Source organism: Arachis ipaensis, chromosome B10 (genome assembly GCF_059453495.1).
Source record: "Arachis ipaensis isolate K30076 ecotype BB chromosome B10, ASM5945349v1, whole genome shotgun sequence".
Taxonomy (NCBI): Eukaryota; Viridiplantae; Streptophyta; class Magnoliopsida; order Fabales; family Fabaceae; genus Arachis; species Arachis ipaensis.
In genome coordinates, this window is record NC_142435.1 from 77,818,571 (window position 1) to 77,890,659 (window position 72,089).

General features: G+C 37.0%; 1 non-coding gene and 1 pseudogene across 1 annotated transcript; one reads left to right on the forward strand and one right to left on the reverse strand.

Annotated features, from left to right (window-relative positions):
* The first annotated feature begins 19,789 nt into the window (after positions 1-19,789).
* On the forward strand, positions 19,790-20,823 carry LOC148580516 (uncharacterized; annotated as a pseudogene).
* A 7,644-nt stretch (positions 20,824-28,467) lies between these two features.
* LOC148580517 (small nucleolar RNA R71) lies at positions 28,468-28,574 on the reverse strand. The gene has a single exon (XR_015895650.1). It is a non-coding gene; the product is annotated as a small nucleolar RNA R71 (small nucleolar RNA).
* Positions 28,575-72,089: the final 43,515 nt, after the last annotated feature.

The window sequence follows — 72,089 nt, forward strand, 5'->3', positions numbered from 1 at the left end:
CTCTTCTCTATCTCTTGCGGAATAAGGAATTTTATTTGGAACATTTATCTCTTTTGTAGGATCTTTTAATTTAATACTTACTAATTCGTTATTTGTATTTTTAACATCTAAAGGATTTTCAGCACAAATTTCATCCAAAAGTTCTTCTATCTTTATTTCAAGACTATTTTTTGGGATATTTATCTGAAAGTATAAATTTAAATAACATGTCTCTAATATAGAAAATATTTTAAATTTAAGATCTTATCTATAGTGGTAGTTGGTATTTTTATACGTTTTGATTTTTGATTTAATGAAGAATCGTGTGGTGCTTTTAAAACTATATATGTTAATTCTTGAATGAATGGATGATATAGCTTTAAGAAATTATTTCCCATGATAAAATCCATTCCAGAGTCTAACATATATATAGATGGAACAATGAACCTATAATTTTGAATAAAAATTTCAACCATCTCTGCTTTTTGGTTAATTTTATGTATTGATTTGTCAGCTATTCTAACTCTTAATGGTTTCTTTAATTTTTTCCAATCAAGTTTTATGTTTGAACTAGCAAAGCATTGCGTTGCTCCAGAATCTATGAAAGCATTTATAAACTTTTCTGTTATTTTTATAGTAATAAATGTGGCACTATTACTCAGTCTCTGAGTCTGTTTCCGAGACATATTCAAAAATATAGTCTAAGTTATCATCAGATTCTTCTAATGGTTCCATGAAACAGGACTTAGCAATTTCTATTTGTTTAGTAAGATCCTTTTTATCCTTCTTTTTTGGACATTCATTTGCATAGTGTCCTTCTTCTTGGCAATACCAACACTTACAATTTTCTTTTTTATTCGGGCAATAATCACTTTTTTGTCTTTTGTTTTTATTGTTATTTCTTTTTCTAAAATACCTCTTTTTTCTCCAATTTGGATAGTATTTTCTTTTTCTAAATTGATATTTTCTTTTTCTTTGAAAATTTTTATTAAGACCATATTTTTGAGGTATCTCTTCATTATCCTGACAGCAAATTCTAATTATATTTGCAAATCTTTTTTGAGTTGCTTCTTCCATACAACGTTCTTTTATTTCCTCTCTTATTGCAGAGGTTGCTCCACCAAAATTATTTTCAATTGTTCCTCTATTTATTTCTCTTATAAATCTTCCCATAATAAATTCATTAGCAGGATATGGAAGTTTTGTTATATACATACTAAGATAATGATTTTTATCTTCTTCTTTTAATTTGTAATAATGTATTCTATATTCACATATATAAGACTCCACATTACGTAGATCATATATCTGAATGTTAGCTAAATGATTTTTTGCTTCTTGATATTCTTTATTATAGACTTCTTGTTTATGATCTATAATATTTTTTCCAAAAAATTCTTTATATAGAATCATCATTATATATAATATCTTGTCATAAGCTGTTGTTTTTGTTGCTAATTCTTCTATTATTTGGTTTTCTATTGATGTCATATAATCTCTTATAGCTCCTTTAGTATGAAACCCTATGTAATTCCAAATATCTCTTCCAGATAATTCATTAAGTTTTGGATTAGTAAAGGCTTCTAATAAGAAGGAATTCAACCAGTTTTCGAAAATTTCTTTTTCATTCTTTTTACAGTCTAAATCGAGCATTCTTTCTCCTTCCATTTCCTGGATTTTAGGAACGTATTTTGATGGTGTTTTTGTATATTTTGAATCTTTATTTATAAATCCTTTTTTAAAAGCATAATTATCAAAACCTATTTCCCATTTAAATTGAGATTGATTATCCCTAGATGTTCCAGCTTCATTTTTTACTTGTATTGGAATTGCTGGTTCTTCGTCACTTGAATAATCTAGGATGTGTTCTTCATTTTCTATATTTTCAGAATTTACTAATTCTTCTTCTATCTGAAATCCCTGTTCCATAATATTATTTTCTTGAGCCATTTTTAATTGTTTAAAAAGCATTGTAACTTCTTCTAATTTTTTTTCAATATTCATAACTTTAGTGGTGGTTTTACTTTTAAATCTGTTATGTTGATTATATTTTGAAATTTTTCTTCTTTGGGATTTTCTTTTTCTTTATTTCTTTGAAATTTTATAGATACTAATATTTCTTCAAGCATATCTACTATAGAATTTAATTGTGGGTTAAAAGTATGATAAAGATGTGGGGAATCATTTCCATGGTAACATTTCTTAGAAATTCCGTGTGAAAAATAAGTTTTTTCAGGTTTTTGAAGTCCTTCAATAAAACTTATAGTAAAATAAAGATTTTGAGAAAAATTATTTTGTATTGACTTTAAGAATTCGGTGTCATTACAGTTAACATTAGTTAAAATCATTAATTTTTGATCTATTAATTTTGATAACTTAATTATTTCTTCTCTTAAATCTTCTAATTTACTTTTTTCCATTAGGTGACATTTTTCTTTGTGAAGAGCTACGGTTTTAAGTGAAAGTGTGGCTTTAGAAAGTGTGGTTTAAGTAAACAAATCTTTAAATCTGTACAGATTTAGATCTGTACCATATAATTTTCTTTATAAGTATTGTGCATTCCATTAACGAAAAGGAAATAAAATAGAACAATGCTACACAACTAATAAAATTTAGAGATAAGTATTATTTTGGTCCTTAAGGTTTAACGTCAAAATCAAATTCGTTCCCAACGTTATTTTTTATTTAAAATCGTCTCAAACATTTTATTAGTATTAAAATTATTCTTTTTAATAAAATTTTTAATTTTATTACTAAATTAACCATACCCTAATAAAAAATTATAAAATTAAAAAAAAAGAATATGGGAAAGAAAAGAATTAAAAAGGGGAAAGGACACGAGGGGAAAGCAACGAAAAGGGAAAAGGAAGAGGGGGAAGGAGGGAAGGGAGGGGAAAGAAGAAGAGGAGAAAGGGGGGACGGCGCCGGCAAAGTTTGGAGCCGTCGTCGCCGTCGAGAATCAGAACCAGAAGGAGAGAGCGCTCGTGAGGGAGAGAGGAGACACAAGCCATGGAGTCGCGCTCCGCCACTGCCGCCGCTACTATTGACCTCGCCATTACTTCGTGTCCTTGCCGCTGCACCTCGCTGCTTCGGCTTCTGCTTCTGCTTTCGATTCTGCTTCTACATTTGCTTCTTCTTTTGCTTCTGTGTCTGCTGTTGCTTCTTCTTCTGATTCTGATTTTGATTTATTATTTTTCTGATTTTATTGTTGTTGTGTGTTGATTTTGTTGTTGAATTTGATGTTGTTAGTTTTTAAATTTGAATAATATGTTATTTTGGTGTTATTGAATCTGATTATTGGTATTTGGTGGGAGTAAGGGAGGTGGTGGTGGTGGTGAAGGGTACTTTTGTCCGTAAAAAGTTAAAAGGAAGATTTTGATACCAAATAAAACGTTGGGGACAATTTTAAATCCAAAATAATATTGGGAACAAATTTGATTTTGACCCTAAACTTTAGGGACCAAAATAATACTTGTCCCTAAAATTTATTATTTTGTTTAACACTCTATATTTTAAGTATTAAATTTTAAATCCTAAATACTAAATTTTAAATCATAATAATATAAAAATAAGGTGTTTCTAAAAATGTTAGTTAATATTAATAGAAATAGTTGACCCTCTAACATTTTTTAATTTGGAATCAAATTTATTATGAGTAAAATGATTTTTTTTTCAACACCATTTTTTTATAGACTAGCATAGGTTAGTTTGTTTTCTACTTTGTCAATTTCATAAATTCTTCCCGAAATACATTATTTAAATTCATTTTTAAGAATTTGATTGCGTTTGTAACGACCTAACTCCCAGTACGTCATGATCATGATCATACTAGAAGTGAAGTATTACTAACTTGTTTACCTTATAACTTTGATATAACATTTAAGTCTGTGTCGTTATTAGAATTTGTGGGCACTTTCCAAGTAATATTATATATATTTTAAAAGAGAAATTTTATTGAAAAGACGAGGTAGTCCATACGAAGCAATTAACATCATACTACCATGGAAAACGACTACAGATATTAAATAAATACAATCCACACACACATACAACACAATACACATATTATAGAGTACAGCTATCCACAAAATCGTTAACCAGATTCAGATACACTACACACACACACACATACACATACACACACACATATTATAGAGTACAGCTATCCACAAACTCATTAACCAAATTCAGATACACGACACCCCTTCATAATAGATACATAATACATAAAGCCTTTAAGTTATCACCCAGGCTAACCTAGTCGACTAGGCATTTCTAGCCCCTCCTATACTCTAATAAAATTAGGGCTAACTCTTTTAAGCTCCTCAAGTCGTGCCTAACCGGATGCCATCAAAAGTGTGGTGTCGTCATGGTTTGACTCCAAGATCACACATCACCATTGAGCAGGTCTGCAGGTGGCCCGTCTGCTGGCTGTACATCTCCCTTAGCCCATCCAGGGACCTCCTTTAGATCCTCTTCCAATTCCTCCTCCTTTGGGACTTACTCACAAGCAGAGTTGTTGGTTCGCACGAATCCCACACCTTCGTACAACAGTACCAGCAAGTGCACTGGGTCGTCCAAGTAATACCTGAGCGAGTCAGGGTCGATCCCACGAGGATTGTGGTTTGAAGCAACCTATGGTTATCTTGCAAGTCTTAGTCAAGCAGATCAGAAGGTTTATATATTTTGATGATAAGGGGAAACTATTCATAAAAGAAATAGAGAAAAAGGTCTAATATATAAACAGAGATAGGAATAGAGTTGATGATTAGAGTTGCTTTGTCTTTCTGAATTAACTCTGGTATTACTGCTCTCTTTGCTTGTGAGTGATTTCTTCAATGGCAAGCTATATGTGATTGACACTGGTTTGAGTAGCTACCAATACTCCTCCAGATATGAACCCCAGGTTTAGTGCAGATCCATTCTGATTGAGGGTGAAGCTCGTACAGTTCATTCTCCTTAATGATCCTACTCAAGACGCCATAGACAAGGTCAGATCTTCCAGATCAGAGAATGTTGCACCTTGGGTTCTAGCCTCTACCACAGAGACCCTAATCTCCCCGGAAATCGGCTGAACTGATGTCTTGAAAAGTCCCCAACGAATTCATGGATTAGCCGTCTGAGAGATATATAAACATAGCTGTTGGTTCGTCCTTGTCCGGTGAAAGACGCATTCTGAACCCAAGTAGACGCGGGTATTTGTCAGGCACGTTCGTCTTAATATGATGTAGAGAGCTAATTTGTCAGATTATCCTATTTACCATGATGAAGATCGGATATACATCTTAGAATTAATCAAACATGGATCGAAGAGAAACAGTAATACTTTTATTAATTCATAGGACTCAGCAGGGCTCCTCCCCTCAATCTAGGAGGTTTAGAAACTCATACTGATGTGAAAAATAAAGTAATACACGAAAATATGCTGAATGAGATCTGAAAAATTGTTCGAATAACATGAATCTAATCCCTTAAATACTAAACAAATGACTAGTAAGGGTAAAACAGTCTTTTTAGTGCTAAAATCCACTTTTGGGGCCCACTTGGTGAGTGTTTGGGCTGAGCTTTGATGAGATCCACGTGCTATATGGTCTTTGGAGCATGGAACGCCAGCTAGGGGTTCCTCTCTGGGCGTTTGTACATTGGTCTCTGCTCTTTGGGCGTTGGACGCTTGGAAGGGTGTAGGAAGCTGGCGTTGGACGCCAGTTTTGGGCCTTCTAATCCGAAGAAAAGTATGGACTATTATATATTGCTGGAAAGCTATGGAAGTAAGCTTTCCATATCCATTGAGAGCGCTCCATTTGTACATCTGTAGCTCCGAAAAAGCTCTTCCGAATACAGGCAGGTCAGATCTGGACAGCATCTGCAGTGCTTTCTCTGTCTCTGAATCAGACTTCTGCTCCAACTCCTCAATTTCAGCCAGAAAATACCTTATACCTGAAATTGTACAAAAACACAAAAACTCATAGTAGAATCCAAAAATATGAATTTAACACTAAAACTTATAAAAACTTAATAAAAACTAAATAAAAACTACTAAAAACTATATGAAAGTGATGCCAAAAAGCGTATAAAATATTCGCTCATCACAACACCAAACTTAAACCGTTGCTTGTCCCCAAGCAAATGAAACACAGTAGGATAAAGAAAATTAAGATACAATAAATTTCTAAGTTTCAAATGAAGCTTAGTTATAATCAAATGAGCGGGACTTAGTAGCTTTTTGCTTCTGAATAGTTTTGGCATCTCACTATCCATTGAAACTCAGAATGGTTGGCATCATTAGGAACTTAGAATCTAGATGATATTATTGACTCTCCTATTTAAAATTATTTTGATTCTTGAACACAGCTTTCAGAGTCTTGGCCGTGACCCTAAGCACCTTGTTTTCTAGTATTACCACTGGATACAATAATGCCACAGACACTTTAAATGGGTGAACCTTTTCAGATTGTGACTTAGCTTTGCTAGAGTCCCCAGATAGAGGTGTCCAGAGTTCTTAAGCACACTCTTTTTTGGTTTGGACCACGACTTTAACCACTCAGTCTCAAGCTTTTCACTTAACACCTTCACGCCACAAGCACATGGTTAGGGACAGCTTGGTTTAGCCGCTTAGGCCAGGATTTTATTCCTTTAGGCCCTCCTATCCATTAATGCTCAAAGCCTTGGGTATTTTTACCCTTGCCTTTTGGTTTAAAGGGTTATTGGCTTTTTTAATTTGCCTTCCTTTTCCTGCATTTTTGGGCAGTAATGGATTTTTCTCTTTTATTTATTTTTTCGCATGCATAATAATTTTTTTTTCTTTCGCAACATGCTTTTTCTTTTTCTTTTTTCTACTTTTTCTTGCTTCAAGAATCAATTTTTAGATTTTTCAGATTACTAATAATACTTTTCCTTTTTCCTTATTCTTTCAAGAGCCAACATTCTAAAATTACAACTTCAAATATGCACTGTTTATTTTATACATTCAGAAAATAAAAGCAATGCCATCACATCAACATAATTAAACTACTCTTATTTTAAACTTGAAATTTATTTATCTCTCAATTCTTTAAATAAAGATTTTCTTTTAATCATAGTGAGGGATATATGGAACATTTTACAATTTTTAAGGCATCAATGCAAATGATCATGCAACTAGAATAAGAGAACAGACAAAACATAACAGAAAATAGAAAAATAATAAAAGGAAAAGAGATAAAAGAGAACGAATCCACCTGAATAATGGTGGCTAGTGCTCCTCCTTGAGGATCCAATGTAGTGCTTGATCTCTTCAATGTTACTCCTTTGTCTTTGTTGAGGCGGCTGCACAGGCTCATGTGCATGCTTTCTAGTTTGCTCCATCCTCTTCTTCCGTACTTAGGAGTGGTAGAAGTCAAAAAGCAAAGCTTTTGCAACACCAAACTTAAGAGTTTTGCTCATCCTCGAGCAAATATGAACAATGGGGAAGAATATGGTAGAAGAAGGTGGAGTAGGTTGAGCTTCTGTGGGACCTACTGGTCCTGAGAGGCTAGGGAATTCAAATTCTCTTCTTCTCTGCATTGGCATTTGAACGCCCATGGGCTGCTCCCTGGTTGGCGTTCAACGCCAGCAATGCTGTCCATGAGGGGCTTTGAACGCCCAGCAGGGATACCCTGGTTGGTGTTCAACTTTAACACTCCATCTAGAGTGTTCTGTTTTTACTACTGTAAAATTCTGTCTCTGTTCTGACTGCTGCATATGATCATGACTAAAAATAACTGAAAGAAAATCAAAATAAAAGAAAATAAAAATAATTAATTAAGGTTGAGTTTTCTCCCAACAAGTGCTTCTTTAATGTCATTAGCTTGACGGACAACTCCTTTCAGGGAGGAAGATAGTCATAGAGGAATAAATTCTTACTTCTTACTGGGAGCTTCCTTCCTGTGCTCTCACAGAATAGCGTAATACGCTCAAGAGACAGGATCTTGTTCACTGCCTGAGGAAGGGTTGGGCTTGCAGCAATATGCTGGTGTCCCCTTTTGTCACTTCCCTCTTCCATGGTGAATACCATGATGAGATTAGTGAACATTACCATTTTCCATGGTGAAAAGCCCTCAGTAAGGATATTTTTGTTTTTCCAGCCCCTAGGTATCTTCCTTTTGGAGCCTTCCTCCTTTGTGGATAGTGTACATCCCACACCAAACTTACGTTTGGTCTTAGGAGGGATTGAATTGGTTCCATCCAAAGGTGGAGGCTCGGATGTTGAATCTTTTATGCAAGTGCCTCCCTTGTCAGGGGGCAACGGAGGGTCAAGAACCTTGAACACCATCCAGCCCTTATGTAAGGCAATCCTTGTTTCTTGTGCCTCTTGAATTCCCAGTTTCTCCATTACAAAGAGTGGCATGAGGCTTATACTTGACCCTAGGTCACACAGAGCCTTTTCAAAGGTTATAGTGCCTATGGTGCAAGGAATCAGAAAGCATCCACGATCTGGAAGCTTCTAAGGTAGCCTCTGCTGAACTAAAGCATTGAGTTCTTTGGTAAGCAGTGGAAGTTCTTCCTCCAGAGGCTTTGTACCAAATAACTTGACATTCAGCTTTATAAGAGCTCCTAGGTACCGAGCAACTTTCTCTTCTCTGGTGTCTTCATCCTCATCCGAGGATGAGTAGTCATCAGAACTCATGCACTGCAGAAATACATGCAAAGGAACCTCAATGGTATTTATGGTTTCCTTTGGGTCTGAGATAGAGTGTTCTTGAGTGGGGTTTAAGCACTCAAAGGGTGTGCTTTTACTGGCGTTCAACGCCAGCTCTGATAGCTCTTTGGGCATTGAATGCCCATGCTGTCCACCCTTACTCGCGTTAAACGCCAGTTCTTCTAGCATTCTGGGCGTTGAACGCCCAACAAGGATGTACTTGCTGGCGTTCAGCGCCAGAATGGCTGTATGGTTGGGCGTTGAACGCCCAGTGAGGGGTTCCTCACTGGCGTTCAGTGCTAGAAAGCATAAGTGTTTAGGCGTTGAACACCCAGCCGGTGCTCCCTGGCTGGTGTTCAACTCTAGCTCTGCTGCCAGGATGGGCATTAAACGCCCAGTGAAGGGTTTTTCACTGGCATTTAGCGCCAGGCTTGCTGCCAGGTTGGGCGTTGAACGCCCAGTGAGATCTTTCTCACTGGCATTCAATGCATTCCCAGTCTCTCCAGATTGGGCCTCTGCCTTAGTGGAAGGTATCAGATTTAAACTTAAACCAAGATCATACAAGGCTTTGTCAAAAATAATCTCTCCAGTAGTCCATAGGATCTGAAAGGTCCCTGGATATGGTATCTTCTTTGGCAGCTCATGCTGAATTAGGATATTGTACTTCTCAGTAAGTATCTCTATTTCATCTCCTTTTAAGTCCTTTTTTTCAAAAAGAATACCTTTTAGATAGGCCGTGTAGGGAGTCTTCTTTTCCAATACCTCTGTAGAAGAAATATTGACTTACAGCTCCTTAAGGGCTGCTGGGAAATGAGCCAGCTGCTCATCTGCCAGTTCTTTCTGCACGCCAAGAAAATATAGCTCTTGAGACTCTTTCACCTCTGCAAGGGCGTGCTCTGTGGGAGTCACAGGCTCCTCTTGCACACCCAGAGAAGATTCAACTCGAGGTCCCTTCTCCTCTGTAGGGGCGTGCTCAATGGCATTCTCAAGATCCTTCTGGTCCGTGATTGCCTTAAGTCCCTCAGTAGCATGCTCCTGAGGTTTGGCCTCCTTGGTACTAATGAGGGCCAGACACTCTTCTCTTGGATTCACTTCTGTGGCTCTAAGAAGAGTGTTAGGGTGTCTCTGCAGTTTCTAAGGAAGGTTCCTCTGAATGACTGCATTGCACTCCCTAGTAAGAGCTACTGTCTCTACTTCTCTCTAATCCTTCTTATAACTCAAAATGTCCTTCATGAACTTAGCATAAGAAGGCATCTGTTCAAGAGCCTCTGCAAAAGGGATCTTGATCTAATGTTCTGAGATAATCCACAAAATGGGCAAATTATTTATCCCTTTCCTCTTGATAGAGTTTCTGAGGAAATGGCATCTTAGCCTTATATTCATCAATCTTAGTTGATGAAGGCCGAGTGCCATGTGTGTTGGAAAGGGGGTTACTACCATGTTTAGCAGGGTTGTTATCAGTGAGTGACTGACCTCCCTTGCTTGGGCATTCAACACCCATGCTGCTATCCCCTTCTTAGCGTTCAACGCCTGGGACACTGCCCCCTTGTGGGTGTTCAACGGCAAGGGTGCTGCCTTCTTGGGCGTTTGAACGCCCAGTCTCTGCCCTTTTCTGGCGTTCAACGCTAAGGGTGTTGCCTCCTCGGGCATTTGAACGCCAATCTCTGCCCTTTCCTGGCGTTCAACGCCAAGGGTGCTGCCTCCCTGGGCATTTGAATGCCTAGAGTCATCTTGTACAAAGACTTGGTTGTACTGAGGTTAGGTGTTTAAGGATTTCCCGCTCCTCAATTGAATAGCCTGGCATTCTTCTGTTATCTGCTTAGATAACTGCTGCCTTGTTTGACTCAACTGGGCTTCTACATTCTTGTTAGAAGCCTGAGTTTCTCGCAAAGCCTCTTGTAAGTCCCGTAGTTGCTGGGAAGGGCATGCAGTTGCTGAGTCAATGGGCCATCCTGTTCTAGAGGGTTAGGTTCAGTAGTTACTGCCTTAACCTCTCCTTTTATAGAAGTCTCAATAGCTAAGTACAGATGCTGATTAATGACAACTGTTTCAATAAGCTCTTGAGCTTCTTCAATGGCCTTTTTCATATGTATTGAACCACCAACAGAGTGGTCCAAAGACATTCTAGCCATGTCAGAAAGTCTATAGTAGAAGATGTCTAATTGTACCCATTCTGAAAATATTTTAGTGGGACATTTTCTTAACATCCTCCTATACCTTTCTCAAGCATCATAAAGGGATTCACCATCTCCTTGTTTGAAGCCTTGAATGTCCAGCCTCAGCTGGGTCATCTTCCTTGGGGGAAATTATTGATTTAAAAACTTGTCCACTAACTGTTTTCAAGTTTTCAAGCCAGATCTAGGCTGGTTATCCAACCACCTTTTTGCTTGGTCCTTTATAGCAAAAGGAAAAAGCAATAATCTGTAGACATCTTGGTCTACTTCCTCACTGTGTACTATGTCAGCAATCTTTAAGAAATTAGCCAAGAATTTTGTAGGTTTTTCCTGAGGAAGCCCAGAATACTGGCAGTTCTGCTGCACTAGAGTAATGAGTTGAGGGTTCACTTCAAAGCTACTAGCTTTGATGTGAGGTATGCTGATACTTCTTCCATAGAAGTCAACAATGACTTGTATAAGATCCCAGAGTTCTTCTGAACTTTTCATTCCCACTTGGGTTCATGATTAAGAAAGGTAGAGGATAAAGAAGGAAAAATGAAGATAGAAGAGGTAGAAGGAGAAGTAGAGGTAGAGAAGATAAATAATAATTAAACTATTTATTTTATTTTATTTATTTATTTAAACCAAAATTAAAATTATTTAATTTAAAGGAATTAAAAATTAATTATTGAAATTCGAAAAGAAGAGAGAGAAGTTATGTAATTAATTAAAAGAGATTTGAATTTAAGATTTGAAATTTGAAAATTAAAATTAAAATTTTAAAATTTTAATTTGAAAATTGAATTTTGAATTTTGAAAATTGAAAATTGAAATTTAAATTTTGGATTTTAAAAATTGAATTTTGAAATTTTAAATTTGAAATAAGATAAGATAAGAATTTTGAAAAAGATATGATTTTTGAAAAAAAGATAAGATTTTTAATTTTGAAAAGATTTGACTTTTAAAAATCAAATTCTAAGATAAGATAAGATAAAAATTTAAAAATTAAAATCTAAATTTTTAACTTAAAAATTTTGAAAATATGGTTAGGATAAAAATAGAAAAGATATTTTTTTTATTTTTTGAATTTAATGAGGAAAGAGAAAAACAAGTAAATGACACAAGACTTAAAATTGTTTGATCTAGCACCCATTATTTTCGAAAATTTTTGGAGGGAAACACTAAGGGACACCAAACTTAAAAATTTTAAGATCAAACAAAAGGAAGACTCAAGAATACTTTGAATACTAACAAGAACACAAAGAACAAAATTTTCAAAGACTCAAAGAACACAAGAACATAAAAAAAACACAAAACATAAAATTTTTAGAAAACTAAATAAATATTTTCGAAAATCAAAAGAAAATAAATAAGAAAATACCAAACTTAAAGAATTGAGACAAGATTTAAACAAAGAAACTATTTTTAAAATTTTTTTGAAAGCAAGCTTTGAAGAAAACGAAAAATTCAAGCAAGAGCAAACACAAAAGATTCAAACTAAGAACAAAAATTAAACAAAGAAAATAAAAATAATTTTGATAAGGTTTTTGAATTTTTCAAAAATTGAAGAAGAAAATAAAAGACTTAATCAAGAACACAAACAAAGAGACTCAAACAAAAAGCTAAGGATGCTCAAAGATAAAATATATGAAAAAGGTTTTTGAAAGAGTTTAAAAATTTTTGGAATTGAAAAACAAGAACATGCAAGACTCAATACCAAGAACAAAAATTGAACAAAGAAAAGAAAAATATTTTTAAAAAATATTTTTAAAATTTTTGAAAATTAGAGAAGAAGAAAACAAAAATAAAAGACTCAAATAAAATAAAAATTACCTGATCTAGGGAGAAAGACAATCCGTCAGTTTGTCCAAACTCAACAATCCCCGGCAATGACGCCAAAAACTTAGTGTGCACGAATCCCCACACCTTTGTACAGCAGTACCAGCAAGTGCACTGGGTCGTCCAAGTAATACCTGAGCGAGTCAGGGTCGATCCCACGAGGATTGTGGTTTGAAGCAAGCTATCGTTATCTTACAGGTCTTAGTCAGGCAGATCAGAAGGTTTATATGTTTTCATGATAAGGGGAAACTATTCATAAAAGAAATAGAGAAAAAGGTCTAATATTTAAACAGAGATAGGAATAGAGTTGAGGATTAAAGTTGCTTTGTCTTTCTGAATTAACTCTGGTATTACTGCTCTCTTTGCTTGTGAGTGATTTCTTCAATGGCAGGCTGTATGTGATTGACACTGGTTTGAGTAGCTACCAACACTCCTACAGATCTGAATCCCAGGTTTAGTGCGGATCCATTCTGATTGAGGGTGAAGCTCGTACAGTTCATTCTCCTTAATGATCCTACTCAAAACACCACAGACAAGGTCAGATCTTCCGGATCATAGAATGTTGCACCTTGGGTTCTAGCCTCTACCACAGAGACCCTAATCTCCCCAGAAATCGGCTAAACTGATGTCTCGAGAAGTCTCCAACGAAGTCGTGGATTAGCCGTATAAGAGATGTATAAACATAGCTGTTGGTTCGTCCTTGTCCAGTGAAAGACGCATTCTGAACCCAAGTAGACGCGGGTATTTGTTAGGCACGTTCGTCTTAATGTGATGAACAGAGCTAATTTGTCAAATCATCCTATTCACCATGATGAAGATCAGATATACTTCTTAGAATTAATCAAACACGGATCGAAGAGAAACAGTAATACTTTTATTAATTCATAGGACTCAGTAGGGCTCCTCCCCTCAACCTAGGAGGTTTAGAAACTCATACTGATGTGAAAAACAAAGTAATACACGAAAATATGCTGAATGAGATCTGAAAAATTGTTCAAATAACATGAATCTAATCCCTTAAATACTAAACAAATGATTAGTAAGGGTAAAACAGTCTTTTTAGTGCTAAAATCTACTTATGGGGCCCACTTGGTGAGTGTTTGGGCTGAGTTTTGATGAGATCCACGTGCTATGAGTTCTCTGGGGTATGGAACGCCAGCTAGGGGGTCCTTTTTGGGCATTTGTACATTGGTCTCTACTCTTTGGGAGCTGGACGCCAGGAAGGAGGCAGGAAGCTGGCGTTGGACGCTAGTTTTGTGCCTTCTAATCCGAAGCAAAGTATGGACTATTATATATTGCTGGAAATCTATGGAAGTCAGCTTTCCATATCCATTAAGAGCGCTCCATTTGGACTTCTGTAGCTCCAGAAAAGCTCTTTCGAATGCAGGCAGGTCAGATTTGGACAGCATCTGTAGTGCTTTCTCTGTCTCTGAATCAGACTTCTGCTCCAGCTCCTTAATTTCAGCCAAAAAAGATCTGAAATTGTAAAATAACACAAAAAATTATAGTAGAATCCAAAAATCTGAATTTAACACTAAAACCTATAAAAACTTAATAAAAACTAAATAAAAACTACTAAAAACTATATGAAAGTGATGCCAAAAAGTGTATAAAATATCCGCTCATCAGTTGCCAACGTCCCCATTCTCATGGATAGGTCCATTAGGATAGGCTAGCATGAAGGCCTCGCCCACTGGTCCATACTGGGTGGCTAACTAATCCACGGCAGAAAGTGGAGGCTCGGGATATGCACATTGTCTGGGTCAGGCTCAGGTGAAACCTCATGCGTTGGATGAGCAAAAAATGTGTGTGTAGGTCCGTTCGGATGTAAGCATGATAAAGAAAAGTCGTATGGCATATATGGTTTGAAATTGAGACTATCTTGGGGGTGCAGGAACGGTTTATTACATAGTATGTAAAATCTAACACGAGATATCGTACAGATAAAATAACTCACAAAAATAGGATCCTCATACACAAACGGCTCATACATCTCATAGAACACAATGCCCATCTCCATCTGTAGCGGAAAAGAGGAGGGGTGAGAACTTAGGATTCTTAGCAATAGTTTCACACAATAGTATTTCCTTTACCTTCCTTGAGATTAACATTTTATTTCTTCTTAGTTCTAACCAAACACATTCAATTCACCATATTAGACACATTAAAAAATATCATGAAGTCTCAAATAAAATAATCAAACACATTCATATATTCAACAATAGCATCAAATGATTTATGCGACAAACAAGTATGATGCATGTTTATTTTTATATAGGCCGTGAGCTCACCTGTCGCTTTGTTGCCCGATACCCGACAGTAGTCTTGAGATAGACGTTACATATCACCGTCCCTACCTTAGCCAACGTCCCCTCCATGAGCATTACGTATCGTCGTCCTCACAGGAAACCTTTCTTCCGGTCTCAAGTGGGCGTTACGTATCACCGTCCCCACTGAGCCTCATGCACAATATCTCAAAGGAGCGTTACGTATCGCCGTTCTCACAAGATTGTACTCGATATCATATTTTTTAATTCAAATTATTCAATCTTTCTCAATCTTCTCCTTAATATTTATTCCTTAAACCTTTAAACCTTATTCTTTAATTCCTTAAACCTTAATTTCTTAAACTTTAAACTCTACCCCTTAAACCGTGAAGCTTAGACCTTGCTTCATTAAACCTTAATTTCTTAAACTTTAAACTTTTACTCCTTATTAATACTTTCTTTAAATGTTTTCCTTACCTTTTAAATAATCATTCTTCCAGATTTAACCTTCAGTTCCACCTCATGAACAACATTAAAATGAACAAATCAACCTCTTTGAAAGGAATCTATGACTTAGCTAAAACATTCTTGAGAAATATCAAATATTCAGGCTTATATATAATAAATAACCAATCTCAAACAAGCAATTAAACATAAATTTTCAGTCATCAAATTCATAAATTACATACTCAAAATACAATTCACACAAGTTAATTTAATTAAACCCTTCCCTTCTCTCAGGTTCAAAACTAATTTTCTTATTGGAACTTCTAACACCAATTTCTTACCTAGTTTTCAATCAAAACAATCAAGAAAAATAAGACTTCCTCCGTACATTATTTCAAAACTGAAACTATAAAGGAAAAAAGAAAAAAAAAATCCTACCTCAAATTCCTTCAAGAAAGTTGGTATGAGATTGAAGAGGAGGATGAGAAGAACACTTTAATCGGTTCAGAATTTTGGCGGAATTTTTTTTAATTTGTTTTGAAATTAGTCGAACATAAGATTTAAAATTATAGAAATTTTTCTTTTGACGTGAGTTTTCTCGCTCTTTCTCTCTTTTTTCTTTAGGTCCTCGTAGAAGAAAATGAAGATTAAAGAGGTGGCTAATATATAAAGAAGCCAATAAAGATTAAGAAGGAGGTGGCTTATATATAAAGAAGCCGTGGCACAATAAGGGGTTATAAGGATGGATAATATTATTAAAATATTACTTAGTAGATATGTAAAATCCGATTAAACGGTAACTAAATAAGTAACTAATTAATATAGGTCAAAGGGGTTGAAAAATTTAAAATTCATAATTTGAAAATTTAAAGATGATATTTGGATTCGGAGAATTTTTTCTAGTGGAAAAATGTTATTTTCTGCAGAAAAAATGCGTACTAGTATTTTAGTCAGCAATACCAGCTTAAGTCTTTTCGGTACTACAAGTGAAAAAATTATTTATGAGTGAAGAGGGTTAAGAAAGTAAAATTCATAATATGGAAAAGTAAAAATAATTAGAATACAAATTAAAACACTAATCTTAAAGGTTTTGGCCCAAAAATGGGCCAACGGGCTAAAACGAGTAAATGCGAGCCCAAGCCCATATACATAAACCACCAACTTAACAATTTTCGCATCATTCTCCCCCTTTTCAAAGAGAGAACACGCTGAGATGCGAAGAGAGTGAGGTGAGAAACCAAAATCCTAATTCCACAAATTTAAATCCTCCATAACTTTCTCTTCGGAGCTCCGATTGCCGCACCGTTTAGGGCCACGCGAAGCCCATCTTCTCCTCTTCATTTCTATCAAAATATTTTGGTAAGTATCTCCCTCACCAAACTGCAGTTTTACTTTTTCCATGAGAATCACGTTTTTGGTTTGTGTGTTTATGAAACTTGGTGATTCTTGTGTTTAGGGGGAGCTCTAGCTTGATTTCTAGCTAGGTTTCATCACCAATTTCAATGGATAAAGGTAAGAGCTACTTTTTTTTATGTGTTCATGAAGTTTTATAAAGCCTTAGTGATTGAATATTGTGTATGTTATGTGAAAATAATGTAGATTGGTATTATAGGCATTATGATGATCATTGGTGGTGCTTGAGCTTGGTGGAGGTGAACTTAGAGCCTAAACTTGGTGAAATTCAAGAATTGAGGGCTTGATCTTGGCTTCCTATAGGTATGGTTTAAGTTTCATTTAAATATCATGTCATGTGATATGAAATCCTAGGCTAGATGCCGTTAGGAATAAGCTTAAATTGTGTAATTGGATGGAATTGATATGTTAAAATTGATACATTTTTGAATTTAATTTTGGTTGGGATTATGTGTTTATGAATTATGATTTGAGTTGATGAATTTGGGCCGGAGGCTGTGAAAGATAAGCTTGGTAAGTTGATGAAATGCATTGAATGTTTATGCATGAAATTGAGGTATGAGAATGATGATTTAGAGTTGTAATGTGTAAATTAAGTAGGCTTGAACTTAGTTGATAGTAAAGGAGTGAATTGGGATAGTTGGGAGGTATTATATTGATGCAGAAAACTGATGTGGCTTGTGAACCTCTTGGAAATTGGTAAATTCTATTTTTGGATAAAAACTAGTTTTTTGCCAACTTCAGCAGGCCATAACTCGGTCGTCGAAGTTATAATTTTAACAAAATCAAATTTTTATGAAAATTTATTCAATAATCTTTCCAATGGTTCAATAATGGTTGAAAAATGAGTTTTGTATAAAAAGTTATGAAAGTTCAAAGTTTGGGTTAAAAAATTGAATTTCTGTAACATATCAGCTTTTTTGAAAATCTGGCAGTCATGCGTACGCGGCAGTGTCAGGACGGGAGTAAATGGTTCTGTCCAGTACTCTTGTGTAAGTGAGTGTGATCTACATACGCGACAATGCTAACTTTGAAACTCATGTGTACGTTGCAGTGTCACGCGACGCGGGCAAGCTTTTTTGTCCAGTACTCTCGTGTAAATGAAAGGTGGTCCACGTACGCGACACTGTCAAATTTTGAAGTCATACGTACGCGGAAGGCATGCGTGCACATGACCATCCTATTTTCCTGAACATGAATTTTTAAGTTCTCAACCATTCTTCTAGTATTCTAAACCTCTATAAACCATATTATGTGTCTACAGCCGGCGTAATAGAGCGTAGAGGAGTTAGGAATGAGACCTTGTGAGTTGAGATAGTAAATTGAAGAAAAATGGATTAAATGTAATGAAATATGTGATGAGGATGATTATGATAGTGAGAACTGATGATGATTAATTTTGATTGAGGATGATTATGATAATGAGAGGTGATGATGATTGATCTTGATTATGATTTTGAATGAAGTGAAATGAGATTGAGGATGAATTTTGATAACGAAATGGAGTTTGATTGAGATATACCTATCTGGGTAGATGCAGTGGCATTATTCCACTTGCTCCAGGTTATGGTTTGATCTTCTGGAGTAGATGCAAAGATGGTAGCTTTGTCCCGCTTACTCCTAGTTTATATTTGATCTTTTGGGGTAGATACAAGGATGGTGGTTTTATCCCACTTGTTCCTAGATATTATCCCTCTGTCACAAGATGTGGCCAGACACTTAGACCTTTCTGGATATTATTCCTCCAAGATATGTGAATCCCTCTTGAGAGATGCGCACATGCAGGAATTGTCCAGGGTTAGCTACCGGACATGTCGGGCTTAGCTGTATAACCGACAGATGATATCATCGGCCATAGGATAGGCATACATCATTTACATTTGAATGAATTGTTTGGGATTGTTTCTTGTCTTGGCTTGTTTAATTTGTGTATATGACTATGTGATAATTGTTTTACCTGAATCTACTTGTGTATTACTTGTTTCTCTTGCTTGTGTTTGAACATCTGAGAGGCTCCTCATGCTGGTGTCGGTTGACACTGAAGGCTGTTCTGTTTGGAGTTTGGAGAGTTGTTGAAACTTTAAAAAAGGTGAAGTAGACTAGAATCCCCTATCATAGTTACCTAATTGCGAATTAGTGAGAACCTAGGATGAAACAACTGATTTATGGGAATTTAAGATTACTTACAGAGTTCCTGTTACCTTATATTATATCTATTTGGCATTTTTACCATACTGGGAACCATGGGTCGGGATTCTCATTTTGTATATATTCCTTGTTTTTCAAATTTAGGCCAAGTGCTCCGCAGTGAGCTGGAGTTCATTTGGAAGACGGCAAAGTTTAGTTTGAATTTTGTTTTGTATTTTGCTTAGATTCCTCCCTTCTTATTTTGGAAAGCTTTAATGATGTATATGTATATAATTCTTTTGAAACTTTGCCCATAGAGGTTTTGATGTATTTTGGAGAGTGATATGACTGTTATCAACTGTTTTATTACTGTAATCCTAGCCGACCTAAACTTCGCAAGTTGTGACTAGTGGATATCTTTACTATATATATATATATATATATATATATATATATATATATATATATATATATATATATATATATATATATATATATATATATATATTCTATCTTTACTCTATTCTTCCTTTAAGTTTTTATTTTACCCTATGTTTCTGAATGTGCTATATTTCGTTATATGTGTGTTTGTGCTCACGATTTTCTTTAATTCCTTTTCAGCCTTCTCGTATCACCTTATTATCATTGACTTATGCCTCGAGCATAAGGATTTGAATGGTAGGGTGTTACATTATGGTATCAGAGCAGTTCGTCCTCGTAAGCCTGAGGGATGGACTATTTATACTTCAATGCATACTTTAAGTTAGTGCTTGTGCTATTTAGGGTATCAAATTGATATGTTTAGCATGAAGTTCATTAGTATACCTTTCAGAATTTGAAGCACTTAACTTGAGATATTGAGACTGATCACCTTGATATCACTTGTTGGTATAGACAGGACCTGAATGGCAACTTGTGGACGAGATCGAGGACGAGGACAGAGAGGAAATGAGCAAACCGCTCATCCTGGCAATTAGGCCACGTTCTTAGCGGCTATGACTAACCTTGTCAACACGATACAAGAAAATGCTGTAGCTATGAACCAGGATATGGAAAGGATAAACAGAAATGGTAATGGACTGGGAAACCATCAAGCTGATCGAGGTCTGAAGACCTTAACAACTTTTTTGAAGGTCAATCCCCTAATCTTCAAGGGTTCAACTAATCTGAATGAAGCCTATAATTAGTTTCAAGCAATAGTAAAGGCACTGCAAGAATAACATGTACCTGAGGGTCAGTTGGTTGAACTTGCTGCTTATTAGCTAGCTGAAGAAGCGTAACACTGGTGGCAAGGAGCTCACCATCTACTGCATCAAGGAAATGGGGATGAGATAATCACCTGGAAGGTGTTCAGAGAGGAGTTTATAAGAAATACTCCCCGAACTCTACAAGACAAGCTAAGGAGTTGGAGCTACTACAACTGAGATAAAGATCCATAACAGTGGCTGCTTATACGAGCAAGTTTGAAGAGTTATGCTGCTTTTCGAGTATTTGTCAGGGTGCTCCTAAAGCGTTTAAGGAATGGAAGTGCATGAAGTATGAAGATGGCGTGAGGGATGATATTATGGAAGCTGTAGTTCCTCTTGAGGTCAAGAGCATTGCAGAGTTAGTAAACAAAAAGTATGTGGTAGAGGATTGTTCTAAAAAGAATGCAGCTACAAGTACCAACCGTGGTGGTTACCACAACCAGAAAAGTGCAAGATTTTCGGTTCCTAGAGGTCGGAACTTTAAGAGGAGAGATTATACTTAAAAACCTTAACAATGCCAGAACAACTTCTGAAGGAACAATAACAACAACAATCATCAAGGAAGGAGATATGGGAGGCAACCTTATAATTACTTGACCTATAAAAGATGTAGAAGCTACTACCCGGGAATACCATGTAGAGCCAGATTAGGACTGTGTTACCATTGTGGAGGAGCTAGTCATTTATCTTAGAATTGTCCCGAGAAGGCCAATCGAAATGCCGGGAGAGCCCAACAACAAGGTCACGTGTACGCTGTGATGGCGGATGAAGCTCCTAGATCAGAGACTTTGAACAGAGGTAAATGTGAAATTGGTGGTAAAGTGTTAACTGCATTGTATGATATTGGAGCGTCTCATTCATTCATAGACTTTGATAAAGCTGCTGGTTTAAGATTAAAGGTGTCAAAATTAGCATTTGATTTACATGTGCATACTCCGACTTCAAAAGTTATAGTGACTATACTAGGATGTCAAGAAGTTTCTTTTAAGGTGGAAGACAGAGAGTTTGTACATGATTTTATCTATTTGCCAATGATTGAGCTTGATTTGATATTGGGTTTGATTGGTTGTCGGTAAATCGAGTGTTACAGGATTGTTTTGAGCGTTCTATCCGATTTATGTCTGAGAAATTAGAAGGACTGGTAGTTGCATGGAGTTATTACTTGAATGCGGCAAAGGTGAATTATAGTGGAGCAGAATGCCAATGATTTATCCTTTTGGTTGCAAATCCATTAGGGGATGAGCAAGACTTAAATCAAATACTGATTGTGCGAGAATTTACCGAAGTCTTCCCTGAAGATATACCAAATTTCCACCTCAGAGAGAGATTGAATTTGCAATAAATTTAGTGCCAAAAGCTAGACCAGTTTCAATTGCACCATATAGGGTGGCACCGTTAGAATTGGAAGAACTTAGGGTTTAGTTGAAGGATGTAATGGAAAAGAAGTCCATTCGACCAAGTGCTTCCCTGTAGGGAGTACCGGTTATGGCAGTGAAGAAGAGAGACGACAGGAGGCTTTATGCGCGAAAGAGTGCCAATAAATCTTTGTGATTCGATCTATCCTTCTTTTGTAACTTGTATTGGAGTTTTGATCTCGGATTCCTTCTTTGAAAATGATTTGATCATCTTCCCAATCCTATTATTTACTCACATGTATGCATTCATAAAACTTGTACCTTTCAAAGTGAGCCTGGGCTTGTTTTGGTACAATCCAGTGATCCTTAAATATTTGGAAACTTGCAGTTGAATTGCCTTCCTTCGCGAACTTGTGTTTTTTTAGAATCAAATGAGACCTAATTGATTTGATATTCCTTGTTCTCTCTATCAAAGGTTCTTGATTTGGATTCTTTTCTTGAGATGTGCTTTAATTCTCTTTCTGGTGCATTCCATTGTTTTTCTATGACTTTGCTTGAATTGCAATATAAGCTATCCTTCCAATTTCTCGCGACTACCGTTCGTGTTGTTCGTTCTTCTTTTGAGCTTGGTACATTTCAAAAATCTACTCGAGCTTACTTCAGCGTCACTTGCAATTCCTAGATCTAACCATTGGGACGTTAGTTCCTTAGAACACGACCTGTGAACACAGAAGACAAAACTTGTGCATATGCGACATCATGAGGAGTTGTGAAGCTTTATTTTCGCAAATTGACAAGGATGCACTGTTAGTGTGGATATTCGGCTGTGAGGAGAGTTTTTAAACTTTGAAGGAGAAATTAACTATAGCGCCAGTACTCGTGTTACCTGAACCTAATAAACCATTCGAAGTTTACTGCGATGCATTATTAAAGGGTTTAGGTTGCGTGTTGATGCAACATCAGAATGTGGTGGCTTATGCCTCATAGCAACTGAGATCTCATGAAGTGAATTACCCGACGCATGACTTGGAGCTAGTGGCCGTTGTGTTTGCTTTGAAGGTTTGGAGGCATTACCTGTATGGAGTAAAGGTTTATTGAAAGACTGCAACATTGACTTGAACTATCAACCCAAAAAGGCTAATATGGTTGTGAATGCTTTGAGTAAGAAGTCTTTGAGTGTGGCTTGGATGATGCTCAAGGAAGGGGAGCTATTAAGTAAGTTTACGGATCTAAGGCTAGGAGTGGAGGATGTGGCCGAAGTGAGTGAGTTTGAATCAATTGTAAGTCATGAGTGATTTTAAAACTGATATTCATAAAGCACAATAAGAGAATGAAGCACTACAAAAAATACTACAAGTGATTGAATAGAAAGAGCAAAGAGAGGTCGTCTGAGATAGAGAGGAAATTCGGAGGTGTAAGGAGAGAAATTTTGTACCAAGTGTGGGAAACTTGCGAAATCAGATACTATCTGAAGCTCATAAGAGCGGTTTCTAAATTCATCCTAAGAACGACAGAGATGTATCATGACTTGAAAGCGATATTGAGACAACTAAATTTTGAGGAAAAAATTTCTAATTAGGTGGGTAGGATGAAAAATTCGGTTAAATGGTAATTAAATAAGTAATTAACTAATTATGGGCCAAAGGGTTGGAAAATTTAGAATTCATAATTTGAAAATTTAACGATGATATTTGGATTCAGAGAATTTTTTCGAGTAGAAAAATGTGATTTTCTGTAGAAGAAATGCGTAAAAGCACGTACTGGTATTTTAGCCAGTAGTACCGGCTTAAGTCTACTTGGTACTGCGAGTGAGAAAAATTAATTATGAGTGAAGAGGGTTGAGAAATTAGAATTCATAATTTGGGAAAGTGAAAATAATTAGAATACAAATTAAAATACTAATCTTAAAGGTTTTAGCTTAAAATTGGGCCAACAAGCTAAAACGAGTGAACTGGACCCAAGTTGGGCCCAAGCCCACAAACATAAACCACCAACTTAACAATTTCAGCATCATTCTCCCCCCTTTTAGAGAGAGAACACGCTGAGATGAGATGAGATGAGAGTGAGGTGAGGAACCAAAACTCTAACTCCTCAATCCTCCATAATTTTCTCTCTAGAGCTCCGATTGCCGCACCGTTTATGACCACGCGTCTATCTCCTCCTCTTTATTCCTATCAAAATATTTTGGTCAGCATCTCCCTCAACAAATTACAATTTCATTTTTCCATGAGAATCACACTTTTGGCTTGTGTGTTTATGAAACTTGGTGATTCTTGTGTTTAGGGAGAGCTCTAGCTTGAGTTCTAGCTAGGTTTCATCACCAATTTCAGTGGGTAAAAGTAAGAGCCATTTTTTCTTGTGTTCATGAAGTTTTATGAAGACCTTGAGATTGAATATTGTGTATGTTATGTGAAAATAGTGTAGATTAGTTTTAGAGGCATTAAGTTAATCATTGGGGGTGCTTGAGCTTAGTGGAGGTGAACTTAGAGCCTAAACGTGGTGAAATTCAAGAATTAAGGGTTTGATCTTGGCTTCCTAGAGGTACGGTTTAAGTTTCATTTAAATACCATGTAATATGATATGAAATCCTATGCTAGATGTCCATAGGAATAAGCTTGAATTGGTGTAATTGGATAGAATTGATATGTTGAAATTGATACATTGTTGAATTTGATTTTGGTTGGTGATTGTATGATTATGAATTATGAGTTAAGTTGATGAATTTTCAGTCGGAGGCCATGAAAGGTAAGCTTGGTAAGTTGATAAAATGCATTGAATGTTTATGGATAAAATTGAGGTGTGAAAAAATGATAATTTAGAGTTGAATATATAAATTAAGTAGGCTTGAACTTGGTTGATAGTAAAAAAGTGAATTGGGATAGTTAGGAGGTATTATATTGATGCAAAAAACTTACGTGGCTTGTGAACCTCTTGGAAATTGGTAAATTCTATTTTTGGATAAAAACTAATTTTTGGCCAATTTTGCCAGTGCTGTAACTCGGTCATCGGAGTTGGAAATTCAACGAAATTAGATTTTTATGAACATTTATTCAATGATCTTTCCAATGGTTCAAGAATGGTTGAAAATGAGTTCTATATAAAAAAAAGTTATGAAAGTTCAAAGTTTGGCTTAAAAAACTGAATTTTTGCAACATATCAGCTTTTTTGAAAATCTGGCAGTCATGTGTACACGGCATTGTCATGCGACGTGAGTAAATGGTTGATGAGCGGATAATTTATACGATTTTTGGCATTATTTTTAGGTAGTTCTTAGTAGGATCTAGCTACTTTCTAGTATATTTTTATTAGTTTTCAAGCAAAATTCACATTTCTGGACTTTACTATGAGTTTGTGTGTTTTTCTGTAATTTCAGGTATTTTTTGGCTGAAATTGAGGAACCTGAGCAAAAATATAATTCAGAGGCTGAAAAAGGACTGCAGATGCTGTTGGATTCTGACCTCACTGCACTCAAAATGAATTTTCTAGAGCTACAGAAACCCAATTGGCGCGCTCTCAATTGCATTGGAAAGTAGACATCCTAGGTTTTCCAGCAATATATAATAGTCCATACTTTACCCGAGTTTTGATAACGCAAACTGGTGTTTGAACGCCCACTATCTACCCTTAACGCCAGAACTGGCATAAAAGCTGGAGTTAAACGCCCAAACTAGCACCAAAGCTGGCGTTTAAGTCTAAGAAGAGTATATACACATGAAAGCTTCAATGCTCAGCCCAAGCACACACCAAGTGGGCCCTGGAAGTGGACTTCTGCACTATCTGCACTTAGTTACTCATTTTCTGTAAACCCTAGTTACTAGTTTAGTATAAAAACTACTTTTAGAGATTTATTTTACATCTTATGTTATTATTTTGATCATTGTACACGTTTGGAGGCTGGCTTCACGGCCATGCCTAGACCTTTCACTTATGTATTTTCAACGGTGGAGTTTCTACACCCATAGATTAAGGTGTGGAGCTCTGCTGTTCCTCATGAATTAATGCAAAGTACTATTATTTTTCTATTCAACTCAAGCTTATTCTTATTCTAAGATATTCATTCGCACACAAGAACATGATGAATGTGATGATCAAGTGACACTCATCACCATTCTCACTTATGAACGCATGCCTGACAAACACTTTCGTTCTACATGAAAACAAGCTTGAATGCATATCTCTTGGATTCCTGGTCCATGCGTTTGATTGTCTCTCCTGACAACAGAGCTTTCAATTCCTTGAGATCAGAATCTTCGTGGTATAAGCTAGAATCAATTGGCAGCATTCTTGAGATCCGGAAAATCTAAACCTTGTCTGTGGTATTCCAAGTAGGATCTGGGATGGGATGACTGTGACGAGCTTCAAACTCGCGAGTGTTGGGCGTAGTGACACACACAAAAGGATCAATGGATCCTATTCAAACATGAGTGAGAACTGACAGATGATTAGCCGTGCGGTGATAACGCATTTTGACTATTTTCACTGAGAGGACGGACGGTAGCCATTGACAACGGTGTCCACCAACATATAGCTTACCATGGAAAGGAGTATGAATGATTGAATGAAGACAGTAAAAAAGCAGAGATTCAGAAGCAACAAGCATCTCCATACGCTTATCTGAAATCCCACCAATGAATTACATAAGTATTTCTATCTTATTTTATACTTTATTTATATTTTAATTATCTAAATCTCATAACCATTTGAATCTGCCTGACTGAGATTTACAAGATGACCAAAGCTTGCTTCAAGCCGACAATCTCCGTGGGATCGACCCTTACTCACGTAAGGTATTACTTGGACGACCCAATACACTTGCTGGTCAGTTACACGAAATTGTGAAGAAGTCTTGAGATCACGTTCTCCCACACCAAGTTTTTGGCGCTATAGCCAGGGAATAAATAATCACGATTCCGGCGTACTAAGTTTTTGGCGCCGTTGCCGGGGATTGTTCGAGTTTGGACAACTGACGGTTCATCTTGTTACTCAGATTAGGTAATTTTATTTTATGTTTAAGCATTTTAATTTTAATTTTCGAAAAATGATTCAAAAAATAAATAAATTATTCTATGACTTCAGAATTTTTAAGAATGAATTCTAGAGTTTCATGATGATCTGTTGAAGTCTGGCTGGCTGTGAAGCCATGTCTAATCTTTTGGACCGAGGTTTCAACTTATCATCACAAGAGCTTGTTGATTTCTATCAATCTTGCTGTTGAATGTAATGATCTGCTAAAGCTTGGCTGGCCATTGGCCATGTCTAGTGATTTGGACCGAAGCTTTCACTGAAAGCTTGGCTGGCTAGTAAGCCATGTCTAATTCCTGGACCGGAGTTTTAGACTAACATTGCATGATTCCTGGAACTCTCATTAAGAATTTTGAATTCCTTATTTTCTTTTTCCAATTAATTTTCGAAAAATACAAAAAAAATTTATAAAACCATAAAATCAAAAATAATTTGCGTTTCTGGTTTGAGTCTAGTGTCACATTTTAAGTTTGGTGTCTTGCATATTTTTAATTTTCTTGCATTTTTTGAATATATGCATTATGTTCTTCATTGATCTTCAAGTTGCTCTTGATGATTTTCTAGGGTCTGATCTTTAAATTCTCTTGTTTTAGTTTCATTCTGTTGTTTTTCTCTCTCATCATAAAAAATTCAAAAAATTTCAAAATTATGTCTTTTCAAATCAATAATATAGAGAATTGAAGATTCAAAATATACAGCAGAGGAATTATAGAGAAAAAGCTGGGCGTTCAAAATGCCCAGTGAAGAAGAAAATCTGGCGTTTAAACGCCAGCCAGGGTACCTGGCTGCGCGTTAAACGCCCAAAAGGGTAGCATTTTGGGCGTTAAACGCTAGAATGGATACCATTCTGGGCGTTTAACGCCAGGACAGCATCAAGGAGGTAATTTTGTTTTCAATTCAAATCTTTTTCAATTTTGAAAGTTTTAAAACTAAATTTTCAAAATCTTATCTTTTTCATGTCTTCTCAATCATATCATTAATTTAAAATTTTTTTAAATTTTTTTCAATCATATTTTCTCAATCATATCTTCTCTACCACATCTTTTTCAAAATAATTTTCAATCATATCTTTTTGATCACTAATTTTAAAATATTTTTCAAAATCACCTAACAACTTCCTCACTTCTAATTTTCGAAAAACCACTAACCATTTTTCAAAATTCTTTAACTAATTATTTTAAATTTTAATTTTATTTTTCTTTTAAAAATTTTTGAAAATTTCCTCTCTCACCTTCTTCTATTTAAGGACTAACAATCCTCCTCAATTAGCAATTCGGACTCTCTCCTTCTTCATAAGTTTGAATTCTCCTCTCTACCTCATCCTTCTATTCTTCTTTTCCTCTGACACATTAAGGAATCTCTATACTATGACATAGGATTCTGCACTTTCTTTGTTTTCTTCTCTATCATATGAGCAGGAATAAAGATAAAGACATTCTTGTTGAAGCTGATCCTGAACCTGAAAGGACTCTGAAGAGGAAGCTAAGAGAAGCTAAAGCACAAAACTCTGAAGAGGACCTGACAAAAATTTTCGAAAAGGAAGCAGACAAAACAAACATGGCCGAACCCAACAACAATGGTGGAGATGCAAGGAAGATGCTTGGTGACTTTATTACACCTTCTTCTGACTTCTGTGGAAGGAGCATCTCAATTCCTGCAATTGGAGCAAACAACTTTGAGCTTAAGCCTCAATTAGTTTCTCTAATACAGCAGAATTGCAAGTATCATGGACTTCCATTGGAAGATCCTCATCAGTTTTTAGCTGAATTCTTGCAAATCTGTGACACTGTTAAGACCCATGGGGTTGACCCTGAGGTCTACAGACTTATGCTCTTCCCTTTTGCTGTAAGAGACAGAGCTAGGACATGGTTGGACTCACAACCTAAAGAAAGCCTGAACTCTTGGGAAAAGCTGGTCAATGCATTCTTGGCAAAATTCTTTCCACCTCAAAAGATGAGCAAGCTTAGAGTGGAAATCCAAACCTTCAGACAGAAGGAAGGTGAGTCCCTCTATGAAGCTTGGGAAAGATATAAGCAATTGATCAAAAGGTGTCCTACGACATGCTTCCAGAATGGAGCATCATATGTATATTCTATGATGGTCTGTCTGAGTTGTCAAAAATGTCATTGGACCATTCTGCAGGAGGATCTTTTCATCTGAAAACCCCTGCAGAAGCTCAGGAACTCATTGAAATAGTTGCAAATAACCAGTTCATGTACACCTCTGAGAGGAGTCCTGTGAACAATGGGATGCCTCAGAAGAAGGGAGTTCTTGAAATTGATACTCTGAATGCCATATTGGCTTAGAACAAAATATTGACTCTGCAAGTCAATATGATTTCTCAGAGTCTGAATGGATTGCAAGCTGTATCCAACAGTACTAAAGAAGCATCTTCTGAAGAAGAAGCTTATGATCCTGAGAACCCTGCAATGGCAGATGTGAATTACATGGGAGAATCCTATGGAAACACCTATAATCCTTCATGGAGAAATCATCCAAATTTCTCATGGAAGGACCAACAGAAGCCTCAACAAGGCTTCAATAATAATGGTGGAAGAAATAGGTTTAGCAATAGCAAGCCTTTTCCATTATCTTCTCAGTAACAGACAGAGAATTCTGAACAGAGCCATTCTGGCCTGGCAACCATAGTCTCTGATCTATCCAAGACCACACTAAGTTTCATGAATGAAACAAGGTCCTCCATTAGAAATTTGGAGGCACAGGTGGGTCAGTTGAGTAAGAAGATTACTGAAACTCCTCCCAGTACTCTCCCAAGCAATACAGAAAAAAATCCCAAGAGAGAGTGCAAGGCCATAACCATGACCAACATGGCCGAACCTGGAGAGAGTGAGGAGGACGTGAGTCCCAGTGAGAAAAGCCTCATGGGACGTCCTCTAGACAGAAAGGAGTTCTCTTTGAGGAACCAAAGGAATCTGAGGCTCATACAAAGACCATAGAGATTCCATTGAACTTTCTTCTGCCATTCATGAGCTCTGATAAATATTCTTCCTCTGAAGAGGATGGAGACATCACTGAAGAGCAAGTTGCTAAATATCTAGGAGCAATCATGAAGTTGAATGCCAAGTTATTTGGTACTGAGACTTGGGAGGATGAACCCCCCTTGTTCACCAATGATCTGAAAGCATTAATGAGGCAGACATTACCTCAGAAGAAACAGGATCCCGGGAAATTCTTCATACCTTGTACCATAGGCACTATGACCTTTGAGAAGGCTCTATGTGACCTGGGGTCAGGGATAAACCTCATGCCACTCTCTGTAATGGAGAAGCTGGGAATTTTTGAGGTACAAGCTGCAAGAATCTCACTAGAGATGGCAGACAAATCAATGAAACAGGCTTATGGACTAGTAGAGGACGTGCTAGTGAAGGTTGAAGGCCTTTACACCCCTGCTGATTTCATAATCCTAGACACTGGGAAGGATGAGGATGAATCCATCATCCTTGGCAGACCCTTCCTAGCCACAGCAAAAGCTGTGATTGATGTTGACAGAGGAGAATTGGTCCTTAAGTTGAATGAGGACTACCTTGTATTCAAGACTCGAGGTTCTCCTTCTATAACCATGGAGAGGAAGCATGAAAAGCTTCTCTCAATACAGAGTCAAACAAATTCAAACTCTAAGTTTGGTGTTGGGAGGCCACAACCAAACTCTAAGTTTGGTGTTGAGAGGCCACAACCAAACTCTAAGTTTGGTGTTGAGAGGCCCCAACCCTGCTCTGATTATCTGTGAGGCTCCATGAGAGCTCACTGTCAAGCTATTGACATTAAAGAAGCGCTTATTGGGAGGCAACCCAATGTTATTTAATTATATCTATTTATTTTCCATTGTTATTTTATATTTTCTTTAGGTTGATGATCATGTAAAGTCACAAAAAGAACTGAAAAATCAAAAACAGAATGAAAAACAGCGTTAAAAATAGCTCACCCTGGAGGAAGAGCTTACTGGCGTTTAAACGCCAGTAAGAGTAGCAGAATGGTCATTAAACGCCTAGTCTGGCACCATTCTGGGCGTTTAACGCCAGAAATGGGCACCAGACTGGCGTTTAACGCCAGAAGTAGGAACCAGTCTGGCGTTTAATGCCAGAACAGGGCACCAAGTTGGCGTTAAACGCCAAGAAAGGAAGAAAAGCTGGCGTTAAACGCCAGAAACAAGTAGCAATCTGGCGTTTAACGCCAGAATTGAACTCTAAGGGTGTTTTACACGCCTAAATGGAGCAGGGATGTTAAAGTCCTTGACCCCTCAGGATCTGTAGACCCCACAGGATCCCCACCTCTTCTTCTCTCCTCTTCACACCTTTCCATAACACTCTTCTCCAAATACCCTTCACCAATCACCTCATTCACTTTTTCCCAAAACACCACCTACCTTCAAATTCAAAACTCTTTTTCCCTTCCTAAGCCCCCACTCCTATATATACCCCTCATCACTCTTTCAATTTCACATATCACAAACACCTTATACCCCCTTGGCCGAACTCACCCTCACCCTCCATCTCCTCCATTTTCTTCTTCTTCTCCTTCATTCTTTCTTCTTTGCTCGAGGACAAGCAAACACTTTAAGTTTGGTGTGGTAAAAACATTGCTTTTTGTTTTTCCATAACCATTTATGGCACCTAAGGCCGGAGAAACCTCTAGAAAGAGGAAAGGGAAGGCAAAAGCTTCCACCTCCGAGTCATGGGAGATGGAGAGATTCATCTCAAAGGTCCATCAAAACCACTTCTATGAAGTTGTGGCCAAGAAGAAGGTGATCCCTGAGGTCCCTTTCAAGCTCAAAAGAAGTGAGTATCCGGAGATCCGACATGAGATTAGAAGAAGAGGATGGGAAGTTCTCTCCAATCCTATTCAACAAGTCAGAATCTTAATGGTTCAAGAGTTCTATGCAAACTCATGGATCACTAGGAACCATGATCAAAGTATGAACACGAATCCAAAGAATTGGCTTACAATGATTTGGGGGAAATACTTAGATTTCAGTCCGGAAAATGTAAGGTTGGCGTTCAACTTGCCAATGATGCAAGAAAACGCACGCCCCTACACTAGAAGGGTCAACTTTGATCAAAGGTTGGACCAAGTCCTCATGGACATATGTGTGGAAGGAGCTCAATGGAAAAGTGACTCAAGAGGCAAACCGGTTCAATTGAGAAGACCAGACCTTAAGCCTGTAGCTAGAGGATGGTTGGAGTTCATCCAACGCTCTATCATTCCTACTTGCAACCGATCCGAAGTAACTGTGGATTGGGCCATCATGATCCATAGTATCATGATTGGGGAGGAAGTGGAAGTTCATGAGATTATACCTCAAGAACTCTACAAGGTGGCTGACAAGTCCTCCACTTTGGCAAGGTTAGCCTTTCCTCACCTCATTTGTCACCTCTGTAATTCGGCTGGGATTGTTATAGAGGGAGACATCCTCATTAAAGAGGACAAGCCCATCACTAAAAAGAGGATAGAGTGAACAAGAGAGCCCACTCATGGACCTCAACAAGAGCATGAGGAAATTCCTCATCATGAAATCCCTGAGATGCCTCAAGGGATGCACTTTCCTCCACAAAACTATTGGGAGCAAATTAATACCTCCCTAGGAGAATTAAGTTTCAACATAGGACAACTAAGGGTGGAGCACCAAGAGCACTCTATCATTCTCCATGAGATTAGAGAAGATCAAAGATCTATGAGGGAGGAGCAACAAAGGCAAGGAAGAGACATAGAGGAGCTCAAGAGCACCATTGGTTCTTCAAGAGGAAGAAGACGCCACCCTCACTAAGGTGGACCCGTTCCTTAATCTCCTTGTCTATTTATTTTTTTCTATTTTTGTTCTCTATGCTTTATGTTTATTTATGTTTGTGTCTTTATTACATGATTATTAGTGTCTAGTATGTATGCCTTAAAGCTATGAATGTCCTATGAATCCATCACCTTTCTTAAAAAAAATTGTTCTAAATGCAAAAGAACAAGAAGTACATGAATTTCGAATTCATCCTTGAGATTAGTTTAATTATTTTGATGTGGTGACAATACTTTCTGCTTTCTGAATGAATGCTTGAACAGTGCATATTTTTGATAGTGAAGTTTATGAATGTTAAAATTGTTGGCTCTTGAAAGAATAATGAAAAAAGAGAAATGTTATTGATAATCTGAAAAATCATAAAATTGATTCTTGAAGCAAGAAAAAGCAGTGAAAAACAAGGCTTACAAAAAAATGGCAAAAATAAAAGAAAAAAAAAGAAGAAAGAAAAAGAAAAAGCAAGCAGAAAAAGCCAAGAGCTTTTTAAACCAAAAGACAAGAGCAAAAAGGCAATAACCCTTTAAACAAAAAGTCAAGGGAAAAAGGATCCAAGGCTTTGAGCATTAATGGATAGGAGGGCCCAAAGGAATAAAATCCAAGTGAAAAGGAAAAACCGGACGAACCCTAACCCCATTACAAGGCTAAACTAAGCTGTCCCTCACCATGTGCTTGTGGCGTGAAGGTGTCAAGTGAAAAGCTTGAGACTGAGCGGTTAAAGTCGTGATCCAAACCAAAAAGAGTGTGCTTAAGAGCTCTGGACACCTCTAATTGGGGACTCTAGCAAAGCTGAGTCACAATCTGAAAAGGTTCACCCAGTTATGTGTCTGTGGCATTTATGTATACGGTGGTAATATTGGAAAACAAAATGCTTAGGGCCACGACCAAGACTCATAAAGTAGCTGTGTTCAAGAATCAACATACTGAACTAGGAGAATCAATAACACTATCTAAATTCTGAGTTCCTATAGATGCCAATCATTCTGAACTTCAAAGGATAAAGTGAGATGCCAAAATTATTTAGAGGCAAAAAGCTACTAGTCCTGCCCATCTAATTGGAGCTAAGTTTCATTGATATTTTGGAATTTATAGTATATTTTCTTCTTTTTATCCTATTTGATTTTCAGTTGCTTGGGGACAAGCAACAATTTAAGTTTGGTGTTGTGATGAGCGGATAATTTATACACTTTTTGGCATTGTTTTTAGGTAGTTCTTAGTAGGATCTAGCTACTTTCTAGTATATTTTTATTAGTTTTCAAGCAAAATTCACATTTCTGGACTTTACTATGAGTTTGTGTGTTTTTCTATGATTTCAGGTATTTTCTGGATGAAATTGAGGGACCTGAGAAAAATCTGATTCAGAGGCTGAAAAAGGACTGCAGATGCTGTTGGATTCTGACCTCCCTGCACTCGAAATGGATTTCTTGAGCTACAGAAACCCAATTGGCGCACTCTCAATTGCATTGGAAAGTAGACATCCTGGGCTTTTCAGCAATATATAATAGTCCATACTTTGCCCGAGTTTTGATAACGCAAATTGGCGTTTGAACGCCCACTTTCTACCCTATTCTAGCGTTAAACGCCAGTACTGGCATAAAAGCTGGAGTTAAACACCCAAACTGGCACCAAAGGTGGCGTTTAACTCCAAGAAGAGTCTCTACACATGAAAGCTTCAATGCTCAGCCCAAGCACACACCAAGTGGGCCCTAGAAGTGGACTTCTGCACTATCTGCACTTAGTTACTCATTTTCTGTAAACCCTAGTTACTAGTTTAGTATAAAAACTACTTTTAGAGATTTATTTTACATCTTATGTTATTATTTTGATCATTGTATACGTTTGGAGGCTGGCCTCACAGCCATGCCTAGACCTTTCACTTATGTATTTTCAACGGTGGAGTTTCTATACCCCACAGATTAAGGTGTGGAGCTCTACTATTCCTCATGAATTAATGTAAAGTACTATTGTTTTTCTATTCAACTCAAGCTTATTCTTATTCTAAGATATTCATTCGCACACAAGAACATGATGAATGTGATGATCAAGTGACACTCATCACCATTCTCACTTATGAACGCGTGCCTGACAAACACTTCTGTTCTACATGAAAACAAGCTTGAATGCATATCTCTTGGATTCCTGGTCCATGCGTTTGATTGTCTCTCCTGACAACAGAGCCTTCAATTTCTTGAGATCAGAATCTTCGTGGTATAAGCTAGAATCAATTGACAGCATTCTTAAGATCCAGAAAGTCTAAACCTTGTCTGTGGTATTCCGAGTAGGATCTGGGATGGGATGACTGTGACGAGCTTCAAACTCACGAGTGTTGGGCGTAGTGACAGACGCAAAAGGATCAATGTATCCTATTCCAACATGAGTGAGAACCGACAGATGATTAGCCGTGCGGTGACAGCGCATTTGGACCATTTTCATTGAGAGGATGGATGGTAGCCATTGACAACGGTGATCCCCCAACATACAGCTTGCCATGGAAAGGAGTATGAATGATTGAATAAAGAGAGTAGGAAAGCAGAGATTCAGAAGCACAAGCATCTCCATACGCTTATCTGAAATCCCACCAATGAATTACATAAGTATTTCTATCTTATTTTATACTTTATTTATATTTTAATTATCTAAATCTCATAACCATTTGAATCTGCCTGACTGAGATTTACAAGATGACCATAGCTTGCTTCAAGCCGACAATCTCCGTGGGATCGATCCTTACTCACGTAAGGTATTACTTGGACGACCCAGTGCACTTGCTGGTCAGTTACACAGAATTGTGAAGAAGTTTTGAGATCACGTTCTCCCACATCAAGTTTTTGGCGCTATAGCCAGGGAATAAATAATCACGATTCCGGCGTACCAATGGTTCTGCCCAGTATTCTCACGTACGGGGAGCGTGGTCCACATACGCGACAATGCTAATTTTGAAACTCATACGTACGTGACAGTGACATGCGACGTGGGCAAGCTTTTCTATCCAATACTTTCGCATACGTGAAAGGTGGTTCACGTATGTGACACTGTCAAATTTTGAATTCATGTGTAGCGGAAGGCATGCATATGCATGAGCACCCCGTTTTGCTGAAAATGAATTTTTTAGTTCTCAACTATTTTTCTAGCTTTCTAAACCTCTATAAACCTTGTTATGAGTTTAGAGTTGGTGTAACAGAGAGTAGAGGAGTTAGAAATCAGAGCTAATGAGTTGATACAGTGAATTGAAGAAAAATAGATTAAATTTAATGAAATATTTGGTGAGGATGATTATAATAATGAGAAATGATTATGATTGATTTTGATTGAGGATGATGAAGATGATTATGATAATGAGAGGTGATGATGATTGATCTTGATTATGATTTTGAATGAAGTGAAATGAGATTGAGGATGAATTTTGATAATGAAATGGAGTTTGATTGAGATATACCTACCTAGGTAGATGCAGTGGCGTTGTTTTACCTGCTCTGGGATGTGGTGAAATATAATTGTTTGGGTAGATGCTGTGGCATTGTTCTAGTTGCTCTGAGTTATGGTTTGATCTTCTGGGGTAGATGCAAGGATGGTAGCTTTGTCCCGCTTGCTCCCAGTTTATATTTGATCTTATGGGGTAGATGCAAGGATGGTGGTTTTATCCAGGTTGCTTCCAAATATTGACCCTCTGTCACAATATGTGGCCAGACACTTAGACCTTGAGAGATGCAGCACGTAGGGACTGTCCAGGGTTAGCTACTGGATATGTCGGGCTTGATTGTGTAACCGACAGATGATATCATCGGCCATAGGACAAGCATACATTATTTGCATTTGATTGAATTGTTTGCGATTACTACTTATCTTGGCTTGTTTAATTTGTGTATATTAAGTGACTATGTGCTAATTGTTTTACCTGAATCAACTTATGTATTACTTGTTTGTCTTTCTTATGTTTGAACATCTGAGAGGTCCCTCATGCTAGTGTCGATTGACACTGAAGGCTGTTCTGTTTAGAGTTTGGAGGGTTGTGGGAACTTTGAAAAAGGTGAAGTAGATTAGAATTTCCTATGATAGTTACCTAATTACGGATTAGTGAGAACCTAAGATGGAACAATTGGTGTAAAGGATTTTAAGATTGTTTAGAGAGTTCCTTTTACTTTATATTGTATCTATTTGGCATTTTTATCGTAGTTAAAACTCATGGATCGAGGGTTCTCATTTCGTATATATTTCCTATTTTTCAGATGTAGGTCCTGGTGCTCTGCAATGAGCTGGAGTTTGTCTGGAAGACGATGAAGTTTAGTTTGAATTCTGTTTTGTATTTTGCTTAGATTTCTTCCCCTTTATTTTGGAAAACTTTAATGATGTATTTGTATATATTTCTTTTGAAACTTTGTCTATAGAGGCTTTAGTGTATTTCAACTGTTTTATTGCTGTAACTATAGCCGACCTAAACTTCGCAAGTCGTGACTAGTGGCTATCTTACACACACACGCACGTACGCACGCATATATATATATATATATATATATATATATATATATATATATATATTCTGTCTTTAATCTATTCTTCCTTTAAGTTTTTATTTTACCCTATTTGAATGGTACGATGTTACAAGATAATTACTAAAGCTAGATGTATTAGAACATATGTATTCATTTTATTAGAGTAAACACATGAACTATTAATATATAATTCTAGAAACTTAATTATCTCGGCCATGAAGGATTTATTCAAAATGCCCTAGCATAGCTAAACTCTCGGAAAGTACCGGCCTTAATCCATATCGATAGATTTTGAGTTCGATTATTATATTATTAAACTTATCTCAACATGTACTAAACCAGGTAAATATAACATAATAATAATATTATATTAGTATTAATTGAGATGCTTGCTCCATTGCACTTTCAGTAAAAAGTTGCTTCGTCGTAAAATTGGGCTGTTACACTCTACCCTCCTAAAAGAAAATTTTGTCCTCAAAATTTATCTACCTATAAAAAGATGAGGATAGTCTAACTGCATCGTATTCTTTAATTCCAAGGTATATTCGTCTAGTCTTTCTTTTCCCTAAACCACCTTGATTAAGGGAACCTTCTTTCCTCTCAACTCTGTATCACTTCTTTCTATAATCCTTACCGGTGATGCTGGATAAGTCAAGTCACTTCGTAGGTGTATTGTTTCTGGTTGCAATACATTACTCTCATCTAGATTATACTTTTTAAGTTAAGAAACATGGAAGACATCATGAATGTTTGACTGATAAGGAGGAAGAGCGACTTGATATGCCACTGGACCGACTCTTTTAACAATTTGGAAGGGACGTAATTATCGAGGGCTAAGTTCCTTAATCCTAATGGCTTGACCTACTCTTGTGGTAAGGATTACTTTTAGAAAAACACAGTCACCTTCACTAAATTCTAAAGGTTTACGTCTATTATCGGCATAGCTCTTTTGATGGCTTTGAGTTTTTAAAATCTTGTCATAAATCACCTTAATTTGTTTAGTCATTTCCTGAATCAATTCTAGGCCTAAGATACTGGTTTCGCCCCCTTCGTACCAACATGATGGTGACTGACATTTTCTCCTGTATAAAGCTTTGTACGGAGCCATACCGATTATTTGTTGATAACTATTATTGTAAGCGAATTCTATCAGTGGTTGATACATATCCCAGGTGCCTTGATGTTCCATTACACAAGATCATAACATGTCTTCCAGAGTTCAGATAGTCCATTCTGATTGTCCATCCGTCTACGGATGATATGTTGTACTCATATGTAACTCTGTACCGAATGCCTTCTGGAAGGCTCCCAAAATCTGGAAGTGAACCTCAAATCTCGATCAGACACAATAGTGAAAGGTACCCCGTGTAGTCATACTATCTCTTGAATATATAGTCAGGCGAGTCTTTCTAGTGTGTAATCCACCCGAATTGGAAGAAAATGAGCTGATTTTATTAATCTATCCACAATGACCGATATCGCATCGTGTCCTATGGATGTTGTAACAACCCTGATTTTCGAGTATGCGAGATCTTTTCTAAGGGCACGGATTTTGCCAGAAGATCAGAAAAGGAAACACCTCTTCTATATCAAAAAGTATCTCAATCCTCATTGTCATTATGTCATCCTTAAGCTAGAACCTTTTTCGAGGCAAGCTCCATAACGCGGTCACGAAGAACCTAGTTTTTGAACCGTATCGATTGGCAGTTTTGATTCTGATTTTCGTAAATAGTCTCTGTTTGACGAACAGGAGTCGATTCATGAGAGGAGAGAGATAATAGTATAATTTTATCATTATATTAGTATTAGAAAATTCTAGAATGATATTATAAGGTTACCTGGTCTGTTTTAGTTAAAAACAGAAAATCGGTTTAACCGGGTTTACGATTTACTGGTGCAGCTTAGCACTAGCACTCTCTGATGACTTTAGCAATGCTAAGGCCTTATCATACATATTCTATTCTCATAATAAATATGTTACTAGTGTCATTTATGCTAGTAGCTCAGAAAATAATTTTTAGAGATGTTTTTACAAGTGTTCCGATACACCTAGTTTTAGTAGTTGACACCAGAGATATTTTAATATTATTTTAATCCACCTCCAAGCCAACCAATCACAACTCACCTTACACCCCCAAGACACTCCAAGGCTGGTCATTTACTCCATTTGGACGAAAATGAGAAGAGAGAAAAGAAAGAAACTTTTATGAACACTTAATCTTCAAAGCTTGATTTCTTCTGAACTAAAACTCAAATCAAAACTCCGATTTCACCAAAATGATCCTCTCTTCTTCCTCTACATAACCATATAACTTATCAAGGCTGGAAATAAGGTGAGATAGCTGTCTCCCTCCCTCTTCAATTCGGCTTTCAAGGAAACATGCTTAAACAAGTGTTTTCTTGATGTTCTTCCTTAGATCTCTTGCTTAGCTTGACTTGTGGGTCAAAGATCTTTGATTTTCTGCACGTTTAAGGTGAGGATAACCTTCCTAAGATGCTGCTAAAGTTCGTTTAGTTGATGGTTTAGAGTTTTAAAGTTGTTCTTGATGTGTTTTAGGAGGAAAAAGTGCTTTAAGAACACTTCAAAGAGTAACCGGATTTGGAGCAGAAAATCAAGGTATGGTTTGACAAATTTAATCTTGATTGATTGTATTTGAGTTGTGTGATTATGATATGGTTTGGATGTGCTTGAAATTGATGATTTATATGAGTGATTCTTGTTGAAATTTTGGAGAAAATTTGATAAAATTTGATGATATTCAACTTTGAAATTATGTTCTTTATGGCTGCTGGAAAAACGAACCCTAGATCTTAAATTGAGGTTCAATTTGTGTTAAAATCATGTAGAAAAGATGGGGTTTTAGTGGCTGGGAATTTATTTTGAATTTTGGTAAAAATTGGTTGCTGAAAAGACTGAAAAACGGGTAAAAACAGAGAAAGAATCTGAAGAATACACGAAGAACATTGAAGAACACGTTTTAGATCTTAAAAAGGGCAAGGTTGTAATTATTTTGGTGTTTGAGGGGTTATTTGGTAATTTCTGAAAGTTAGGGTGGTTAAAGTAGAAATATTAAAAGTTACCAGGATAAAAAGTAAATTTTAAAGGTTAAAAGGTAAAGGTAAGGTAATTTTCGAAAATTTAATGATAAAATAATAAATAATAATAAAATATTAAATAATAATATTTAAATAAAATAATGCGAAAAAGGCAGTTTTCTGTAAAAGCTTTAGAAAGATAACTTTAAGCGTAGAATCCCATAATTACCTTCATAAAACACTTAGGGAGTGGTAATAACATGTTAGTGAGGCAAAGATAAAGGAAAGATATAAAGTTAAAGAAAAGATAAAAACTAAAGAAAAGTTTGTAAAGTCTTAATAACAGAAAATCAGACAGAGATTAGTGAACGAACTAGGGCAACATAGTTAGTCCTTGAATTGCGACTAGGGTTAGGTATTATAAGAAAAGTTAGACTATTTCAGTATAGACTTAATGAACCTATACTTGGGACAGGCTAACTATTCATACCAGTAAAGAGATACAGAGAAAAAATTAATCAGAACAGAGTAATAAGACAAAGAGAGAAGTGTAATATAATAAAGAGTTAAGCCTTGTGGCATGATATTCTATTGTATGTTTATCTGCTGTTTTTCCGTTGGCCTTAGAGGTCCTGTAGGCCCAAGTTCACCTACAGTAAGTTATTATTCCTGTAGGCCGAAGTTCACCTACAGTGAATATCAATTGTGTAGCTCAGGGTGTTGCTTCTGTAGGCCGAAGTTCACCTACAGAGAGTTGCCATTTCTGTAAGCCGAAGTTCACTTACAGGAGTGCTATTTCTGTAGGCCGAAGTTCACCTACAGAAAGTTGTTGTGTTGTGTTTATATTATTCCTGTAAGCCGAAGTTCACTTACAGGGGCACCATTTCTGTAAGCCGAAGTTCACTTACAGAGGTGTTATTTCTGTAGGCCGAAGTTCACCTATAGAAAGTTGTTGTGTTGTGTTTAGATTATTCCTGTAAGCCGAAGTTCACTTACGGGAGTGCTATTTCTGTAGGCCGAAGTTCACCTACAGAAAATAAGCCATATCTAGGACTAGTTCCTAGGTAATGTCGGGCTGCAGGGTGTAAATCGACACGTGAGCTCATGACCTGCATAGGACAGACATGCATCATACTTCGTTGCACATTTCCTCTGTTATGATTGTTGTTTGAATTTATGCTTTCTTTGTTTTCATTCTATTTTCTGTGTCTGTGTTTTGTTTTCTTGTATTCTTTTGTTTGTGTTTTGCTTTTTATTTTCTCTATTTATCTATTTTTTCTGTCTACTGCTTCTCGGTATTCTGATATTTATCTGCTAAACAACACGGAATTAATGAACTTAACTAATAACCCCGGCCTTACTAAGAACTCCCCAGTTCTTACCCCTTCTCTCTCCCTTCCCCCTTCAGATGGAAGCATGAGTTCCCTTCCATAATTCGCTGACGATCGTATGCAAAAAAGGATTCCGCTCTAGGTAGGCTTCTGAGTCTAGAGTGAACTTCGTTTCTATTTATATGTATATACTATGAGACCAGCCAACGTCTGCACCCCGTTCGTATGCGCACTTTAGCCTAAATCCTGTGTACGAGACTCCTGTTGTGTGGCTACTTGATGAAGTACCAGAGAGACGTTATATGGCAATGTCTGACCGTGCAAAAGAGTAGTAGATGATGTTCTACCTTTTGCTAATGTTCCACCTGACTTGATTTTTGAAGACTTAGAATGTACTTTCCCTCGCTTTAGTAGTTTAGAGGGACTAGGTGAGTATAGAGTCTAGGCTAGCCTGGGCGCCAGCTTAGGGACTTCTTGAACAGGTCAGGGCCTAGGATGTTGTATGTATATATATGTATATAGTTATTATCTAGCTATATCTAGGGGTGTTCTAACTAAAAGTCTATACTTAAATAAAAGTTGGATCACTGAATGTTGTTGACTGCTTGTGATGTATTTATGTGTTGTTGTTTATAACTGTTTTATCTATTATCAGTTGTGAATTGATTATGAATGATTCCGTCTATTAATCCAAATATTTTCAAAAAAAATATATACCCCGCAAATTAACTACATTTTTAACAACGAATCAAGCTCATATGATAAATAATAGATAATAATTAGGAAGACAAATTGGTAGCACTCAGTTTCCGGTATGATTTAGACATACTGAAAATTGGGTCGTTACAATTTTGTATCAGAGCAGTTCGTTCCCAGTAGAGCCTGGGGAGTGGACTGACTATGCTTCATTGCATGCTCTGCTTGTGTGTCTCATGCCGTTAGGGTATCTTTAAGATACATTTGGGAAGAATGTCTATGAGCACTCATTTTGGGAATGTTCATGCCTAACTTGAGATATTAAGACTGATCACCTTAATATTGATTGTTTGGTGCGGATAAGACCTCAATGACTGTGAATAGGCATGGTTTAATCGAGTTCCGAATGACAAATTCGTGTGAGGCACAACTATTCTTATAGCTGTTATGATCTCCATGGTCATGGCTATGTGATATTTAGACGCTGTAAGGAACGAACTGATATCTTCGTCAGTTGGCAGTTTTGATTCTAATTTTCGTAAATAGTCTCTGTTTGACGAACCGGAGTTGATTCATGAGAGGAGAGAGATAATAGTATAATTTTATCATTATATTAGTATTAGAAAATGCTTGAATGATATTATAAGGTTACCTGGTCTATTTTAGTTAAAAACAGAAAATCGGTTTAACCGGGTTTAAGGTTTACTGGTGCAGCTTAGCACCAGCACTCTCTGATGACTTTAGCAATGCTAAGGCCTCATCATACATGTTCTATTCTCATAATAGATATGTTACTAGTGTCATTTATGCTAGTAGCTCAGAAAATAATTTTTAGAGATGTTTTTACGAGTGTTCTGATACACCTAGTTTTAGTAGTTGTACACAAGAGATATTTTAATATTATTTTAATCCACCTCCAAGCCAACCAATCACAACTCACCTTACACCCCCAAGACACTCCAAGGCTGGTCATTTACTCCATTTGGCCGAAAATGAGAAGAGAGAAAAGAAAGAAACTTTCATGAACACTTAATCTTCAAAGCTTGATTTCTTCTGAACTAAAACTCAAATCAAAACTCCGATTTCACCAAAATGATCCTCTCTTCTTCCTCTACATAACCATGTAACTTATCAAGGCTGGAAATAAGGTGAGATAGCTGTCTCCCTCCCTCTTCAATTCGGTTTTCAAGGAAACATGCTTAAACAAGTATTTTCTTGATGTTCTTCCTTAGATCTCTTGCTTAGCTTGACTTGTGGGCCAAAGATCTTTGATTTTATGCACGTTTAAGGTGAGGATAACCTTCCTAAGATGCTGCTGAAGTTCGTTTAGTTGATGGTTTAGAGTTGTAAAGTTGTTCTTGATGTGTTTTAGGAGGAAAAAGTGCTTTAAGAACACTTCAAAGAGTAACCGGATTTGGAGCAGCAAATCAAGGTAGGGTTTGATGAATTTAATCTTGATTGATTGTGTTTGAGTTGTGTGATTATGATATGGTTTGGCTGTGCTTGAAATTGATGATTTATATGAGTGATTCTTGTTGAAATTTTGGTGAAAATTTGATAAAATTTGATGATATTCAACTTTGAAATTATGTTCTTTATGGCTGCTGGAAAAACGAACCCTAGATCTTAAATTGAGGTTCAATTTGTGTTAAAATCATGTAGAAAAGATGGGATTTTAGTGGCTGGGAATTTATTTTGAATTTTGGTAAAAATCGGTTGCTGAAAAGACTGAAAAACGGGTAAAAACAGAGAAAGAATCTGAAGAATACACGAAGAACACTTTGAGTGTGATGAAGAACATTGAAGAACACCTTTTAGATCTTAAAAAGGGCAAGGTTGTAATTATTTTGGTGTTTGAGGGGTTATTTGGTAATTTCTGAAAGTTAGGGTGGTTAAAGTAGAAATATTAAAAGTTACCAAGGTAAAAAGTGAATTTTAAAGGTTAAAAGGTAAAGGTAAGGTAATTTTCGAAAATTTAATGATAAAATAATAAATAATAATAAAATATTAAATAATAATATTTAAATAAAAATAATAAAATAATGCGGAAAAGGCAGTTTTCTGTAAAAGCTTTAGAAAGATAACTTTAAGCGTAGAATCTCATAATTAACTTCATAAAACACTTAGGGAGTGGTAATAACATGTTAGTAAGGCAAAGATAAAGGAAAGATATAAAGTTAAAGAAAAGATAAAAACTAAAGAAAAGTCTGTAAAGTTTTAATAACAGAAAATCAGACAGAGATTAGTGAACGAACTAGGGCAACATAGTTAGTCCTTGAATTGCGACTAGGGTTAGGTAATATAAGAAAAGTTAGACTGTTTCAGTATAGACTTAATGAACCTATACTTGGGACAGGCTAACTATTCATACCGAAATTTACATAAGCTTTAAATATATACGTTAAGTAGAGAAACCAGAGCAGAGTAAAGAGATACAGAGAAAAAAGTAATTAGAACAGAGTAATAAGACAAAGAGAGAAGAGTAATATAATAAAGAGTTAAGCCTTGTGGCATGATATTCTATTGTATGTTTATCTGCTATTTTTCCGTTGGCCCTAGAGGTCCTGTAGGCCGAAGTTCACTTACAGTGAATATCAATTGTGTAGCTCAGGGTGTTGCTTCTGTAGGCCGAAGTTCACCTATAGAGAGTTGCCATTTCTGTAAGCCGAAGTTCACTTACAGGAGTGCTATTTCTGTAGGCCGAAGTTCACCTACAGAAAGTTGTTGTGTTGTGTTTATATTATTCCTGTAAGCTGAAGTTCACTTATAGGGGCACCATTTCTGTAAGCCGAAGTTCACTTACAGAGGTGTTATTTCTGTAGGCCGAAGTTCACCTACAGAAAGTTGTTGTGTTGTGTTTAGACTATTCCTGTAAGCCGAAGTTCACTTACGGAAATGCTATTTCTGTAGGCCGAAGTTCACCTACAGAAAATAAGCCATATCTAGGACTAGTTCCTAGGTAATGTCGGGCTGCAGGGTGTAAACCGACACGTGAGCTCATGGCCTGCATAGGACAGACATGCATCATACTTGGTTGCGCATTTCCTCTGTTATGATTGTTGTTTGAATGTATGCTTTCTTTGTTTTCATTCTATTCTCTGTGTCTGTGTTTTGTTTTCTTGTATTCTTTTGTTTGTGTTTTGCTTTTTATTTTCTCTATTTATCTGTTTCTTCTGTCTACTACTTCTCGGTATTCTGCTATTTATCTGCTAAACAACACGGAATTAATGAACTTAACTAATAACCCCGGCCCTACTAAGAACTCTCCAGTTCTTAACCCTTCTCTCTCCCTTCCCCCTTCAGATGGAAGCATGAGTTCCCTTCCATAATTCACTAATGATCGTACGCAAAAAAGGATTCCGCTCTAGTTAGTCTTCTGAGTCTAGAGTGAACTCCGTTTCTGTTTATATGTATATACTGTGAGACCAGCCAACGTCTGCACCCCATTCGTATGCGCACTTTAGCCTAAATCCTGTGTACGAGACTCCTATTTTGTGGCTACTTGATGAAGTAGCAGAGAGACGTTATATGGCAATGTCTGACCGTGCAAAAGAGTAGTAGATGATGTTCTACCTTTTGCTGATCTTCTACCTGACTTGATTTTTGAAGACTTAGAACGTACTTTCCCTCGCTTTTAGTAGTTTAGAGGGACTAGGTGAGTATAGAGTCTCGGCTAGCCTGGGCGCCAGCTTAGGGACTTCTTGAACAGGTCAGGGCCTAGGATGTTGTATGTATATATATGTATATAGTTATTATCTAGCTATATCTAGGGGTGTTCTAACTAAAAGTCTATACTTAAATAAAAGTTGGATCACTAAATGTTGTTGACTGCTTGTGATGTATTTATGTGTGGTTGTTTATAACTGTTTTATCTGTTATCAGTTGTGAATTGATTAGGAATGATTCCGTCTATTAATCCAAATGTTTTCAAAAAAAAAAAATATATACCCCGCAAATTAACTACATTTTTAACAATGAATCAGGCTCATATGATAAATAATAGATAATAATTAGGAAGACAAATTGGTAGCACTCAGTTTCCGGTATGATCTAGACATACTGAAAATTGGGTCGTTACAGATGTTCTGGGTAACCCTGTAACGAAATCCGTCGTAATTTATTCTCATTTTCACTGTGGTATTTGAAGAGGTTGTAGAGCTTCTGAGGGCTTCTGATGTTCCACCTTTATCCTCTGGAAAGTAAGGCATTTTAATACAAAAATACTTTCATCCTTATTCATTCATAGTTACATTCATGGCCACCAAACATTTGCTTCAGATCTTGATACATTTTTGTAATATTAGAGTACATGGAGAATCTACTTTGATGAGCTTTTATTAGTATCCTTTGTCGTAAGTTTTTCGTATTTGGTATACCTATCCTACCTTTATACTTCCACAATCCTTCCTTGTCCTGGCATATGTCTCCTTGTTTTTCCTCCCTCAAAAGTATCAACAGGGCCATTATTTCTGAATTCTGAGCTTGCGCTTGCTAAATGACAATCTTAAAGTTAGATGAGATATGTAACTTGTAACACCCTACCACACAGAGTCTTATGCTTAAGTCATAAAGCTGAGGTGGCAAGGTATTACGACCTCTAGAAGTAAAAAAATATATATGTAATAATAGTTAAAAGAAATTTTAACTAGAAGCCTGTGAAGAAGAGTTAAGCAAAGCGTTAAATAGAAAGTCGCATCACTCGCGTAAAAGATAACTATGAGAGAAGAATTCCAAAGATACATATAGCAAGGCTTCTGACTCGGCTTGCGAAGCTAGAACCGGCCAAAGCATATATACATATACACAAATAAACCCAGAAGTAAACCAAAATAGAAAACTAACAACCTGTTTCTCTGAGTCAACCTCTAAGAGGGACAAATATAAAATACAAGATGGGGATCTTATATACATACAGAAATATAAATGAAGATATGACCCCGAGTCCCAAGAGTTCTTTGCTTCATTAGCGTCACCAGAATACAGAGTGGTGCTTCTCAACCTGTATCTGACAAACCACAAATATTGTATGGGATGAGAACCGGGGGTTCTCAGTATGGTTAAGGTGCCCACATATATAATAAATAAGGTACCGGGAAAGCCAGAGGCAATCCTAGAAAGCCGACACTCAGATTATAATTCTTAAGGAACTAAAACAGAAACCATAAGCAGGGTTAGATATCTAAGTTTCTTAAGATTCTAACTCAGTCCTAACTTAATCTCTCAACTTACAATCACTTACTGTCTCATTCGATTCTAACCCATACCACTAACCCAATCAGTCACGGCCTATGGCCCAAATCAAACCAGCTCGTCCTCCGGTGCAAAGAAACTCAACCCAGCCTCCGGCCCATTTCAAAATAGATCATCATTATCACCCGTCCACCACCAAGGTACTCAAAACCGAAATACAATCACAAACACAAGCAAATACAAGGCAAACACATTTAAAGAACAGTTACAGCAAGTATCACAGTTATCAGTTAAACAGAATTTATCAGATAGGCAAACCAAAATAATTATGCACACCCAAACAAAGCAAACAAATGCAACATGATACATGCCTGTCCTACTGGCCGTGAGCTCACACGTCGGTTAAATCGCCAGAACCCAACACATCTGGTAGCTAACCCAGACATTTTTCTCTAGGTTGCGCAACTCCAGAAGGATCATAAACAAAGGAGACTACCTTTCCACATCGAAGGAGTGTGCTTTCCACCTTGCAACCAGAGAAGAATGTGGGGGAAACAATACGAAAGAGAGTGCCTTTCCACATCGAAGGAGCGCACCTTTCCACCTTCCCCACACCTTCATCATGACAAGAGAGAAAACTTCCATCCTCAACTTGCCATCCGAATACATTTTCAAGTTAATATGCAAGCGGTATCGCACTCAGACCTTGCCATATCGACCATTTCGGCTACATACATATCTCGACCATTCCGGCCACAAACACATCTCAATCGTTCCAGCCACACACACATCTCGACTGTTCCAGCCACACACACATCTTGACCATTCCGGCCACACATAGTCATCCCCAATCTCATTATTAACAACTTAGTTCAGTTACTCTAGACCTTTCTTTACTTCCAAGTAACCTTCCTTCTCTTAGCTTAATCTCATCATTTTCAGCCTTTACTTTATCTCCAAGTTACCACATTTCCTAGCTCCTTCTCATTACTTAGGCTTACTATAAAGACTTAGGACTAAAAATGATGACAAATGGAGACTTAGAGGTTTGAAATTTTGTTTAAAAACACAAAAAAAAATATATTTTCTAAAAATAGGGTCACGTGTACGCATTGCTCTTTCTTGCGCACGCATGTGGACCAGGCAGAATCGACTGGTCGCGCATGCGATTTTTCCCGCGCACGAGATGCATGCGTACGCATGTTATGCAGAAATACGAAAAGCTGCTAAGTCCTATTTTATCGAATTTACGCACCAAACTTTGAACGAGCATAACTTCCTCATTTTAAAATATTTTTCCTCCGTTCTTCGAGTGACATAAATATCTCAGACACAATTTCATTTCTAAATAAATTTGACACAAATCGAGGGTTCAGAGACCAAGTTATGCTCCTTCAAAGTTGGGCCAAAAACCATTATTTTCACAAAATCCACAGCCTCCAATTTTCAAAACAACTCTTCTCAAATCCTTTTTATAACCAACCCAAGCTTACTAATTCAACATCAAATATTCTCAATCCATATAATCAACTTCCTCATTATATCCACACCCAATCAAGACTCCATTTTCATCAATTCCCAACCCAATATTTCCAATATCACAACAATCAATATAACTCATTAAATATCCATATCAAATACAATATCAACTTCAATTTTGCCAAATCATTATACACAACCCTATATATATCATAAACAATTCATACACCCATCAACAAGAACACCAATACCACCTTCAAAAATCAATAATCACATAACCCATGTAATCATTCTAACCAATCAACAATATCTCAAATTCAATTCCTATCCTAGGGTTTCTAGCCTAAGTTTTCACAGAATATTATATATTAAATACGAGAAACCTAAACCATACCTTGGCCAATTTCTCGTAATGTCTGGAATGCCTCAACTAGTACCATCTCACAAATTCCAAAGTTCCAAAATTACATCCCAAATAGAAAACTCAGCTACCTCAGCTCAACATCCAGCTTTCTAATACCACCAATTCCATCAACAAGCCTCAATTAACATCACAACTCAATCTTATCAACGAAGAATTGGGTCAAAATCCAGCAATACCCACTAGTTAATTCAAACCAAATGTTGGATAATTTTTGTAGAGGAATTTGAGACGAACGCGTGGCCGCTAACGGCTCGTCAATTGGAGCTCCGAATTGAAAGTTATGAAGGATTGAATTTTTGAAGTAAAAAAGGATTTAGGGTTTAAAGCAAAGCTTCTCTTCCCAGCAGCGTGAAATTGAAAATGGGTAGGGGAAGAAGGTGAAAGCTTGCATTTATATGGGAGTTGGGTATGTGGGTTTGGGCCTTGGGCCCAATACGGGCCCAGTTTGCCCGGTTGGACTCGTTCGGCCTAATCTTGGGCCAAATCCTTTAAAATAAGTGTCAAAATTCTTGTTTTAATTAGTTCTATCTTATTAAATTATAAAATTCATATTTTTAATTTCTCTAATTAATTATTAATTTATTGGCTAATTACTTATTAATTTTATGGGTTTTACATAACTCCGCTAAACAAACTCCATATGGTGTCTCTTTTCATTCCTGGTTTAAGATTTTCAAACTACTTAACTAATTCCTCTTCTTTTATCATCATCTACGAGATACTCAAACTCTTCATACTCAAAGTATCAGCTACTACATTCGCCTTTTTGGAGTGGTAACTCAACTTGAAATCGTAATTGGTGTGTAGAATTGTGATCACACTTTTCACAACTCCGGTACAACTAACCAGCAAGTGCACTGGGTCGTCCAAGTAATAAAACCTTACGCGAGTAAGGGTCGATCCTACAGAGATTGTCGGCTTGAAGCAAGCTATGGTCATCCTGTAAATCTTAGTCAGGCGGATTCAAATGGTTATGAGGTTTTAATAATTAAAAGATAAATAAAACGTAAATTAAAATAAAGATACTTATGTAATTCATTGGTGGGAATTTCAGATAAGCGTTTAGAGATGCTTTGTTGCTTCTGAACCTCAGCTTTCCTATTTTCTTCATCCAATCATGCATGCTCCCTTCCATGGTAAGCTGTATGATCCTCTCAGTGAAAATGGTCTAAGTACGGTTTCTGCACGGCTAATCAACTGTCAGATTTCTCATCTCAGATAAAAAATACAAGGTACAACTACCGCACGGCTAATCATCTGCCAGTTCTCACATATGTCGGAATAGGATCTCTCTATCCTTTTGCACACTGTCACTGCACCCAACATTTGCGAGTTTGAAGCTCGTCACAGTCATCCCTTCCCAGATCCTACTCGGAATACCACAGGCAAGGTTTAGACTTTTAGGATCTCAGGAATGCTGCCAATTGGTTCTAGCCTCTACCACGAAGGTTCTAATCTCACGGACTCGGTCCGTGAATCAGAGACCCAAGAGACTATACTCCGACTATCATCCAATGACTACGTTGAACATCATGTAGACCGCTTGTGGTTGTCAGGCACGCAGATTTTGGCTAAGCGAGTAACGAAGATAGTGGGTGATTATCACGGGTCACCCCTTTATTCTGACTTAACTGAATTAAGTACGAGAGTATATCTTGGAGAAGAAGTAAGCGTGAATTGAAAGAAAAACAATAGTACTTGCATTAATTCATGAAGAACAGCAGAGCTCCGCACCTTAATCTATGAGGTGTAGAAACTCCATCGTAGAAAATTACATAAGAGAAAAAGGTCTAGGCATGGCCGAATGGCCAGCCTCCCAAATGTGAACATAAAAGTCCAAAGATGATAAAAAGTCTCCAGATCCTCGATTACAATAGTAAAAAGTGCTATTTATACTAAACTAGTTACTAAGGATTACAGAAAATAAGTAACTAAGTGCAGATAGTGCAGAAATCCACTTTCGGGGCCCACTTAGTGTGTGCTTGGGCTGAGCATTGAGCTTTACATGTGCAGAAAATATAGACTATTATATATTGCTGGAAAGCCCAAGATGTCTATTTTCCAACGCAATTAAGAGCGCACCAATTGGGCTTTTTTATCTCCAGAAAATCCACTTCGAGTGCAGGAGGGTCAGAATCCAACAGCATCTGCAGTCCTTTCTCAGCCTCTGAATCAGACTTTTGCTAGGTCCCTCAATTTCAGCCAGAAAATACCTGAAATTACAGAAAAATACACAAACTCATAGTAAAGTCCAGAAACGTGATTTTTGCATAAAAACTAATAAAAATATAACACAAAGTAACTAAAACATACTAAAAACTATGTAAAAACAATTCCAAAAAGCGTATAAATTATCCGCTCATCAGTAATCCTTTAAAAACTCCATCTACCTACATTGCCTCATATTAAGATAAGAAAAGACCTCAAATTGAACATCGTATAAGTAATGTCTCTATATCTTAAGAGTAAATACCACTGTAGCCAATTTCCAAGTTATGGATTGGGAAATTTCTTTCATGAGGCCTCAACAGCCGCAAGGCGTAAGCCACCACTTTTCTATTTTGCATCAGTACACATCCCAATTCCTTCAGAGAAGCATCACAGTATACTTCGAAAGGTTCTTGCGAATCTGGCGACGGTAGAACTAACGTTGTAGTCAATTTTTCTTTGAAGGTCTCGAAACTCAATTCGCACTCAGCCATCCAAACAAAAGGAACTTCCTTTCTTGTAAGATGGGTCAAAGGTAACGCTGTCAGTGAAAATCCCCTAATAAACTTTCTATAAAACCCAACTAATCCAAGAAAACTTTAAACCTCTATAAATTCATAGTTCTGTCCCATTGCAACACAACTTCAATTTTAGAAGGATCCACTGCTATACCTCCTTGCTTCAAACATGTCCTAGAAATGTTACTTCTCTTGCCCAAAATTCATACTTCGACGGTTTTGAATATAACTTCCGTTTCCTTAATATTTGTAGTACAATCCTCAAGTGCTCCTCGTGTTCTCTTTCTGTCTTGGAGTAAATGAGAATGTTATCTATGAAGACCACTACAAATTGGTCTAGATACAGACAAAAAATGCGATTCATGTAGTTCATGAATATTGCAGGAGCATTAGTGAGTCCAAAGGACATAATCATATACTCATAATGACCATTCCTAGTCCTAAAATACCGACCGTAAGTATTTTCAAAAATACCGTATCACCCTTTAACTGATCCATCAGGTCGTCAATTTGAGGAAATGGATACTTATTCTTGATAGTAATTTTGTTCAACTGTCGATAATCTACACATAATTTCATCCCACCATCTTTCTTCTTTACTAACAGCATTAGGGCTTTCCATGGTGTTGCGCTCGAACAAATGAACTTCTTTCCTTGTAATTCATCCAACTGCTTGTTTAACTCTGTAAGTTCCAGTGGCGACATTCGATAAGGCGATATAGAAATTGGTCCAGCTTCCAGTACTAAGTCAATAGTGAATTCTATTTCCCATAGAGGGAGAATTCAGGTATGTCTTCCGGAAACACATCAAGAAATTCTTTTACCACTAGGATTCATTTCAAGTCATGTTCATTACCATTTGAGCTAGCCGCTAATAAAATGTACGCCTCACATTCACTCCTATTACAAGTAAATTTTACAGAATTCAGATAATAACCATGGGATATAATTGGTCTAATAGACTTATCATCAGACAAAATAATAGCAATATTCTCAAAACAATCAAGAAAAACGTGGTGTATAGACAACCAATCCAGTCCTAGAATAATATCTAATCCACGTAAAGGCAGACAAATCAAATCATATATAAAAGTTTTACCCTTGATGTCAAATGACACTTATCGACACACCAACTTGGTCAAAGCAATTTGAGATGTGGGTGTGTGAACAATTAAATTATATTCTAATTCAGAAAAGTTTAATCCCAATCTAAGTACAACGGTTATTGATATGAAATAATGTGTAGCACCCGAATCATACAGTACATTTAGAAGTTGAGTTTTGACATAACACTCACCTTGGATTGGGGTGTTTGAATGTATAGCATCATTAGCCGTCATAGCAAAAACTCATCCTTGTTGCTGGGGCCTGGATGCTTCCTGAGCTAAGTCTTTTTGTACAACTCCTAGCTAAATGGCCAGGTTCATCACAATAATAACAAACAGTCATTCCTTGTTAACAAGGTCTATTGCCATGACTCTTCCCACACTGGCCACAAATAGGACTTGGTTGAGTCACTTGTGGTTGTTTACCGGTATCCTACCTTGGCTTGCCATTATTCCCGTTATTAGGACGAGCAAGAACATTACCACCTCGTTGGTTTCAATGTTGTGGTGGTCAAGTGGACTCAAAATTCCTTCTATGAGGGGCCATATATCTATTAAAACTCCTTTGAGGTAATTCTCGGTGGTTCATCCTTGCCGACGCTACCTTTCGTGCACAATCTTCTATCAATTGGCTTTTAGTAAACAATTCAACAAAGTTCTGTATCTCTATTGGAACCATAGTGTTCATCAAATCTTCACGAAGTCCTCCTTCAAATTTTAGGCACTTCCATTCTTCTAGCTTTGTCGGGACTCCATGGCAGATTCTGAAAAATGGCACAAATCTTCAAATTTGGGTGTATATTCCGCCACCGACATACTTCCCTGTCTCAACTGCATCAATTCCATATCCGTAGCATCTCGCACTGTTCGTGGAAAGTATTTCTTATAGAACTCAATTTTAAAAATGATTCATGAGATCTCTGCATCCTCTTATTGCAACAGATTCTAAATTCCTTGCCACCAGCACTGAGCATCATTTTCCACCATGTAAAATGCAAATTCTACATATTGTCCTTCTGGTACATGCTAAGCCCGCAATGACCTTTCTATACTGCGGAATTAATTATCAGCCTCAGTTGCAATAACTGTTCCTTTAAACTGAAGCGAATTCACTTTTAGAAAAGCAGCCAGAGACATAGGCCTATCATACCCAATCAGATCAGTTTTATTGTCACCCTTATTATTCCCATTTTATTCTCCTAAATATCAACAGCCCGGGTAGCAACAGCTATCATTTCATGCACAGTCTCAGCCATGGTGTTCATCGTAGCCATGAAAGCATCTGTATCTAGTACCAAAATGTCACTAGGAGTCCCTCTAACAATCCTAGGGGGTCTTCCTCGAGTATCCCGTCCTCGTGCAGCCATCTAGGTCCTATTTACACCAAACAATGAACATTAAGGTGATATTTTCAGTTAAGTATAAATATTTTCTAGATAAATGCACGCAGACAATCACGCAACACGTATCATTAAGATATCCTATCAGCATGAGACACACAAGCAAAGTATGCAATAGAGCATGATTCAGTCCAATCCCTAAGCTTTATTGGGACGAACTACTCTGATACCAAAATATAACGACCCAACTTCTAGTATGTCATAATCATAAGTAAAGTGTTACTAACTTGTTTGCCTTATAACTTTAATATAACATATCAGCCTGTGTCATTGTTAGAATCCATGGGCGCTTTACGAGTAATATATATATATATATATATTAAAAGAGAAATTTTACTGAAAAGATGAGGTAGTCCCTACGAAGCAACTAACAGCATAATACCAAAGAAAACAAATACATATATTAAATAAAAACAATCCACACACACACACACACACACACGTATATATATTACAGAGTACAATTATCCACAAACTTGTTAACCAGATTCAAATACACTATATCCCTTCATAATAAATACATAATATATACATATATCTACATCTGGCATCCCAGGGCCTGGCCCATCCAAAAAACTTCTAAGCTGGCACCTAGGCTAACTTAGCTTATTAGACATCTCTAGCTCTTTCTATACTCTAACAAAAGTAACGGGTAACTCTTTTAAGCTCCTCAAGTTGTGCCTAACCGGATGCCATCAAAAGTGTGGTGCTGTCATGGTCTGACTCTAAGATCACACATCACTATTGAACAGGTCTGCAGGTGGCCTGTCCGCTAGTTGTACATCTCCCTCAGCCTATCTATGGTCCTCCTCTAAATCCTTCTCCTCCTCTAGGACTTCCTCACTAGTAGAGTTGCCAACATCCCCATTTGCATATATAGGTCTATTAGCATAGGCTAGCATAAGGGCCTCACCCAGTGGTCCATACTGAGCAGCTAATTGATCCACGAGAGAAAGTGAAGGATGTGGTTCTGGAAGTACAGCTGCCTCAGGTGGAGGCTCAGGGATATGCATACCATCTGGGTCGGGCTACGGTGAAGTCTCATGCGCTGGATGAGTAGGAAACATGTGTGCAGTTCCGTCCAGATGTAACCATGATAAAGAGAAGTCGTATGGCATATCTAGGTCAAAATTGGGACTATCTAGGGGGTACAGGAACGGTCTGTTATGTACTATGTAAAATCTAACACGAGATATTGCCCAAATAAAATAACTCCCAAAAATAGGATCCTCACACAAGAACGACTCGTACATCTCATAGAACATGATGTCCGCCTCCATCTATGGGGGAAAAAGAGGATAAGAGGCGAGAACTTGGGACTCTCACAAGGGTTTTGTAACACCCTCACCACTAGAGTGTCACACTTCCAGCTGCACCACTCTGATAATAAGGATATTACGATGAACTTCATATGTATTTAATAGTAAGTAGGAGCCTCTACCTGAAAACCATATCGGACATTTCGTTAAAAAAACCGAAAACACTTTTTCTTTTTATTCGCACATACATACATACAAATATATATACACAACACTATTACATTCACATTCAAATTCAAATATATGTACATATATACAAAGTCATGTCATAAAATCACAACTTCTATCCCTCTTTACAAAATGTAAATATCGATAACATAGGCGAGAAAAAAGACATCTATGATAATACATCCAAAAAACACAAAAATCTCCTCATAAACTTCCTCATCTATTTTGTGAAAAAAGATAAGACTGTAGGGGTGAGAACCTAACGATACAGTCTTACTAGAAGAGTTCTAGAATTGTTATAGAAGGATATACATATATAATCAAAATTCGTTTAACAACAGTGATCATTGCTCGTCTTATAAATCCTTATCTCTAACTTAATTTCTTTCATTCTTAAATTCATCCAATCCCTTATTCATAAATTCTCTAATCTCAATCTTTATTTCCAAGTTATACAATTATCCATTCAAAACCAAGATCATTACTCACACCAACACAACTCAATGTGCACATGAAATTTTCACGAACTTACCAAGGCATTTAACTTACCCAATTACAGCCTCCGACCCAAACAATCACGGCCTCTAGCCCAAAAATAATTAATCACGGCCTCTGTCCCAAGCTACAATCAATCACAGTCTCTGTCGCAAAACATAATCAAATCACGACCTCTGGCCCAAAACATAATCAAATTACGCCCTCCGGCCAAACATATAATCAATTACGGCCTCCGGCTCAATATATAATCACTTACACGTCACCACACTCCCTCATAATCCAAACCAATAAGTCACAAACACAAGTAATCAAACATACAATCAAAAAATCACACATAGAGAATAATTATAACAACTAGTACAATTAGAAGTTAACAGAATATTAATTAGGCAAACCAAAATAATTATGCAAACCCAAACAATTTCAAACAAATGTAGTATAATGCATGTCTGTCCTACTAGTCGTGAGCTCATGTGTCTGTTATATCGCTAGACCCGACACGAATCCGGTTGGCAGCTCCCAGATCAGTTTCTCGGTTGCGCATCCCCAAAATAATTATCAACTACACTTTTAAGTTTAAGACATTCTCGAAAAGTCTCAAAATCCATTTCATTTTTACCAAATCAAATTCAAATACTTTAACTCCTCTAAAACTTCTCAAAACAGAATGCTTCAAACTTCAACTTCTTTTTCTAGCTCAAATTTTTTTTCTCAAAGACTCAAAAAAGTCATTTATTCTTAAATACCCATTTTCATTACTTTATTTTTCGCTTAAAGTGTCCCAAAATATAATTCTTTTCATAGTTAATCAAACCAAAATAAGTTAATTCTTATTATTCAATTTCACTTAAATACTTATAAAAATTTCAGTAGCATCTCCTTTAAAACTCAGGTTTTACCACCCTTCAAGGGTTCCATCCAAACCATCTCTCAACCATTTCCAACTGTTTCAATACTAAGTCAATTCTCAATATAAACATACAAATAAGATTCCCAATATAAAACTATTTCTCAATATACACAAATCAATTTTCAAATCAAGCTTTCATTAACTACCATAACACCAACTCAAACTCAAAGAAGTCAACAAAATCAAGAATTCAGCAATCAATCACTTTCAAACAATCAGGCAAATGATCATAGTTCATAACCATAAAATCTGTAATCACTCAACCATTCCCATTTATCCAAAACAGTTCAATTCAATCCCTAAGACTCAAATGATCATAAAAAACATTTTTCACAGTAATATCGATTTATAATAATTCTTTAAAATGAAAGTGAGTTTTAAGAAAGACTCCTACCTTGATCGCGAATCAATTACGCAACAAACTCCCCTTTATTCTTATTTTTGCAACAACAGTAGCAACAACCATTAAACACAGCATGCAAGAATCATAGCTCAACCGTAAGACATCAACATCATAAAAACCTCAGAAACCTATAACAGAATAACAACGGTAAGGGTTTTAGGACAAGAGTAACTTACTGTAGTAAGGAAGAAATGACAGAACAGAGAAACAGTAGCTCTGGTGGTGGTTCCAGTAGAAACAGCGCCATACTCAGTGACCAAAACGGCAACAGAGAGCTCCAGTGGTGGTTCCGGTGAGCTCCCGTAGCAGCAGCTTTCGCCGGTGACAGCCCAGACAGTAGCAATGCAGCTCAACAACGGCAGGAGCAGCTCTTTGTCTCCCCTATCGTGTGTCTCTCCCTTCGAAGCCCACAATGATGACGCTTCTCATGGCCGGCGACGACGGATCTAACGGCAACAAATCCCTCGATAGATCCTCTTCTTCCTTGCGTTTTGACTCCCGACGACGACGTGTGGTGACGGCGACATCCTGATAAACCCGAATTTTATGGTTTATCTTGTGTAGAATTTAAGGGGTTTTATCAATATTTTCTGCATTTATTCATAGAAATTTCATGGTTTTGTGTTTCCTTCCTAATTTTTCTTCATGGTTTAAAACATGCTTCTTTAACCTTAAAAATGCTATATTTTAATCCTCTTCTATTACCATTCGATGCCGTGATGCGTTTGTTAAGTGGATTCAGGATCTATAGGGCAAGAATGGTCTAGAAGATGGAAAGGAAGCATGCACAAGTGGAAGAGACATGAAGAATGGAACTTTGGAGAACTGGAGACGACGCGCACACATGGCTGATGCGCACGCGTGGATTGGCACAACAGTAACCGATGTGTACTGATGAATGGATTTTTGACGGTTTAGAATTTCTCAATGAATTCTCGTTGCAAGTATAGTATCTAAACCAACAAAGAATCCTTTCTTACAAAAATTTGTTTGTCACAAGTAACAAACCCAATAAAAATAATAACCAAAGTATTCAAACTTCGGGTCGTCTCTCAAGGAATTGCAGGGAAGTATGTTATTATTGGTTATGGAAAAGTATCTTTTTGGGTTTTTGAAATAAGGAACAAGGAAAGTAAATGACAAGAAAGTAAACTAATAGCTAAGAAAGCTCTTGGCAAGGTATGAGAACTAGAAGTCCTATCCTAGTTATCCTTATCAATTGTGATGAGAATTGTCTATTGCTCCCACTTAGTTAACCTCTAACTATGGAGGAAAGTCAAGTAGATGAATCAATATGATTCCTCAAGTCCTAGTCAACTCCTAAGGAAAGACTAGCTTTAGAGGGATCTAAATTAACTAGCAACTTCTCAATTATCAATCAATAAAGAAGTTTGATAACTCAAGAGTCTCTAATTACTCTACCAAAACCAAGAGAAGAAAAATCTAATCTAAAATCCAACCAAGCATTTTATCAAACACTTGGTAGGCATAACATAAAAACATAGAAAACTAACAAGGAATATTAAATCCAAACAACCAATTGCAAACATCAATGACTAAAAAATAATAAAAGAAGCAATAAATATGAAATACCTCAAATTGTATTAAATAGAAAATCAAATCTAACATGAGAATTCATAAACTAAAATAGCAACATAAAGTAATCAACATGGGAAATAAATAAACTAGAAAGCTAGAACAATTAAAAGTAGAAGAGAAACTAAGTTAAACTAAGATAGAATCCAGAAATTGAGAAGGAATAAAACTAAGAACCCTAAAACCTAGAGAGAGGAGAGAGAGCCTCTCTCTCTCTAGAAAACTACATCTAAAGCCTAAAATTATGTGAATGAACATTGTATCCATGATTCCCCCACTCTGCAGCCTCTAATTTGTGTTTTCGGGCTTGAAACTGGGCCAAAAACAGCCCAAAAATTGCCCCCAGCATTTTCTGATACATATAGCACGTGGCTCTATCATGCGTACGCGTCGCCCACGCGTATGCGTCGCTGAACTTTTGCAAGGTCACGCGTACGCGTGATGCACGCGTGCGCATCACTTAACTCCATGGTAACTATGTCAAATTGCATATCATTTTGAAGCCTCGGATGTTAGCTTTCCAACGCAACTAGAACCGCCTCATTTGGACCATTGTAGCTCAAGTTATGATCAATTTAGTACGAAGAGGTCAGGCTTGACAGCTTAGCAATTCCTTCAATTCCTTGTATTCCTTCCACTTTTGCATGCTTCCTTTCCATTCTCTAAGCCATTCCTGCCCTATAAACCCTGAAAACACTTAACAAACATATCATGGCCTCGAATGGTAATAAGAGAGGATTAAACATAGCAAATTTAAGGCCAAAGAAGCATGTTTTCAATCATAGCACAAAATTAGGAAGAAAAATGTAAAACATGCGAATTCTATGAATAAGTGTGAGAATAGTGGATAGAATCCACTTAATTAAGCACAAGATGAACCCTAAAAATGGGGTTTATTAATCCTCCCACACTTAAACATTAGCATGTCCTTATGCTAAGCTCAAGAGAACCAAAAGCGTGAAGAGGAACGGTGGAATTTACGAAATGCAACCTATCTGTATGAATGCAACTAAATGCAAAAATACTTCTATCTACTTGTTTAAAATTAAACAAATTCTCCAAAACAAACATAAACTGGATTCCACTAATTCAAATCACAAAATAAAGTACAAGTAAACTTGCAAGAAAAAAGCTCATGAAAGCCGGGAACAGAGAATCGAGCATCAAACCCTCACCGAAAGTGTACACACTCTGATAAACCACTATTTTATTGTTTATCTTGTACTCAATTGAGTGGATTTTATCAATCTTTCATACATTTATTCATACAAAATGCATGGCTTTACAATTTCCTTCCTGATTTTGTGCTATGATTGAAAACATACTTCTTTGGCCTTAAATTTGCTATGTTTAAATCCTCTCTTATTACCATTCGATGCTTTGATATGTGTGTTAAGTGTTTTCAGAGATTACAGGGCAGGAATGGCTTAGAGGATGGAAAGGAAGCATGCAAAAGTGGAAGGAATACAAGAAACTGAAGGAACTGCTAATGCTGTCCAGCCTGACCTCCTGGTAATAAATTGACCATAACTTGAGCTACAAAGGTTCAAATGATGCGGTTTCAGTTGCATTGGAAAGCTAACGTTCAGGGCTTCGCAACGATATATAATTTGCTATAGCTGCCTCAAAGCCAGGTGACGCGCACGCGTGGATCACGCGGATGCGTGACCTGGCAAAAATGCAATCCATGCTAACGCGTGGAGGACGCTTCCGCGTGACTTTGCAGCGACCTGTACGTACCATAAATTGCTAGGGGCAATTTCTGGGTATTTTTGACCCAGTTTTTGGCCCAGAAAATATAGATTAGAGGCTATAAAGTGGAGGAATGCATCCATTCATACAACAATTCAGATACTTTCATTTTCATAATTTTAGGTTTTAGATGTAGTTTCTAGAGAGAGAGGCTCTCTCTTAGGATTTAGGATTAGGATTAGGATTTAGGATTTATATTATGATTAGGCTACTTCTCTTCAATCACAGGTTCAATATTCCTTTAATTTATTTTCTACTTTTATTTATTTTATTACTTTAATTGTTATTTATCTTTTTATTTTGGTTTATGAACTCCATGTTAGGATTGATTTTCTTAATTAATACATATTGAGGTATTTCAGATTTAAGATTTCTTTCTTTTATTTATGTTAGTGCTGCTTCCAATCTGAAGGCATTTTTATTCGAGTAGATTTTTCCCCTTTTGGCTTTGGTTGAGTAATTGGTAACACTTGAGTTGTCAAACTCAGCAGTTGATTGAGATTTGGGAATTGTTGATTGATTTGGATCGCTCTAAAGCTAGTCTTTCCACAGGAGTTGACTAGGACTTGAGGATCAAATTTATTTGGTCCACTTGACTTTCCTTTATTTAGTAAGGGTTAACTAAGTGGGAGCAAAAGCCAATTCTCATCACACCTGATAAGGATAACTATGATAGAATTTCCAGTTCTTATACCTTGCTAAGAGTTTTCTTTATAATTATTAATTTATTTTCTTGCCATTTAAATTACTTGTTCTCTATTTCAAAAACCAAAAAATACACCTTTTTCCATAACCAATAATAAATCATACCTCCCTGCAATTCCTTGAGAAGACGACCCGAGGTTTAAATACTTCGGTTATAAATTTTATTGGTTTGTTACTTGTGACAACCAAACTTTTGTACAAAAGGATTCTCTGTTGGTTTAGAAACTATACTTACAACGTGATTATTTCTATAAAAATTCTTTACTAGCAAGAGTCCAGTTCGTCAAAATGGCGTCATTGCCGGGGAATTGCAATTGTGTGCCTTATTATTGGTTATTGTAAATATTTTATTTTACTTGTTTATTTCTTTTTATTTTTGTTTCTAATTTTTATTAGTTACTATGAGTTCTCACCCCCGTCGCTTTGAGTTTAGTTCTAATATTGTTGTAAGGAATGGAAGCTATAACAGGAACATGCATCAAGGTCGAAACAATCAAAGATGGAAGGAGCCACGAGGATTTGATTAACCCTTTCGGCAACAACACCTTCTAAGATACCATGGACAACGACCATCCTACAATGCATGCCAAGACAATAGTTATGGTGGACCCTTTTGTGACAAACCACCTCCACCAAATTACTATGGTCAAAAGCCATTCTGAGGTGCATACCAAGATGATATATATGGTGGACCCCCTTGTAGTTTACCAATAAGCCCCATCATATGCTTAGGAACCACCTCCCCAACACACCTTTGAACCACCATACTCACAAGTCCCTTTACACCATTCACCTCCATATGACCCTAACCCATATCCACCCCAACCTCTATTGGATGACAACACCATTGGTGTTATTCACCAAGGGCAAACAGAGCTTCATACCACCCTTGCCTCTATCATTAGTCTCACCTCTACTCTTCAAGCTCTTATATCCCGCATGGACCAATCCTCTACCTCGAATACTCAGCCCTCAAGCTCTGGTGCACCACCACCTTTATGGAAGACATCAAGGAGGAGTTTGATTTTATACTAGAACAACTAGAGGAAGCCGTAATTATTGAAGAGGAAGAAGCGGTTGAAGACTTAGGAAATGCTGAACCTCAATGGAAAAGTCAAGTCCTAGAGCCTCTTTCGAAGACGTTTGAAATTGATGTTGAGGAGGGTGTACAACCTCCAAGACATATCATGGTTGAAGACTTTGAAGGAGATGATCAAGAGATGGATTCAATCATTGATGAATTCTTATCTACATTTGAATCCTCTCCCATTGGACTTGACATGAAGATTAAAGAAGAAGAAGCACAACCTCACATGCCCTTGGTAAGCCATAAAGAAGAGTTTAATTGGAAGAAAGCTACCAAGAGGAAGAGGTTGGAATTGAAGAAGCTTGCAAAGAGGTGGAAGTTGTCAAAGAAGAGCACAAGGGAGTGGAGCTTGAAATCACCTTGCCAAAGTTGTTGGAGACCTCTCCATCTAAGTCACCATCATCCTTCACAACATTCAAGTGGGTAAAATTCATATCCCTTAGCTTTCTCATCCCACTTGAATATGGTTTACTTGAGACAGATGGTCAACTTAGAGCTCTTTATGGCATTAAAAGTAAGAGAAAAATGGTTAGTGGTAGGAGTTGTCCTGCAAGGTTCAATACGGTTGCATACTCCAAGTTGAAGTGCAAGTATTGTTGTAGAGATCGATTGAATGGGTCTTGGAAGCTGTTTGGATACCGTAGTGAGAATTCGGATTGCTTACCACCCGGATGGAATTATCATGTTCGACTTAAAGATGGGTGCAGAAACAAGATTTGGGATCCAGGCATACATGAGGATCAAATTGATTGGACCACTTGACTTTCCTTTATTTAGTAAGGGTTAACTAAGTGGGAGTAATAACAATTCTCATCACACCTGATAAGGATAACTAGGATAGGATTTCCAGTTCTCATACCTTGCCAAGAGATTTTTATAATTATTAATTTATCTTTCTTGCCATTTAAATTACTTGTTCCTTATTTCAAAAACCAAAAAATATACAATTTCATAACCAATAATAAATCATACTTCCCTGCAATTCCTTGAGAAGACGACCCGAGGTTTAAATACTTCGGTTATAAATTTTATTGGGTTTTGTTACTTGTGACAACCAAATTTTTGTACGAAAGGATTCTCTGTTCGTTTAGAAACAATACTTACAACGCGATTATTTTTATAAAATTCTTTACTAGCAAGAATTCGATCGTCACACTCTAATCACTCATGTGTTTAAGATTAATTCACTCTAATCTCCTCTAGTCATGCTTTCTAAAACTTTGTTCTTCATCTAACCAATCAACAAATATTTAATGTACAAATACAAACATCATGAGGACTTTTTAAGGTTGTAATGGGGCTAAGGTAAGGGTGAGGATACATGTATGGCCAAGTGAGTTATACTTTGAATCTTTGACTAACCTAAATTCTAAAATCATGCCTAGCTACCCAAAATCTCACTTTTGTATATTTCACGTACTCATGCATCAATTTTTAATTCCATCACATGTGCATTGATCTTTTTATTGAACTTAGCATTGGGGTGATTTTATCCCCTATTCATTTATTTCTTTTTTTTCTCTTTTTTTTCTCTTTTTTTTATTTATCATAAATGAAAACATAATATATCAATGCATATGGTTTTTCTGATTTCACATGAGTAACCACCCAAATTTCCAATATTTGTCAGTAAAAACATAACACATTCTCATCAACTCAAGTTCCCACATTTCTCCACACTTAGTTGACACACAATCTCTATCTTAAGTTTACCAAATGATTCAAATGGGATAATTAATTATTTTTCCACTTAAGGCTAGTGACGTGGTAATATAAAAAACAAATGGGGATTAAAAAGGCTCAAAGTGGCAAACAAAAGTAAATGAAATGGTGGGCTATTTGGGATAAGTGAGCTAATAACAAATGATGGCCTCAATCATATGTATGCATGAATATACACTAAACAATGGACATATAGAATGGAACAAACCATAGATTGCAATCATAGAGAAGAAAACACACAAGAATAAAAATCATGGTTAAATAATGTAACCATATAATTAAGCTCAAAATCTCACATGTTGTGTGTTCTTAGCTATAAACCATGTTCCAAATTATAATTTTCAAACAAGTTTAACAAAAAAGTTTTAATTTAAATTAGTGAAATACTATAAGATAGGGTCTTGAAGAGAACTTATCACTCCAACCAAGTAATGGTAGAAGAACATGCACAAAATCAAGCAAACATGCAATCAAACATGCAAATGCAACAACTAATTTAACAAGAAAAATTAAACATTGATGTTGAAATAGGAAATAACTAACCCACGAAAATCGGTATCGACCTCCCCACACGTAAAGATTGCACCGTCCTCGGTGCATGCAAAGAAGTGCAAGTGGACGGGTTGCTACACTGATGCTTTTCTCCAAAGATTGTGCAGATGGACTTGCTGTCGTTCCATTGAGAAGCTTTTCCTTTCCCTTCTCAGTGGCCATCCTGAAAGAAGAGAAAAAAGAAGAAAAATAACCCATAAATAAAGATAAAAAAACAAACAAAGTATGGGTGGGTTAATGACAAATAATGAGGGTCTCAATTACATGGTAGCTACAACATGCAAGTGAGAAAATAGTAAAAGCAAAAGGCATATCAATAGTGCAAGAATTGCAACAATGGGGGAGAGAGAGTGGGTAATGAAAGATAGTGTAAGTGCAAAGAAATGCAAATGAAATACAAGTGTCAGAAAAATTTATCATTGACCTATGAATAATAATACCCAACAATTTAAAACAAGTCAAGATGCACCAAAATAATACAAGAAAAGATGCAACAGTTGAATAAAAAAATTTAACACCAATGAAAAAATAATAAACTGAGAAAACAAAATAAAAGTATGCACAAGATTAAAATGCAGTGAATGAAAGTATACAAATAAATTAAGTAAAATAGAATGAAAGGGAATAAGGATGAAAAGTTAAAGAAAGGAAGAAGAAGTAAGTAAGAAAGGGGGAAGAAAGAAGGAGAAAGTAGAGAAGAAAGGAGAAGGGAATGAGAAGCAGGATGCGACGCGCGCGTGCAAGTCATGCGTGCGCGTGAAAATTGCATTAGCCATGCGACGCGTACGCGTCGCCCACGCGCACGCGTGGGTTGCCGAAAATGAACACTGGCGCGCGAGCGTCGGGCACGCGTACACGTGAGAACCCGCGCGGCTCCAGCACCATGGCATCACAACTCTCTGTTCAAGCACTCTTTCACGCCGATTGGCAATCCCACGCGTACGCGTCAGGGACGCTTACGCGTGGATTGGCAAAAACGCAGGGGACGCGTACGCGTGCAGCACGCGTACGCACGGGTTGGCTTGTGTGCCAGGCACCCTTCGCGCGTCGTTCCATCATAACTCTCTGTTCATTTTCTCTTTATTGCACAGTCACACACGACGCATGCGCGTTGTAGACGCTTGCGCGTCGACCCCTTTTTTTATGCAGAATGCAGGTGGTGATGCAGAAATTATGAATGAGCACTGATAAAAAGAAAATAAAACTAATAATAAAAAGGGACGATCATACCATGGTGGGTTGTCTCCCACCTAGCACTTTTAGTTAAAGTCCTTAAGTTGGACATTTTGTGAGCTCCGGGTCATGGTGGCTTGTGCTTGAACTCATCTTGAAACTGCCACCAACGCTTGGACTTCCAATAAGCTCTATCAATACCAAGTAAGTTCTCCAAGATTTGATGGATTTCTTCACAAGCTCTAAGCTCCCAAAGTTGATCCTCTTGTATGCCGGGATCCCAAATCATGTTTCTACACCCGTCTGTAAGTGACTCATTATCTCTCCAACCGGGTGGCAAGCAGTCTAAATTCTCAATGCAATACCAAACTTTTCTCTTATATCCAACCAAATGTTCACTAATCCCACCTTTGCATCTAGCTCTTGAAGTATCAACCTTGATGAGCCTTGATTTGCAACTCCAACCATTAAACATCCTTCTCTTACGCTTAAGGCCACAAAGCGTCCTAAGTTGGCTGTCTGTTTCAAGAATACCATATTCAAGTGGGATAGGAAGGTGAATAGAGATAAGTTTTAACCACTCAAATGATATAGTAGACGGCAACCTAGGTAGAGAAGTCTCCAACGTTCTTGACAAAGCATGTTCAACTCCCGTCCAATCTTTCCGAAGGACTTCCACTTCCACATCATTCTCAGACTCAATCAGAGATGGGTCTTCATATTCAATGAGTTCAATTGTGGATGTAGATTCATCACTAGGAAGACTTGACTCATGATCATCATCACCAAGGGAACTCGCTTCTTGATCTATCCCATCTAATTCTTCATAGGGAATATGCCATGGATGTTGTGCACTAGCCTCCTTGACATCAATTTCAATCTTCTTGGAGGAATACTCTACAACTTTTGATTCCCATGGAGGTTCGGCATCTCCTAAGTCTTCAACCACTTCTTCCTCTTCAACTATTGCGGCTTCCTCCACTTGTTCCAATACAAAGTCACGTTCCTCATTGTCCACCAGAGTTTCGAGTGCCTCCTTCATGCTACGCTCTTCTATTGGTTCTCCACATGTAGCTATGGGAGTGCCTTGAGTATTGAAGTGCAGAGAGGCTAGATTACCTACTACCCAGTCAAGGTAGCTATGAACTCTTGTGTCGTCCTTTGCATCTCTCTTTGCCCTTAAAGAAGAACACTTAGAGTGTCATTCATTGGAGATTGGGGTGGATATGAGGGTTCATTATTTGGGAGGAAAGGTTCATGATATGAGGGTGGTTCATCATAAAAAGGATGTGGTGGTTCAACACTCTCCATCTTTTTCACTTGTTGCACAATACACTTCAATTCCTTGTTCTCAGGTTGAGATACTTTAGCCATGAGAGTTTCGTGTACTTTTCAGATTTCCACTTGCTCTAATTGATGAAGGGTTACTTGAAATTGATCCAGTGTCTCCTTGAGACGATCCATTGACTCTTGTTCCGCTTGGATAACATAATTAGGATCATATGGCTCTTGGATTGATGGATATGGACATAGTGTATATGGAGGTGGTGGTTCTTAGAAGTAATTGGGTTGGAATTGGGGTGGTTCTATATATGGTTCATATGGCTTATAAGGTGGTTGGTATGGTGGATAAGGGTTAGGATCATATGAGGGTGTTTGGTAGTAGGGAGCTCGTGAGTATGGTGGTTCAAAGCTATGTTGAAGAAGGGGTACATAGGTATTTTGTGGTGGGTGTTGATTGTCACGAAGAGGTCCACCATAACCATTGTCTTGGTACGCATCATAGAATGGTTGTTGATAGTAACTTGGAGGTGGTTGTTGCCAAGAGGGTTGATCCAATCCTTGTAGCTCCTCCCATCTTTGATTATCCCATCCTTGATCCAAGCTTTCATTGTAATCTCCTCTTCCTACAACATGATTGTAACCAAACTCATAGCCAAAGGGGTGAGAATTCATAGTAGCAAGAGAAATAAAAACTAATAAAAATTAATGAAAATAAACTCCTAAAACTAAAAACATTAACAAAGAAACGAAAAAGTAAAATTATTCACAATATTCACAATAACCAATAATAAGGCACATATTTGCAATTTCCCAGCAACGGCGCCATACTGACAAACGGATTTTTGACGGTTTAGAATTCCTCAATGAATTCTCCTTTCATGCAAAAATTTGTTTGTCACAAGTAACAAACCCAATAAAAATAATAACCGAAGTATTCAAACCTCGGGTCGTCTCTCAAAGAATTGCAGGGAAGTATGTTACTATTGGTTATAGAAAGTATCTTTTTGGATTTTTGAAATAAGGAACAAGGAAAGTAAATGACAAGAAAGTAAACTAATAACTAAGAAAGCTCTTGGTAAGGTATGAGAACTAGAAGTCCTACCCTAGTTATCCTTATCAATTGTGATGAGAATTGTCCATTGCTCCCACTTAGTTAACCTCTAACTATGGAGGAAAGTCAAGTGGATGAATCAATGTGATTCCTCAAGTCCTAGTCAACTCCTAAGGAAAGACTAGCTTTAGAGGGATCCAAATCAACTAGCAACTTCTCAATTATCAATCAACAAAGGAGTTTGATAACTCAAGAGTCTCCAATTACTCTACCAAAGCCAAGAGGAGAAAAACCTACTCTAAAATCCAACCAAGCATTTTATCAAACACTTGGTAGGCACAACATAAAAACATAGAACACTAACAAGGAATATTAAATCCAAACAACCAATTGCAAACATTAATGACTAAAAAATAATAGAAAAAGCAATAAATATGAAATACCTCAAATTGCATTAAATAGAAAATCAAATCTAACATGAGAATTCATAAACTAAAATAGCAACATAAAGTAATCAACAAGGGAAATAAATAAACTAGAAAGCTAGAACAATTAAAAATAGAAGAGAAACTAAGTTAAACTAAGATAGAATCCAGAAATTGAGAAGGAATAAAACTAAGAACCCTAAAACCTAGAGAGAGGAAAGAGCCTCTCTCTCTAGAAAACTACATCTAAAACCTAAAATTATGTGAATGAATGTTGTATCCATGATTCTCCCACTCTGTAGCCTCTAATCTATGTTTTCGGGCTTGGAACTAGGCCAAAAACAGCCCAGAAATCACCCCCAGCATTTTTTGATACGTACAGCACGTGGCTCTGTCACTCGTACGCGTCGCTGAACTTTTGCAAGGTCACGCGTACGCGTGATACACGCATGCGCATCACTTAACTGCATGGCAACTATGGCAAATTACAAATCATTTTGAAGCCCTGGATGTTAGCTTTCCAACGCAACTAGAACCGCCTCATTTGGACCTTTGTAGCTCAAGTTATGATCGATTTAGTACGAAGAGGTCAGGCTTGACAGCTTAGCAATTCCTTCAATTCCTTGTATTTCTTCCACTTTTGCATGCTTCCTTTCCATCCTTTAAGCCATTCATGTCCTATAAACCCTGAAAACACTTAACAAACATATCTCGGCCTCGAATGGTAATAAGAGAGGATTAAACATAGCAAACTTTAGGCCAAAGAAGCATATTTTCAATCATAGCACAAAATTAGAAAGAAAAATATAAAACATGCAAATTTTTTTAATAAGTGTGAGAATAGTGGATAAAATCTACTCAATTAAGCACAAGATGAACCCTAAAAATGGGGTTTATCACGTACGCATGCTCGACGCGTACACGTGGCTTGCAAAACTCAGATAACGTGCACGCGTGGCCGACGCGCACGCGTGATGCCCAGCACGTGATATCATTAATGAAATCATAGCTGACGATTTCTGAGAGGCTCTAGGCCCAATCTAAGCTCAATTCTGCATGGAAAAGACCCAAGGAACTAAGGGAGAAAGGGGAGGATCCAATCATTCACACCTTACACATAATTTTAGCTTGTTTTTTGTTCTTGTTTTCTAGAGAGAGAAACTCTTACTTCTCTCAAGATTTAGTTTATTTTTTATCCTTCTTTGTTGAAATTCTGAATTTGGTCTGGTTAATTTTAGTTTCAATTACTTAATTTGAGTCCTCTAGTCATAATTTTGTTTAGATCTTGTGTTGAATTGTGTTTTCTTGTTATTTCCCTTTTTATTCTCATTTTATGAACTTTGTGGATCTTAGATTTCTATTAGTGCATTGATGTTTTCTATGATTGATAGTGTTATTTGAGTTGTTTTCTATTGATAATTGTTAGTGGGTATTTGTGATTTCCAATTAATTTTCAATTTGAATATGTCTTTTATTAATGCGTACCATGTGTTTGATGAAATGTTTTCTTTGATTATGGAGTAGTTTTCTATACTCTTGGCCTAGGCTAAGGAAATTGGGTGAACTTGAGTCATTGGGTCTAATTGATTTTGTGATTTGAGAACCTTTAGTGGTCAAATTGATACCCATTGACACTAATCTACTATTAAGTCAATTAGTAGTTGGATTAGGACTTATGAGTTGATATCGATCAAGCCATTTGACATACTTCAAGCATAGAGGTAGACTTAATGAGCTTGGTTCCTCATAATTGTCAAGATATGGTTATTAGACAAGGATGGTGACCCCAATTCCTATGCCTAGCCAAGATTTCCTTTTATTATTCATATTTGAAACCCAAAAATCCTAATTGCTTGATTCTTGTTATAGTTAGTTTAGTTGTTTACTTAGTTCTAGAATAGAGGTAGATTTATATGCTCCCTTACTAGGTTGAAACTGCTTATACTTGGTTTTAGTTACTTTAATTTAGTTTCTTGCACTTTAAGATTCCTTGCATGTTAAGTTTAGTAGTTTAAATTCTTGTTTATGACTCCTAACCCCGAAATTCTAACCAATATTGATGCACATGTTTGCCCATTCTCTTGAGGATGACCCGAGACCAATACTCTCGGTTACTTTATATTGGGGTTGACTTTGTGACAACCAAATCAAAATTTGACGATAGGATTATATGTTGGTCTAGGACTATACTATGACATGATCTTTGTTGATAAAATCTAGACCGACCAGAATCATACTCATCAAATTTTTTGCGCCGTTGCCAGGGAATGGTTGCAATGTGTGCTTTGATATTGGTTATGTGAATATGTGAACATTGTAGATAGTTTACTTGCTTTCATTACTTTGTTTCTAGTTTAGATTTCCTTTAATGCATGAGCTATGACTTCTAAGTTGAATGACTCAGTCTCAACCGAATTCTAGCTTAGCCGAGCTTGATCCCGAGACTGAAAGAACCTTACTACATACTCGGCAAGCTAGGCAGCGGTTGGATTACACGGCTAGTGCTTCGACCTCTCTTGAGGAACCTTCTAAAACACTAGACGGAATCGAGAGTGACTTAGAGTCCACAACTTCCAATTCCTCTGTTGGCACTACTGATACATCTTTGCATACTACAGGTGAAAACCACATGGCGGAGCCACGTAGGATTACCTTGCACGAACAAGGAGCACCGGATCTCATTATTCAACCGTTGCAAGCTAGGTATCCGAATCTTGATCTGAACTTTGAGTTGAAAAATAGTCTGATTAACTTGCTTCCTAAGTACCATGGACTACCAGGCCAAGACCCCATAAAGCATTTGAGAGACTTTCAAGTTGCTTGTTCTACGGCTCGAAGGCATGGTGCCGATGAGATTGCTATCATGGTTTTTGCTTTCCCCTTCTCTCTTGAGGGGTCGGCAAAAAAATGGTTCTACTCCCAACCAAATGAAGTGGTGACTGAATGGGACCTATTGAGAAGAGAGTTCTTAGACGAGTTCTTTCCACCAGAGAAGACCGACTACATCCGGAAGGAAATTTTTGGTATAATGCAAAAAGACCAAGAGACACTCTTTGAATATTAGACTCGATTTAAGAGGTTGTTGGAATCTTGTCCACATCATGTGTTAGACACTCACTTGCTCATTAGCTATTTCACTGGAGGTCTTTGTGCAGCGGATAAGAGATTACTCACCGCCTCTAGTAGTGGTTCCCCTTCTAAGAACAAGACGGCAGCTGAAGCATGGAGTTTGATCAATGATGTCGCCGAGGCTACACA